This window comes from Populus alba, chromosome 6 (genome assembly GCF_005239225.2).
Source record: "Populus alba chromosome 6, ASM523922v2, whole genome shotgun sequence".
Lineage (NCBI taxonomy): Eukaryota > Viridiplantae > Streptophyta > Magnoliopsida > Malpighiales > Salicaceae > Populus > Populus alba.
The window spans coordinates 11,937,860-12,009,948 of NC_133289.1; the positions used below are offsets into that span (position 1 = coordinate 11,937,860).

The 72,089-nt window shown below is 31.7% G+C and overlaps 5 protein-coding genes across 7 annotated transcripts; 4 read left to right on the forward strand and 1 right to left on the reverse strand.

The window, feature by feature from the left end:
• Positions 1-17,981: 17,981 nt before the first annotated feature.
• On the forward strand, positions 17,982-25,812 carry LOC118048107 (auxin response factor 7). 3 transcript variants are annotated; one of them, XM_035057655.2, is made up of 14 exons: positions 17,982-18,546; positions 19,546-19,658; positions 19,745-19,840; positions 20,065-20,121; positions 20,233-20,388; positions 20,487-20,571; positions 20,941-21,031; positions 21,112-21,276; positions 21,393-21,588; positions 21,992-22,130; positions 22,583-24,417; positions 24,695-24,885; positions 24,979-25,168; positions 25,332-25,470. In XM_035057655.2, the coding sequence occupies exons 1-13, from the start codon at positions 18,504-18,506 to the stop codon at positions 25,157-25,159; spliced, it is 3,348 nt and encodes a 1,115-aa protein (XP_034913546.1). In that variant the 5' UTR covers positions 17,982-18,503; the 3' UTR covers positions 25,160-25,168; positions 25,332-25,470. The 3 variants fall into 3 exon arrangements, with proteins under 3 accessions (XP_034913546.1, XP_034913544.1, XP_034913545.1); XM_035057653.2 differs by having other exon boundaries at positions 17,983-18,546; positions 24,979-25,058; positions 25,332-25,812; XM_035057654.2 differs by lacking the exon at positions 25,332-25,470 and having other exon boundaries at positions 17,983-18,546; positions 24,979-25,315.
• A 1,174-nt stretch (positions 25,813-26,986) lies between these two features.
• Positions 26,987-28,941, reverse strand: LOC118048106 (20 kDa chaperonin, chloroplastic). The gene is made up of 6 exons (XM_035057652.1): positions 28,781-28,941; positions 28,492-28,695; positions 28,000-28,179; positions 27,749-27,904; positions 27,385-27,462; positions 26,987-27,297 (listed from the first exon to the last, which is right to left on the reverse strand). Exons 2-6 carry the CDS (start codon positions 28,672-28,674, stop codon positions 27,124-27,126), a joined length of 771 nt encoding a protein of 256 aa, XP_034913543.1. The 5' UTR covers positions 28,675-28,695; positions 28,781-28,941; the 3' UTR covers positions 26,987-27,123.
• Positions 28,942-47,496: 18,555 nt separating this feature from the next.
• On the forward strand, positions 47,497-48,487 carry LOC118048105 (ethylene-responsive transcription factor ERF017). The gene has a single exon (XM_035057650.2). The coding sequence runs from the start codon at positions 47,636-47,638 to the stop codon at positions 48,251-48,253; it is 618 nt and encodes a 205-aa protein (XP_034913541.1). The 5' UTR covers positions 47,497-47,635; the 3' UTR covers positions 48,254-48,487.
• A 4,318-nt stretch (positions 48,488-52,805) lies between these two features.
• On the forward strand, positions 52,806-53,729 carry LOC118048104 (ethylene-responsive transcription factor ERF017). Its single transcript, XM_035057649.2, has one exon. The coding sequence runs from the start codon at positions 52,872-52,874 to the stop codon at positions 53,505-53,507; it is 636 nt and encodes a 211-aa protein (XP_034913540.1). The 5' UTR covers positions 52,806-52,871; the 3' UTR covers positions 53,508-53,729.
• Positions 53,730-70,159: 16,430 nt separating this feature from the next.
• On the forward strand, positions 70,160-70,893 carry LOC118048103 (ethylene-responsive transcription factor ERF016-like). The gene has a single exon (XM_035057648.2). The coding sequence runs from the start codon at positions 70,226-70,228 to the stop codon at positions 70,688-70,690; it is 465 nt and encodes a 154-aa protein (XP_034913539.1). The 5' UTR covers positions 70,160-70,225; the 3' UTR covers positions 70,691-70,893.
• The last annotated feature ends 1,196 nt before the right edge of the window (positions 70,894-72,089 follow it).

Below are 72,089 nucleotides of genomic sequence, written 5' to 3' on the forward strand. Positions count from 1 at the left end.
CCTTTTATTTTCTGGAGTAGAGTACAATACAAAAATACCTAAAATATAAAAGAAAAGAGCTAAAACTCGAAGGTATAGGAATCCCTCCTAAATGAATTTATAAGATTTTTCACTAGTGGTTTATGTAGATTACCATTAGAAATTGAATATTTGCCTATTTGGATGTCTTATGATTTGCAATAACCCAATCTAGAAGCAAATATTTAACGCTGAAAAGAACATCTAATCCTTATATAATCTTCGCATAAATCCTAAAACAAGTCTAGATTTATCTAACGAGATCTTTGAGACTTTCAAAAAAAAATTAAATTTATCATTTTCACTGCATGTATATGTTTTTGAGAAACCCAACAAGTAAAGCTACAAGGAACAAATTCTCATTTCTTTAAGCCCACAAATTAATAAGAAATATATATTTTTAAAAAATAATAATAAAATAAAAAATCACACTTGGCGTGTTAATATGATGAAGCACGTAAAATTCTCAGTTTTCTTAAGCACAAATAATAATAAATAAAAAAAACAATAAAATAAAACAAAACAAAATAATGTATCAGTGCGTGTCAAATTCTCTTTTTCTTTAAATAAAAAAATTATATATAAAAAAAATGATAATTTAGCAATATATATATCGGGGACCATACAATACATAGCGAACAATATGTTTTATTATATTCTATTCATTTTTATTTGGATTAAAAAAAAAAATAATTCTTAACTCATCTCTATCATCATTTCTATAATAGAGGGAAAATGTCCATATACTCACCTCTATCTGATTGAATTTAGCCGAGTATCGCTTTGCCATCGTTTTTTTTATTTCTTTTTTTTCCCTTTTTCTTCGAAAAATAGAGTGGAAAAAAGAAACAGCAGAGATACACAAGTAGATTTATTTTTTTACCAGCATAGACAATGGTCATAACACAGAATCTGAGACCACTGGTTCGCATTTTATTTTGCTACACATATTGTCAATTCAGGAGGATGGCACGACCATGACAATACTTAAAAAAAAAAAAAAATACGTGTGAAGAACAAATTGTGAAAAAGAAAATATCCGTATTCCGTACAAGGGCCAGAACGAAGAAGTGCCAGTGGCCAACTGGAGAATCCAGAGCCACTTAATGGGATTTTATATAAAAACAATTATTATTATTTTAATAGCCAAAACCCCACAGTTTGGTCGGAGTTGGTGGTGGTTGGCCCGACAAAAGCTGCAGTTTTTCACATGGTTGAGGGCTCCTCGCACCTTCTTCACCATGGCTTGCTTGGCAGCTGCCTCTGGTCTCCATGCATGTTCTCTCTCTCTCTCTCTCTCTCTCACACACACACACACACACACATACACATGAACAAGCATGGAGACCATATATATATTATATATATATATATATATATATATATATATATATATTTCCTTTTCTTGTTTTTATTTTGGTCTGTCTAGGACAATCATTATGGCCACGATGAGGCCCTTTTCCTAATTTGCTTGTGTTTGCTTAATTCCTAACTCGAGGAATCTATCCTTTACATGTCACATTTCCTCGTTTGATCACTAGCCATGATAGTTCCTAACACATGATCTTAATGACAATTTTGATATGTGGAGAAAAAAGAATTATGGATATTTTTTTATTTTAGTCTTACAAAATTGACCCAGCTATAGTTAAATTTTTTTGTGTGGATATATATATCTAGGAGACTAGGTAATAAGAAGATGTTGATATTGTTCAATTTATTGAAAATTTATTTTAATTAACATGATTTAAATAAATTATGTGTGAATGATGAATTAATTTAGAAAAATAATTGGTTTTTCTACTTAAAGAACCCTTTGTTTATTTTAGATTTAATTATTAATTTAAGATTCCTAATAAAAAAACTAATAATAGTGAGAATTAATTCTTATTAATTATTTGGTTTATTGAAAAAAAAATTTTATTAACATGATTTAAATAAATTATGTGTGAATGATAAATTAATCTAAGAAAACAATTGGTTTTCCTACTTAAAGAATTTTTTTTTTACATTTAATTATTGATTTATGATGCCTAATAAAAATACTAATAATAGTAAGCATTAATTCTTTAAATTTTTAACTTTCAAAGTTCATTATAAAATGGGGTGAATGAAGAGTTTCCAACTAGAATATTTAAGATTTTCACATACTCTTTTTTTATGTCATAGTTAGTGTTTTCTTTTCATTTTAAACTTTCATTTCCTCCAAAATCTAGAGCTTAAATTATCTTGTTAAGAGATATTTTGAATTTTATATTTTTTTTTGTTCAAAAACCTTATTTATAAGTGTATCTAAACTAAGGTGATGATGTTGACATCATAAGAGACATAATAAAGTCTTAAGGAATAAAGAATTCATCATTGACAACAACAAGTCTCATTACTTTTAAATGCTTCAACAAGTAAATATCCTTATTTGTTTTAATTTAAAAATAAATATTTCTTTTTTAATTACTAGTATGTATGCTAGAACTTTGAATTAATATCAATTGCAAGTTTGATTATATGCTTAACATGCATGCTAAAATTCTATTATTATTTTTTTGTATTGAAAGCATGTTTTCTATTAGTTTATGTTTTAACATGCTTATAGTTTTAAACATGTATAAACTCCAAGTTTTTGTTGGATAGCTTTTATTTAGCATGCTTTTGTGATGATAAATTAAATGTTTTTGCTCATTAGTCTAGTATATATTTACAAACTTTGATTCACAATCTTAAGGTTTTAACATTTTTTTATATTAGAATTTAGCTAGTTTATCTCATGGGATAATAATAATAATTGTGAAAAATATTTTTAGCATCTTTAAGATTTGAGTTATAATTTAATTTTCTTTAGTTTGATATATTCTCACATATAGATTTAATTTTATTTCTATATGTTTTAATCTATAATCTTATGGTATGTTATGATTTTTTTTCCATTTTATTTAATTTTAGAAGGTTGCTATATATCTTTATTTTAAAGTTATAATTTATCTTCTAAAATTATTTTGTATGATATTTGAATGGTTTGATGTATATTATATATCTTATTGGTTTATATTTTTCAACAAGTGAATCATTGATTTGTTTATAATAGTTTATGTTATCTTACTTGTACTCTATAATATTGACATCAAAGTTATCTGGTTGGTTCTGTTCATATATGTAGAAAGCTTATATGATGAATAGATAAGGTCAAAAAATTATGTCAAAAAAGAATTAAGTTTGAAGCGGGACCATTTATGATCCCTCTAGTTTTTCCTAGGAACTGACTTTGTGAAAGTAGTATTCACACAATTCTATTTTTATATACGGTATAATTCTTAAGTGAAATAATGATAATTTAATAAATCTCAATGAACAAAATAGGGCTTAACATAGTAAACCAAGAAAATGAATGATTGTGGATTTTATTTTACGTAGGTTAAATATTTTTATTTAAAAAATTGCTTCATTATTATTTTTTTATTTTATAACTTTTTTATTGTGGAACCAACATATTTATTTATAAATATTATTAGCTATTGTGTTTTGTAGATTATATCATGTCTTTTACTTCTTTTACTCAAGATTTGGTTGTACCAACCAGTATTATTTCGATAAGTATTATTTTGACAGTGAGGATTCCACCATCACCTTCTGTAGTGTATGGTGAGAAACCTGAAATGTTTAATGAATTAAACTTTAAGATGTGACAAAAAAAGATATTATTATATCTGATCATTTTGAACTTGGCAAAGTTCTTGATTAAAGAAGCGTTGAAATCATCAGAAAATGATTCTAACCCTACTACTATGGCTAATGTGGATGCATGGAATCATATTGATTTTATGTGCAAGAATTATATCCTTAATTTGCTGGACGATATAATATATGATGTGCATAGTTCAATCAAAAGTGCAAAAAGCTTTAGATAAAAAGTACAAGCTGAAGATACCGATATGAAGAAATTCATAGTGAGTAAATTCTTAGATTTCAAAATGGTATGTTCAAGGACCATAATAAATCAAGTTCAAGAGTCTCAATTCATCTTGCATGATATACATTTTGAAGGTATATCTCTAAGTGTTTCATTTCAAGTGACTACATTCATTGAAAAATTATAATCACCTTGAAAATACTTCAAGAACTATTTTAAGAATAAGCGTTAAGAGATAGGAATTGAAGATATCATTTTAAGATCAAGGATAAAAAAGAACAATAAGTTATTAAAAAGATGAACTAGCTCTTATGGTGCCCTAAAAGAAAATATTGTGTAATAAATGGTAAAGTCCCACCATAAAAATAAAAATAAAAAGCTTGTTGTAAAAGGTAAAGGAATTGCTAAGAATTTTAATGACAAATACTTTATTTATAACAAGATTAGGCATCTAGATAAAGATTGCAGAAATAAGGGTAGACAAGGAAACCCTATGAAAAGGATTGTTCAAACCAATGTCACCGAAGTTGATTATCTAACTAATGAAGTTTCACAAATGAACTTGTTTTATGTTGTTTTTTAAGTCAACCTTATCAACAATCTTGAGTAATGGTGGATTGACATTGGTGCAACAAGACATGTATGCGCTGAGAAGATGATGTTTTTTATCTATAAAAAATGGATGGAAAAACCTATAGATGAGAAACTCATTAACCTTCAAGGTACTGGGTGTTGAAGAGGTCACACTAAAGATGACCTTTAGAAAACTTCTCGCCCTTAAAAATATATTGCATGTTGTTGACAATAGAAAGAACTTAGTGTTTCATTATTTTTAAGAAAAAATGGTTTTAAGAGTAATATGTTTATACTTTTTAAGAATAACATATTTATAGAAAAACGATATCTTCTTGATGGCTTCTTTAAAATGAATGTATTTAAACATATTTATAGCCAATATTGAGAACAATAATAAGATTGTCTTTTCTTTTTATATGTTTTTCGTCTTGTGATGTGTGGCATGGTAGGTTAGGTTATGTAAATTATAATTTTATGCAAAGGTTAATAAACCATGAATAAATACTAAGTATATATTATTTTTGAGAAAAATCATGTGTGAAATTGTGTAGAATCAAAATTCAAAATACCTTTTTTTTTAAAATAATTTAAAGAAGTAGTGAACTTCTAGACTTAATTCACTCAGATATTGGTGTTTTAAAGTTTGTGCAAACTAGAGGTGAAAAAAAAAATATTATATTACTTTTATAGATGATTGCATAAAATATTGTTATGCCTATTTGTTTAAAGGCAAAGATAAAATTCTTGAATTGTTTAAACAATACAACAATGAAGTTGAAAATCAATTAACAAAAAGATAAAAAGAGTAAGAAGTGATGGAGGTGGAGAATACAAAACACCATTTGGTAAATTATGTTCCTAAAATGATATTATCTACCAAACTACTACTTCTTATTCATCATAATAAAATGTCATTATAGAATGTAAGAACCAAACATTAAAAGAAAATGATGAATACCATATTGATAAGTTCATAAACACCTTGAAACTTGTGAGGGGAGACAATTCTAACTACCAATTACATATTTAATAAAGTATCCCATAAAAAGTTGAAAAAGACACCATATAAATTATGGAAAGGTGAAAGACTTTCCTACAAATACCTCAAAATATAGGAGTATCTTACAAAGGTAGCAAATACATGATCATAAAAAAAGTCAAGATAAGAACTAAAAATATGGATTGTATACTTATTGGACATGCATACAATAGTAGTGTATATCAATTTCTTGTACACAAGTTAAGTATTGAGGACATTCATCTTAATATTATTATAGAATCAAGAAATACAACTTTATTTGAGGATGTGTTTCTATGAAAAAAAGGATGAGAAAATTATTCACATAAAAGAATAGTTGAGGCTAACATAAGTAATCATCATCAATTAGAAGATGATGAGATTGAACTTATAAAGAGTAAAAGGAAAAAAAAATGACTAAAAACATTTTATCCTAATTTTTCTACATGTTATAAAATCAACCTCAAACCTACTTTAAGGTAATGTCTTGTTTGGAAGCTTCCTATTAGGAGGCAATCATTAATAAGTTATATCCATTATGAATAATCATACATGAGAACTAATGGATCTTCCTCCTGAAAGCAAATCATTAGACCATAAATGGATCTTTAAAAGAAAAATGAAATTTGATGGCACTATTAATAAATGTAAAGCTTGAGTTGTTGTTAAAGAATTTATATAACAAGAAGGTGTGAACTATTTTAACATATTCACGTGTGTCAATAATAAACTCTATACAAACACTAATAGTCATTGCAACTATTAACAAACTTGAAATACATCAACTCAATGTAGAAATGACTTTCTCAAATTATGACTTTGAAGATGAGGTTTACATGGAACAACACGATGGGTTTGTTGTCAATGAATAATAAAATTTAAGCTTGTCAAATTATTATATGGTTTCAAACAAGCACTTAAATAATAACATGAAAACTTTGACAATGTTATGTTGTCAAATGAATTTAAAATCAACAAAGTTGATAAATGTGTTTATGTGAAAAACATATATAAAATTTATGTCATTATATGTCACTCTATATGGAAGATAAGCTAATTTAGACAGTAATGATCACATGATCAAATATACTAAAAAAATATTAACTAACAAGTTTGACATAAAAGACTTAGGTGTTGCGGATGTCATACTAGAAAAAAAAAATTTAAGATATCTAATGGATTGGTATGGTCCTAATCTAATTATGTTGAGAAAATTCTCGAGAATTTTTTTAAAGGTAGTATAACATTGTCAAAACACCAATTGATATAAGTGTACATTTGTCCAATAATAAAGGTAATGAAATAAATTAATTGGAATATTCTTGAATAATTGAAAGTCTAAAGTACGTTATGAATTGCACAAAACCTGCTATTGCTTACTCAGTAAGTAAATTGAATAGATTTACAAGTTAGATCATTGTAAGGCAATAAAAAGGGTAATCAAGTATTTGAGGAACACCATAGATGATGAGCTATACTATATTGGTTACCTAGTAATACTAGAAGAGTATAGTGAAGCTAATTGGATATCTGATACTAAGGATTTGAAATTCACAAGTGGATATATCTTCACACTAGGCGGAGCAACTGTGTTATAGAAATCCTCTAAATAAACATGTATCACTAGATCTATAATTCACTATAAAAAGGGTGATGGTAAAGGAAGAGTTTCCAACTAGAATTTTTCAAATTTTTACATACTCTTTCTCACATCATATTTTAGTGTTTTCTTTTGATTTTAAGCTTTAGTTTCCCCCCAAATCTAGAGATTAGGTTCTTCTTATTGAGAGATATTTGAGTGTTATATTTTTTTTGTTTAAATATATTGTTTAGAAGTGCATATAAACTAAAGTAGAGTTGTTGGAATCTTAGGAGACATATTGTAAACATTCTAGTTGTACAAATGAGGAGTAATAAAACCTCAAAAACAAATGATTCATTCTTAATAACAACAAAGTCTCATTACTTTAAATGCTTTATCAAGTAAGTATCCTCCTTCGCATTAATTTAAACATAGATGTTTTTTTTATTACTACGATAAATGCTAGAACTTTAAATTACTATTAATTTCAAGTTTGAATTATATGTTTAGTATGCATGCTACAATTCTATTATTTTTTTTTTTGTTGAAAACATGTTTGTCATTCGTTATGTTTTTATATATTTATAGTTTTAAACGTGTGTAAACTCTAGATTTTTATTGGAAATATTTTAGTTAGCATGCTTTTGTAATGATAAACTAAATATCTTTGCATATTAGTCTAATATATATTTAAAAACTTTGATTTACAAGATTTATACAACTATTTAATTTTTTAATTGAGATAATTGTCTAATAATTATGATTTTACAGCTATAATGATCAGCATATTAAGTGCACGCAAGTATAACAGGCTTGTAATTGGAATTCATATAGATTGTTCACTTCCTTGTGAGGAAACATATCAAAATAATAGGTAGCCTCGTATATAGTAGGCTTGTACTGGAGTTGATGTCGATTAACTTCTTTGTGGGAAAACGTATCACTGATATTGTTGTTTTATAACTAGCCTTTACTTTTTTATTCAAGAACAAATGGTATCAATATTTCTAGATGTACTAGTAATAAGAGTTTAGGATTAAAAAATTTGCTTTCTATGTAATTTCAAGTTCAAGTCTAGTAGTTGTTAATATAATAGTCACTGGAAACTTACATGGTCGTTAATTTCAGGGCCCATAAAACTAGTCGAAATGCACTCAAACTGACCGGGATACCCACATTAATTAAAAAAAAAAAAAAAAAGAGGTGTTATGAAATAATTTATTCATTACTTAAGATTAAATTCTTTCTCTAAACATTTTTAAGAATTTAATGCATTTAAAAGAACTTAATAAACTTTTTTAAATACTGGCTCTAAAATATAAATGCAGAAAGTCAAGAAATTTAACTTGCTTGTCTCGTAACAAAAAAACATCTCAATATATTTATTAGGAAAAGGATAGGTTATGTTTAATGTTCATGTATCTTATAGCTTCTTGTTTTTTTTTTTTTAATGTAATTTAAGATTTTTTGGATCTCAATATTATGAACCAAATAATAATGCATATATGAGAAATTATAATACATATGTGTGTGAAAAGGTTTGGTCCATTCCTTGATTTTCTGGCTTTATACCTTAGGGTTAGCACCCATTTATTATTATTTAAAAAAAAAAAAAAATCATCATACCAGTGTAAGAAGTACGCTCTTGAGATTATTCGGAAAGGGATATATTCTTAATTTACTGTATAAATTGATTAATTATAAATAATAAATCTACCAGATAATATTTGTTTGTAAAACATATTAAAATAATAATTTTTTAAAATTTATTTTTAATATATCATAACACTAAAAAAATAATTAATTTAACGTAAAGAAAAATATAAAATATTTTAATTTTTTTTAAATATTTTTTAAATACAAAAATACATAAGCTCTTAAATAATAGATGGGAGGTTGGTTGATAATAACGGGAGATTGGGTGAGGAAAAGGACAATTCAATGAGCACTTGATTACAACTTTTGAATGAGAAGGAAGCCGTGAATGAGGAAATTTCAAGACTTGAATATGCAAGTATTATAGTTAAAAAGCAAATACGAAAGGTCGTCTTTTGGGACGACTTCTTTTCATAATTTGTCAATTTGACAGACTCACTTTTTGTGTCCAAAGGATCTCCATTTATAGTGAAAATATTCATAGTGAGTTTAGATTTATATACCTTTTATTTATACTTGTGGTGTTTTGATTTTTTTAAATAATTAATTAATATTCTACTGAATTTATATTCGATGTAGTAAATAAAAATTCAATAATTTTCAAAAGATAAAACTTCATTCAATTAATATTGATACAATACTATCAAATTATTTAAAAATAGCTAGAGTGTAGGGATAAAAACTAAATTTTAATGTGTTCTTGGAATGAAAAACATTTTAAAAAGGCAATTGTTATCCACACTTTCAAACACTCTTAGTATAAGCGTTTTTTTGTATTGATGGGAGCATTTTGAACATAAAAGTGGTTCCACAACATTTTTTTTTTAATTATTTTTTCCATCACTAAGTTTTGATCTTGGTTTTAATATATTTAAAAAAATAAAAAATATATCAGAATTCACACACAAAAAAAAAATTTGATGTGATTTGGCCAATTTCTGATTATTTTGTAATTTTTTACTACTTCACATATTGTTGTTGTATTGACATATTTTTTTTTAAAAATAAAAATTATAAGAAGAAAAAATAATAGAAGGAAAGATCAATCAAAGAAAATGTAATTTGAAATAATAAAAAAAGGGACTAATTCAATCTTAAAATAATAATTACAAAGAAAATAAAGAAAAATAAAATTGACTTATGAGGGGGTACACCTTAGAGAAATCTAAAATGTAAGATAACATTATAGAGAGATTTAGAAGGTAATACAACACTCTAGAACACTATAGAGACATCTAGAAATTATAGGAAATATCTAGAAGAGTCTAGAAAGTGGAAGAGTTGAGAGTAATATATGAGGTTCATTTGTTTGCTAGAAAGTAGTTTTTTTTTTTGGAAAGTGGTTCTTTGAAAAGTAAATTATTTTTCGATGTTTGGTAGTGTTATGGAAAATAAGTTGGAAAATACTTTCTAGTATTTGGTTATATTATGAAAAATAGCTTATTAATGTTTTATTTTTTTCAAGTTTATGAAAATAATGAGGAACAAATCTAACAAATTAAAAAGTAGAATGAGAATGAAAATTTTTTTAAAAAATTAATTTCATAAATTATCTAAAATAAAATAAATAATAATCAAAATAATGGAGATCAAATCTAACAAATAAAAAAAAAATTAAAAGATGTTGAAATTAAAATAATAATAATTACAATTTTCATAAATTATTTCAAATAAAATAAGTAACAATCAAAAGAATGAGGACCAAATTTGATAGATAAAAAATTTAAATTAAAAAATAGATAAGAGAAAAGTAAATAACAATCATAAAAATGAGGACCAAAGTTAATATAAAAATTAAATTAAATCGAATTTTAAGGGATGAGATTAAAAAAAAAAAGATTCAAACAAAATATATATCAATCAAAAGTTTGAGAGCCAAATTTGATATAATAAAAAAATATTATAATATTTCTAAATTTTTCACAACTTTTAGAAAATGTTTTTCATCCAAAATGAAAGGAAACATTTTTTATAGAAACCAAGCTAAATTTGTTTTTGACTAGAAAGTATTTTTTTTCCCATTAACCAACTTTTCTATAACAAAAAACACAGAAAAATTTAAAAAAAAATTATTTTCAAAAAATTATTTTTCGGGCAAACAAACGCCCCCTAAATATCAAAAGACACACCACACATTAGGAGAAATAAAAAAAAAAAAAAAAAAAAAACTCCTCACAAAAGCAAACTCTCTCTAGAAATTAAACACAAAAAACATAACCCTTGCCCAAAAACAAAACAAGAGACTTGTGACTAAGCATGGCTGGAGAAAAATAAAATCTCTCTTTGAATAAAAATACAACCTCCATAGCAACTCTACTGTGAGCAGAAGATCCTTCATCAGCAAGGCCAGCCATCATAAGTAGCAATAGATTAGCAGCTCCTCACCAACCGTCAGCCAAGGCTAGCCACCGTGAGCAGCATCAGATCAAAGGATTTGTTTGAATTTTGGATTGTTGATTGATTGAAATTAGGCTTTGGAACCTTTTTTTTTTAATGTTAATTGAGCATTCTGTTTGATTTAATATGATTTTATTTAGAGTTTTTTTTTTTTGAAAGATATTGAAAAATTTATGTGCCAATGTTTGATTGGTTATGTTCCTTATTGTAATTTCTAGAATTATGGGCATGTTAAATGTTTTGGTAATTTCTTTAAGAAAGTAATAATTATAATATAAAAAAAGAATAAAAATAAATGATCTATTACGTCGAAAAATTGTTGATTTTATATAAGCTTTAGTTTTGAGAGCATGGTTAAAATAATATAAATATGAATATGAATAAAATTAGAAATTATTAATGTTGTTTGATTGCATTTTATTTGATGTTCGTTTTTCAAAAGCCATGAACTTCAAGATTAAATTGAATTGAAGTATTTAAATAACAGTAGAATTGCTTGTGGGTTTAAACTAGGAGGTTGGATTTTCCATAAAAAAAAATAAGAAACATAATAAAGAATGATAATTAATTAATAAACCCAATATAGTATGATTTAATATTAGGTCTTGTTTTTTGGATGTTGATTAAAAATTAAAAGAATTTAAAATAAATAATAAAGTAAAAAGGATAAAAATAAATAAATTAAATACAGTAACATAAATAGTAATAAAAATGTCCCTGTATTAATTGCTTCTATTAGTTGTTAATTGACCCAAGATAAAATGATATTATATTATAATCAGTCTTTCAGATGCCAGTTATCATATAACAGTATTAATTAATTCTTGATTGGTGAATTAATTGTTTCTATTAATTATCAATTGACCTAAGATAGTATGGTTGAATATTGGACATGTTCTTTGGATATCGATAAGTGCATAATAATATCATTTAATACATGATCTCTAGTATATTAATTAATAAAAATTTTGTCACCCTCAAACCACTTCAATTTTTACGAACTCAATTTAATATTTTTATCATTTATTAAGTAGCCTTGGAGGGTATGGTTCAACAAGCAGACTCTATTTTTCAGATGCTACTTAATAGATAAATATTTCAACTTACAATTCGAACGCTACTTAATAGATAATATCGATAATATGAAATGTTTTTACTATTTATGTTTTTTATTGGCATTAAGACTAACTCTTTTATTAATATGTAAAATGAAACAAATCTAAATGAGTCAAATGATCAAAGCCATGAACATTTTCAATATAAAAATAATTAGTAGTAGAATGCACACTCATATTATATGCAAATTTAATAAATGACAGACAATCTTTTCTAATTTTTTAAATTCTTTTGAATGGTAATTCTTAATAATGTAGTTAAATCATATTAACTATTTTAGCTTGAGATCATATATTTATTAATGACAAGTAGTAGAAAATAATAATTTTATCCCTAATTTTCCCCATAAACCTTCCAAAAATAGCTAAAAATTTTAATATCATGGTCTGATATAATGCTCCTAGGTACCCTATAAAGCTGAACTATCTCCCTAAATAATAAATTCGCGATGTTGGTTACATTATTGATTTTATGACAAGATATAAAATATTTCATCTTAAAAAACATATTCACAACTATAAAAATACTAAGTGTATTAGTAAGTTCAAAGGGCATAATTAACCACTTATACAAATGATATTTAGTTTTAAAAGCAGTTTCTCATTCATCTCCCTTTTTCATTCTTATTTGATGATATCCACTTTTCAAATCAATTTTATAAAACATATAAGACCCATGAAATCCATCTAAAATATCATCAAGTCTAAAAATTGAGTGTCTATACTTTACCAAAATATTGTTATTAGTACAACAATCAACATACATCCTCAAAAACTCATCTTTTTTTGATACTAATAACACTAAAATTGTACATGGACTCATGCTTTCTCTTATGCACCCTTTTGTCATCAATTTTTCATTTGCCTTTGAATTTCCTTTGTCTTCTTGGGATTATCTTTATAGAATGGCTGATTAGGTATAAATTCTCTATTTATAAGATCAAGATGTTGAAAGGAAATTAGAGAAAATCATGAATCCTAGTATTAAAAATTCTCAACCTTGAAAGCTAGAACCAAACAAGAATACTAATTACTTACCGATTTAGTGTTGGAGGATAAAATCAGGAAAAAATCAACTTATAAAATTTTCCAAAGTAAACCGAACAAAAAAACAGCAAATAAAAAGACTTAAAATAACCTAGTCATTTTGAAAATTCACAAAAACATTCTATAAAAGGCAAATAAAGGAAAAAATAAAGTCTAATTGCTAGTGATATAAATTAAAAAAACATCAACTTAATAATACAAAAAAATAAACCAAGAAAACTTAGATGAACTTTCTAAACTTGGGGAAAGGTCCTAAACTCACAACCTATTACATTATAGATCTTGCTAAATCAAGAAGCTGGATTTTTAACCAATTTAATATTGTTTAACCCAAGTAAATCCAAAGAAAATAAAAAGACTAGAGAAAACCTTGGTCATTTTCAAAATCAATGAAACATCCTTCAAAAAGCAAGTAAAAAAAAAAAAAAAAGTCTAGTCTCCAATTGAATAAATATTAAAGGGTGAAACCTAAAAAATATGAGTTTAAATAAGGGAGAAAAAACTAAGCAAACTCGAGCGAACCTCCCAAATCTAGGTTAATCTCCAAAACTCGCAGCCCGTAAAATCCTAAACATGGGATTAATTAAGAAGCTCAATTCCTAACAAATCTAATTTTGAATGATAAAATTGAAAAAAAAAAATTAAATTTTCCAAAAAAAAAAAACAGTAATAAAAAGAAAGATGATAAAATTTGATAGGAAAAAAAACTTAAGAGGATGAAACTATATATAAAAAAAAATGTAAAACTTTATCTTAAATAAAACAAGTAGAAATAAAAAAGAATGAGAACTAAATTCAAAAGATTAAAAAACTAAAGGGGGATGAAATAGAAAAAAATTATAATCTTATAAGTTGTTTTAAAAATCATTCATATTATTAAAGGATGAAATGCAAAAAACAAAATTAATTTAAAGAATTAGCCAAAAAAAACACCCAACAAGAACTATAAATAAAAAGATTAGAGATAACTAGGATTATTTTTTAGACCAACGAAAAAATTCAACAAAAAAGCAAGTAAAAAGAACGGAACTCAGTCTCCAATTGAATAAAGGCTAAAAGATAAAACTGAAAAAGAATTTGCTTATATATAGAAAAATAAAAAAAACTTAGCAAACTTGAGCGAACCTTTTAAATCTGGTCGAATCTTTAAAACTCGTAACCCGTGAAATCTTGGACTTCGGTTTCAATCAAGAAACTTCATTTCTAACCAATATAAACCAAATGAGGATGAAGTTTTTTTTTTTAAATCCAATTTACAAAATAATCTAAAAACAAAAATAGTATAAAAATAGTAAAAAAGAACGAAAACCAAATTTGAAAGATTAAAACGTGAAAGGGAGTGAAATTGAAAAACAATTATATTATTTTATAGATTATTTAAATAAAAAAAATAATGATCAAAAGAACAAAGATCAAATGTTAAGAAAAAAGAAATGGAAGGGGTTGGTCTCAAGTTTTGAAGGGGTTGACATAAAATTTAAGGAGAGAAGAAGAAAAGGAAATGGTAGCCAACGTTGCTCTATCACATAAGGGGCGTTGAGGCCTTTTATAAGCTACCGCGGAAGGCGATATTTGATAACCAGATGATGATCTCTCACGTGCTTCCCAAAAAGACATGAGAGCCACCCGCCTGTTGATGCTTGCATAGAGCACATCAACAAAGTTTTTTTAGTATTTAAAAATTATTAAAATATAAAAATTCTACCAAGTAAAGTTGAAATTTAACAAAAAAAAAATCATGATTAAAAGACAAAAAACCCCTGGTAATTGTTTTGTTAATTTTGCATCGAGGTGAAATTAAGTAATGTAACTTTAAAAGAAAAAAATTAAAAAGACATAAAAGCCCCTTTATGTAAGGTACCCTTTTTTTTTTTTTTTTTTTGTTCCGAGGGCATTTACATAATTTAAATTTTTAAAAATAGAAAATACCAATATGAATTAAAAGTAACATTGTATCATGCTAATAAAATTGTCTCGACCCCAACTCCTAATTCAATTGTTTTATGCCGCACGTAGGCAAATTTATCATAATACTACTCTAATAAATAGTATTTCGAGTCAAGGAGTAGAGTAACTCTTCTTGCTCTTTTATATAATATCCCTTTACATTTAACAAAATGAAACGGCTTAATTTATTAGAAAAAGTATCAACTACCTAGTTCAATTATTTGTTGCATAAATTGAGTGGCTTTGCTTCCTCTTGTTTAGCATGCTTGAGTTGTTGCCTCTTCTTTTTATATATATATAATTCCTTTGATTTTATTTTAATTTTAAAGGGGATGGAAGAGAATGGCTTATTTGATTCGAAAGAGAGGAATATAAGGTAAAGGTGGGTAGGTCCTACAGCATTATGGAGAATATGGACACTCTTAAAATCAGGATCTCCCAAGCATCTCAGCTGCTCGATAAAATATAGCGATAGAGAAGTTTCCCTTCGACTATTAAAATACTTTGCTAAAATAATTAATTGCTTAACTTTAATTAATGTATAATGATGTCCTAAGTTGGAACCGCCACGCCTCGTGACATGTGAACATCTCCTGCTTTTGCGGCTAGTGGGCTAATTTTGAATGTTTAAAAATGTGATTATGATTAATTTTTAAAGTATTTTTTATATTGAAATGTATTAAAATGATATTATTTTATTTTTTAAAAAAAATTATTTTTTAGTAAAATAAATTTATATCGACGTATTAAAAAGATTTAAAATATATAAAAAATTATTTTTTAGCAAAATAAAATTTAATTTTTTTTTAAATGCAAGTACATTCATGTTTTGAAACCCTTACACAAAAATCATTTTATGCTATTTATTTATCTCTATCGCATCACAAATTTTTAGTAGATCACCTATAATCTTAAAATTTGAGTTATTAAGCCTAGTGTTTGAATTAAATTAGGAAATAAATATTAAAAAAATATGTGGTCTACTAAAAACTAATTGATTTTTTTTTCAGTTTATAGAAGATTAATTATGGGTAAATTGAGAAGATATTGTGAGTGCTAAGCGAGTCCAAACATAAAATAAAATAAAAAAAAAACCCAAGACCATCACGATTTTTTTATTTTTTTTGTGAGAGCTCAAAATTCAGTTTCATTTCACTTGACATCATTGTAGCATCACACAGGATGTAAAATTAGTGATTTTATTACTATAATTTTTTTTTAAAAAAAATTATATGACCCACCAAGTTATTTAGACACTATTTGAAAATATGAAAACATCATTTTATAAAAATTTATTTTTTGTTTTTATTAAAAATTAATTTTTTTTATTTTGAATTGTTTTGACGTGTATTAATTTAAAAATTATTTTTTTTAAAAAATATATATATTATTTTAATATATTTCAATATAAAAAGAACTTTCTTCGTATAGGACCGTAGGAAACTAAGATTTATCAATTATTTGAAGTTAAATGCTTGCACAATTAAGCAATAAAGTGTTTTCAAAGTATATTATCTGACTTTTCTTCATAAAGGAAGCAGCTTTTCAGCTTCAATTACTTTAAAGGTTAGTTGTATAAAAGTCTTCTTACGTGTAAGAATTTTTCATTATTTATTATGACTAGAAAGAGAAAAATTCATGATTTTTTTTCATATGGAGCCTTACGTATATAGATTCACACACAAAATCTAGAAGCTTTGGTACTGAATTATCAATCTATCTCTCCTTTACTGCTCCAAACTGATAGAGAATTTATCACTCATATTTACTTCCAACAAATATGATATACATATTTAGCTTTTGGGTGCGGGCAGTTGGATTTTTTTTTTATATATATATTTTTAAATTTATTTTAAATTTGTTGATATTAAAAATAATTTTTAATTAAAAATACTTTAAAAAATAACTACTATTATTTTTATATATTTTTAGCCTGTATTTAAAGGGTTGAAGTCAAAAATAATTTTTAAAAAAATTAAAAAATTTATTATTTTAATATATTTTTAAATTTAAAAAATAATCCTTTCATACAAAAACACTAAATGATAACTAGAGGAAGAAATTCGTTAATTAATGTTTTGGTTGGTCCATTTTCCAAGGGAAAAAGGCTCAATGGCAGGACGACAACGTAGCACTAAAGAGAATAGAGAATTAAATTCTAAGGTCAAAACAGTTAAAGTATTATTAAAAATAAATATTCAATATTTCCTGTTGTAGAATTCACACGAAACTCACACACACATACTGAAAATTAAAGAAAAGGAGGATAATATCACAGCACCAATCATTGTAGAGATACTCCCACTCAATCAAATTTAACTTGACCTTTATTTTTTTTAATAAAAAGTGATTTTAGCTGGAAAAATTGAGGTGAACTCATGGTCTCCTTTTTTATTTTATTTTATTTTTTTTTACAGTAAATATATTTTCAAATTCAATGGAGATTAATTTTTTAATGCTTAAAGGAGTTCTAATAAATTCCTTTAATAATGACTCCAATACTTAAATCTAAAATATATGTAAAAAACCTCCTGAACTATACTATATCTGGTCTGAAACTTAAATTACTATGAACATAATACAGTCTAAATTGACTTAATAACCATGTGGTAATAATTAATGATCATGCCTCTTACTTTTTCTTTTGTTATGTTAATTTTACTAAAAAAAAAAGAAAGAAGAAGAAAAAAAAACATAGAGGTCTGATTGATTGTCAGCCTGAGTCTATTATATGTCGGCTTGTTGACATAAATAAAAAAGCTGTCTTTGCTTGTGCTTGTGCTTCTGTTACCTCTGATTTCTCAGCGACAATTCAGCTTCAATCTCTCTTTAATCCTTCTCAAGTTTAATGAACTTTAAAATGGGATATCTTGTTTTGTTTTGGTGATCAAAATCTCCAATCTTTTTTTAGATGGTCAAGATTAGTAACTTACTGGGTCATTTCTGGAAGACAAAGAAGTAGACGAGGAAGGAAAGCTCGTTTCCCTTATGATTTTGGTTTTGTTTGTTATGTTGAGGGATTTAGTTGGGGCTTGATTTCTTGGTTTAAAGGTGACTTCTTTTTTACTCTTTTTAAGCATTTCAAGAGACGTTATCCTGCAATTATTGGCAATGGCTATGTAGTTAGAGCCTGAAACTAAACAAAACAGGAGTTGGGTTTGAGGTGGATGGTTAAAACCTGTGTGGAAGAGAGGAGTTGATTGGAAAAAAAAAAGAGTTTTTTTTTTATTCATATCTGCAAGAATGAAGGTTCCTTCAAATGGCTTCTTGCCAAATTTTGCAGAAGGTAGGTTGTCTTTATTCAAAATTTATTTCTTTGATACATGTTGGTGCTATAGCTGTTTTCTGGTTTGCTAGTTTGATTTCCATGGTTACTTCTCTATACCTGAGCTCATGCTTCCTTTTTTCCTGGTGAAAACTTTTTTTTGGGAGTTCAGGAATCTGGTGATTTATTACTCAATTCTTATTCTACTTTTCTTAGCATGTACTGTTGATTGAAGATTGAGTTTTTATTGGCAGTTGTGATAATTTTTGCCCCCCCCCCCATTCTTTTATGTGAGAACTACTATTTTTTAAATGTTACCACAGATTTTTTATGCTATATGGCATCCATGTTTGCATTTGGGGTTTCTAGTTGGTAGATCATTTACTTGTATCTCACTTTCCTGGCATCTCATATGGTTTTGAGTATCAGATTTCGTTTGAAAGACTTAGAGTTTCCGTATAATACTATAGGTTATGCAGGAAGATATGTACGATGCACGAGTTTGTTGTTAAAATTAACGCTTCAAAGGTTCCAATTTAATCTGTTTCTGAATTTATGCAGTCTACTGTTTGATTTTAAACAGAATTTTAAATTTTCTGAATCTTGGAATTTCCTTCCTTTCAAATTCATGAATTTCTCTATTCCACTGCTGAATTTAAAGACAGCTTGTTTTCAGTCCCAGTGAAAAACATTTCTCACTTGAAATTTTTTACATTCATAAAATCCTAATGTTAAGGATAAATATATACTAGCAAGAAATACTCAGTAAGCCCTTTCAGAACCACCGGAAATAAATTCTGTGTGGCTAATACAATTCATGATTCTTACATATATCTTGGTCATGATCGATCATGTAAGCTTCAGGACCAGAAATAAGAACCTCACCTGTTTTGAAATTATATGTACTTCGCATTTTCAGAGAGACTGGATTGGTTATGAGAAATATGTTTTATACTCTTTAGTTCAATCAAAGTTTGATTTGTATGATTGTGATAGCATTCTGATTGGTTTTGAATGCAGGAGAAAGAAAATGCATCAATTCAGAGTTGTGGCATGCTTGTGCGGGGCCACTGGTTTCCTTGCCTCCAGTTGGAAGCCTCGTAGTTTACTTCCCTCAAGGCCACAGCGAGCAGGTATGCCACCTTCACTAGATCTAACTGAACAGATACTCTGGATTGTCGTTTCTAACAAAAGTTACTTTGACACTTGAAACTTTCAGGTTGCAGCATCAATGCAAAAGGAGACTGATTTCATACCCAGCTACCCCAACCTTCCTTCCAAGTTGATTTGTATGCTTCATAATGTCACATTGCATGTACGACCTCCATTGTTCCATGCTGCAGTTTGTAATAATTAAACATCTTCAAAAAACATTGCCTTGCTTGAAATTGGTGCATATTTTGAATAGCTGGTGTTCTTGCATGCCTTAGAGTGTCTTTCTTGAGAAGAATCAATAATGGAGATCTGGTTGCCTGTCTGGAACACAAATTTGATATTCCAAAGTTTTATATTTGATGATTTATGCATATGTTTGCTCAGGCTGATGTGGAAACTGATGAGGTCTATGCACAGATGACCCTTCAACCAGTAAGCAAAGTAGGTCAGCTATTTAATTTTAACATTATAATAAAACGTTTTTCGCTTATTCTATGCATGGCTAAGTGAGTGTGATTGTTAGGTTGATTGATTAAAATATCTTATCTACAGTATGAGAAGGAAGCACTGCTAGCGTCTGACATGGGGCTAAAGCAAAACAGGCAACCTACCGAGTTCTTCTGCAAAACTCTTACAGCTAGTGATACAAGTACTCATGGTGGATTTTCTGTACCTCGTCGAGCAGCCGAGAAGATTTTCCCTCCTCTAGTGCGTACAATCTTTTCAAATACGACTAAAATTTAATATTTATGGATCATGTGTCTGCATCTGCCTCACAAATGTTCACCATTGATTATATTGAATAGGACTTTTCAATGCAACCACCTGCTCAGGAGCTGGTGGCCAGAGATTTACACGACAATACATGGACGTTTAGGCATATTTATCGAGGTACAGCCCTCTTTTGATACATAAAGTACTTTATGCTACTTCATAGTTCACTTGAAACAGGGTTGCCATATGGAAATGAAATGACTGTTTTTTCAAAATTCATCTGTGGATGTATATATGTATCTTTCCTTCCTCCGTAGGATGTGGTTCTGAGCCAGTGAGTTTATCAATTCAGGTTCCAATGCTAACATTAATGTCGCTACTTGTTAACAAATAGAAAATGAAATTTCAATCTTCTTTAGTATACTGGTGCCTTATGAAGAATAGATCTTTTACAGTTTTGATCAAATATTAGGAGGTTTTTACATATTTGAGTTCTTATAACTTGAAAACCAGAATAAAGTGCATTAAACTGTTCCTTGATCATAGGGCAACCAAAAAGGCACCTGCTCACTACAGGTTGGAGTGTCTTTGTCAGCACAAAAAGACTTCTTGCTGGTGATTCCGTTCTATTCATAAGGTATGAGATTGAATGTTTGATATGAAAGATTTTCAGCTGGATATCATTCTGTTGAGACGAAATAATCTGGTTTGATGTAGAGATGAAAAATCACAGCTTCTCTTGGGTATAAGGCGTGCTAATAGACAACAACCAGCTCTCTCTTCATCAGTCATATCCAGTGATAGTATGCATATTGGAATTCTTGCTGCCGCAGCTCATGCTGCTGCAAACAACAGCCCATTCACTATATTCTACAATCCAAGGTACTGCACTAGCTTGTTTATGGTGTTATCGCAAATTCACAATTTATCTGGTCAGTGGAGAAGGTTAATTTATGAAGCCAAAGGCATGACCTAACAAATGTAATTGATTTAAATAGGGCAAGCCCTTCTGAGTTTGTGATTCCCTTCTCCAAGTATAATAAAGCATTGTACACGCAAGTGTCACTTGGCATGAGATTTAGAATGATGTTTGAGACTGAAGAGTCAGGAGTCCGCAGATACATGGGTACAATCACTGGTATCAGTGATATGGATCCAGTGCGCTGGAAAAATTCGCAGTGGCGCAATCTTCAGGTATTATTAGCTGCTTGTACATTTTGTATGATATGGAGGCTGTGTAAACTTAGTTGTGTTGCGTGTTCTCGCGTAACAATCTGCGATGTTTTAAAAAACAGTCTAGTGGACTATTTAAGAGGCATGCAGTGCTTGAGCTACATTTGTAGAACTTAGTTTCTTGGTTGCACTATCTGTCTAGTGACCTTCTAGAGTTGTATTGATTGTAGCTTCTCTGCCAAACATTGATTTTAAACATCTGTTTGATACTTGGTTGCTATTAACTTTGGTTTTACTTGTCATTAGATTATTCTCTCTATACCCATTCAAGCGCCTGCCTTGCTTTTTTATGGAGATATTTCTCAATTGAATAAATCGAATGGCTAATTATTTAGCTTACCCAACCAATTCTAAATGGTGATAGGTTGGGTGGGATGAATCAACTGCAGGTGAACGGCCAAGCAGAGTTTCGATTTGGGAGATTGAGCCTGTTGTAACTCCTTTCTACATATATCCACCTCCGTTTTTCAGACCAAAGTTCCCTAAGCAACCAGGGATGCCAGGTAAATTCATCTACGACCCTATTTTTATATTGCACTATATAATAGTTTCACCTGCTGCAAATTTCTCTTATTGCCATTTACAATGATTCTAAGACATTTCAAATGGATAGAAACTTGCAGTCGAATTTTCTTCTATGTTTTTCCTGTTACTGTATTATAACCAGCGACAGTTATGTTCAGCAAGAATGTTGATTGGATGTAAGAAAAGAAAACTATATTGCCTGGTTCTTGACAAGTTTTTCCTATCTGGAATTTAAAATCTATAGATGGATTCAATTTTTCAAGGCCCAGTACATCCAAGCAAATCAACATGTCCCATGAAGTAGAGTGTTAAATAGACTAACATTTGTCCATTTACTCTAATACTATCCTTGATATTTTTAATTAGCCATCTGTTTTCATTATAGATTGCTGCGTGTCTGTAAACTAAATCTTTTGCAGTGCTTTTGCAGATGACGATTCTGATATAGAGAATGCTTTTAAGAGAGCCATGCCTTGGCTTGGAGATGAATTTGGCATGAAGGATCCCCCAAGCTCAATCTTTCCTGGTTTGAGCTTAGTTCAATGGATGAGCATGCAACAAAATAATCAGTTTCCAGCTGCTCAATCAGGATTATTCCCATCGATGGTTCCTTCCAATGCCCTGCATAATAACCTTAGCACTGATGATCCATCAAAGGTATTGAATTTTCAAGCCCCTGGCCTATCTCCTCCAAGTGTCCAACTTAACAAGACAAATCCACAAAACCAAGTCGGTCAGTTGCCTCAGCCACCAATGGCATGGACTCAACAACAGCAGCTGCAACAATTATTGCGGACTCCTATTAACCAACAGCAGCCACCTTATCCCCAACAGCAGCAGCAGCAGCAGCAGCCTATTTCCCAACAGCAACAGCAACAGCAGCAGCAGCAGCATCAGCATTGGCCACAGCAACAGCCGCAGCTGCAGCCACCACAAATACGACAACCACCACCACAAATACAACAGCATCAACAGCAGCAGCAGATTTTCCAACCACCTACACTCAATGACAGTGTGGTTGCCCCTAACCAAATTCCAAATCAGAATTTGCAGCAACCAGTTGTATACTCTCAGATTCAGCAGCAGCAGCAGCAGCAGTTACTGGCAAGCAATACCCAATCCCAAAGCATACCTTCTGCTAATAAAAGTTCATATCCGCTGACCTCTTTACCACAAGAGTCACAGCTTCATCAACAAATGGAGCAACAATCTAACCTCTCACAGAGACAACAGCAGCAGACTCAATTGCAACAGTCCCCTCTGCTGTTGATACAGCAAAACCTATCACAGAGAGCACAGCCACAGCAACAATTGCAACAACCATCACAGCCCAGCCACTCTGAGCAACAGCTTCACTTTCAGTTACTACAGAAGTTGCAGCAGCATCAGCAGTTGCCCTCCCCTGCAAGCTCAGTTCTGCAGTCTCAGCAGCTACAGCAACAACAACTGCAGACCCACCAGCAACACCAGCAACTTCAGCAGTCACCTCTGTCACAGAATCAGCAGCCACTTGGCAGTAACAGCTTCTCAACAGCCGCACTTATGCGAACACAACCTTTTCCTATGAACCAGCCCCAAGGCTTGCAGAGACCACCTCTGGCAGTTAGAGCACATTCAAGTATTACCGATGGAGAAATGCCATCTTGCTCAACCTCACCTTCCACTAATAATTGCCAGATTTCTCCACAAAATTTCCTGAACAGAAACCAACTAGCTCCAGCCATGTTGATGGGTGATTCAGCTATTGAGCCTGCAAGTAATCTTGTTCAAGATCTCCAAAACAAGCCTGAAATTCGTGTCAAGAATGAGTTTCCCAGCTCAAGAGGTCTAGACCGACTAAAATATAAAGGTGCTGTGACTGATCAATTGGAAGCTTCCTCTTCTGGAACATCATATTGCCTAGATGCTGGTAACATCCAGCAGAATTTCTCAGTCCCAACCTTTGGCTTGGATAGTGATGTCCAGTCACATCGTCGAAACAGTCTTCCTTTTGCATCTAATATTGATGCTTTGGCACCCGATACTTTATTGTCAAATGGATATGACTCTCAAAAGGATCTTCAGAACTTGCTTGCTAATTATGGTGGTACTACACGAGATATTGAGACAGAGTTGTCCACAGCTGCAATTAGCTCACAGTCATTTGCTGTGCCAAACATACCTTTCAAGCCTGGTTGTTCGAATGATGTTGCCATCAATGATACTGGGGTTTTGAACAATGGATTGTGGACCAACCAGACTCAACGGATGCGTACATATACAAAGGTTTGTCATCCTGCCTTTTCCCTCTCTTTTAATTCTCGAGAAGCTCTCAGCTTAACAGACTGAAAAATCTCACCTAGAAAAAAAAAGAAGAAGCAATGTTTGTATGTGTTATTGATTATTAGCAGCTTACAATCCTATTCTCTGAGGAGAAATCAACTCTTTAGTTATTTATTCTTTAACTAGTAACTGGTAAATATTCTTCAACAAATATTATTCCACTGTAGATAATTTTGCTCGCTCCGAGTAAATATCCTAACGCTGGTTCAAATTCATACAGGTCCAAAAGCGTGGCTCAGTTGGAAGATCTATTGATGTCACTCGTTATAAAGGTTATAACGAGCTTAGACATGATCTTGCCCGAATGTTTGGCATTGAAGGGCAACTAGAAGATCCACAAAGTTCAGACTGGAAACTGGTTTACGTTGATCATGAAAATGACATATTACTTGTTGGAGACGATCCTTGGGAGTGAGTCATGGACCTCAGTACTTTATAACAGTATTTCTTCTGTCCTTTTTGACCTGTTATAACTCTAAATGTGCATTTTGAAATTGCTCTCAGGGAGTTCGTAAGCTGTGTTCAGGGCATAAAAATACTGTCATCTGCTGAAGTGCAACAGATGAGCTTGGATGGAGATCTTGGTAATGTGCCTGTTCCCAATCAAGCTTGTAGTGGCACTAACAGTGGAAATGTCTGGAGGGGGCAGTATGATGATAATTCAGCTGCCTCATTTAACAGATAAATGGGTCAGGTGGAGTATCTGAGCAAAAGTCGACTTCCCTTGATGGTTTAACCCTTTTTTTGCCCTCAGCAGCTGTCCCGGGCGTTCTGTCAATGATTTTTAAGTTGTGTAACAAAGGAAAATGTGACTACACACGGGAAGATGTGACTGGAATTACATTATCTTGCTGCAGGTAGTCGAGCTCCTGCCACAGATGTGGTGCTAGGTGCTAGAGCTGTGGATTGTTCAACAGCAATCCCCCAAATACTGTCACCTTTGTTGCAACTTTTGCCTTCAGATGGTAGTATTCCACGTCTCACTAGTAGTTCAACTTTGGATTACATCCGGGAGAGTGGACAGGAGGCAAAGGATCCATGAAAGCATCTTGCCAATCTACTACTGCCGATTAACACATTTTCTCTTGTAAATGTTATGTCCATTAGCAATCGCTAATTACCTGCAATTCCACTTCTTGTTAATAGAACAGCACTCTCTACCCTTTAGTGTTAGCTTTGTGGTCCTCTCATAGGTGAAATTCACGTGCGTGAACTAGTGATATAAACTTTGATATGTTGTAGAAATGACTAGCCATATACCCGGGATCTGCTGCGAGGTAATTTCCAAAATCTATTTTTATTTAATTTTATGATAATGAGAATTTCTATTTGGAAGAATTTCAGCAATTTCATCTTGCAATAATGATAATTTACATAATGTTTTTTTAAATTAATTGATAATAAAACTATCAAAATCCAATTCTTATTTGAAAAATAACGTTTTTATTGTGAAAAGAGTTGTTAAGGCTAAATAACTAAAACAGGAACAGCCTTTTTTTTTTATCTTATCTTTTCTGTTTTTCCTCTTGTAGTTATTTTGTATAATGTATGCTATAATATATAATGATAGCGTCCGTCACACGGATCAAAGCTAAGTACACTTTTAAGCATGTATGAATATAGAGGCTGTTTGTTTAGGCATTAAAACGTTCCACTAATTACTGTTTATGAGTTCCATTAATTTTTGTGTTTGGAACGCCAGGGTTGAAAGAAGCACTGTTTAATGAAGAATGCAATTATATGAACAGTGCAAGAGAATTGCACTGTTCTGTATTTTTTTTTTTTTTTTTTTTTTGTGTTGGTTTTTTTTTATAAAAAAAATTAGTTTAGAGTAAATTTTATATTTTAATAATATTTTATCTAATTTTATTATACACTAAAAAAATTATAAAAAACTATAGTTCTTGTCGGATGTAATTTATACATAATGAAATTGTAGATGATTTTATAGAATAACAAAAAATATTTTATAATAAGTATGATTTATTTCATGATATAATAGCAATAGTTAAATCCAAAATATTTAAATTAAAAATCATCAATATTAATATATATTTTTAAAAATTATTTTATAACCTCAATTTCGAAAGCATTTTTAACCAAACACATTAAACTACTTTTTGTTCAACCTCAATTTCAACCACAGTTTTAACCAAACACCTATTTTTTCAAACCAACCTCAACTAAAAACACTTTTTATAAAACAACTTTTTTCAAACCACAACAGCTACAGCTACCGCAATATCAAACACATAGATATTGAACCAGCAGCGCCTTCAACGAAAAGCTGCTCAGTTCTGTGTAATTCACTTCATCTTTAGGGAACAGGAATAGGGTTGGATCCTTAACACAAATGGCTTATTGCTCATATGATGAAATCAGTCCCACTGGATTGGATTAAAACTGCTTTAACCAGTGAATATAGTTTATTATTATCATCATCCCTATCTTTCTTTGACCAAATCCACACCCCCCCCCCCCCCCCACCCACTGGGGGTGTCAGCCAGAAATCTTAGTGAGAATTTGTGCTACAAATTGATTCAAACAATTCAGCAGTTCAAATTACATTCAAAGACTACAATCACAATCCGTATGCCCTGAGGCAACTCAGCCACAAAACTCAGTCATACATGTAGAGAATACTGACAACTAAGAGAGTATAGCCATTACATCGGAAGCTTTCAATGCGATGTAGTTAGCACCATCACTCCCTTTGAAGTCATTCCCAGCATACTTGGAATACAAAACTGTGCTTCCTGGGGCCACGGATAGTGCCTTCCTGTTACCTTCCTCATCAAGTGGTCCAGGTCCAACTGCTATCACCTGTTCATCAAAAGGCAGTATATACATCACAACCGATGCACATTTCCAGTAATGCATGTGAGAAATGTAAGAAACACTTGATCTCACCGTGCCAATAGAAGGTTTCTCTTTAGTTGCCTCTGTCAGCAACAAGCCTCCAGCAGTTTTCTCCTCTGCCTCAGCAACCTACAATCAAATCCAAATAACAAATTATTGTGAAATTTCAAGTGCCCATACAACCATGAAGCATGGAGAAGATTATACTAGATTTATTGCTAACATGCCAAGCCATCATTTTCAAGACACCCATAATGGCAACATGAGGTGAAGAAAGGGAGTTAATGATTCAAGATCAATTACTTTACACAACTTTAAGACTAAAATCAACCAGCCGCCAAAGACAAACAGCATCCCATTGATGAAATATACTAATCAATATGCGCCAACCAATGGATAGTGGAGGGTAATGTACCTTTATGAATACTCTATCATTCAGTGGCTTAAGATCCTTGATATCATCTGTCTCAAGGATGCCGATAATATCATCCTCCTTCAGTATAAGATGACTTGAGCCATCGAACTCCACCTCAGTCCCCGCATACTTGGAATATACAACCCGGGCACCAGTCTTTAAAAGCAAAGCACCAACCAACCCAATAATTCAGAAGCATGTTATGAATGAATATGAGAGAATTAGAAATCATCTAATGGGCCGAAAAAGACCTTCACAGAAATGTCCAGCTTGGTCTTCCCAATCGACTTCCCTTCTCCAACACCAACCACCTCACCAGCTTGAGGCTTTGTTTGGGCAGAAGATGGAAGTAAGATGCCACCCTCAGACTTCTCCTCAACAGTCTTGATCTTCACCAGCACTCTATCACCCAAAGGCTTAATGGATGTGTACTACAGGAATGAAGCACCATCAAATCAGACAAGCCATTAAAAGAATTGAATTAAAACCCAACAAGAATCAAATTAAACCAAATGAAATCAACCTTCTGTGGATACAATCGATAACAAAAAGAAAAAGAAAAAGAACCCAAAATAAGGTATGAGAAAATATTCTAAACAAATCTAATACTCAGCAAATCCAAAAACAACACACTTTAATTCCTAATTTAAACCATTTTATACAACACAGCACGCTAAGCATACATTCAGCACTTTAAAAGGATAAACAAGAGCAATTGGTAGGTAAAGAGAATTAATTTTTACCTTGGGAGCGACAACAGTGGCAGCTTTAACTACCAAGCACCGAAAAGGGCGTTGAGAGAGAGCGAAGCCACCAGCTGGTTTAAAAGACGCAAACTTAACATTAGAAGCTCTTAATCCTTCAAAGGAAGACAAGGTCCTTGCTGAAACCGAAATTGAGGATGCTGTCAACTGTGCTGTTGCCATTTATTTATTTTTCTTTGGGCACTAATCAATCAAACAAAAACAAAATCAGATTCATCATACAGCAGTTAATGAAATCTTGAACAAGGCATAAGAGAAACATAAGTACCCGGTTCTAGAAATGCTTGAGAGTTTGAGTAAAGCAGATAAAACCCTAGCTAGCAAGAGTGATGAGGTGATGTTTTCGAGTGGGTTTTATGAGATGATAGGAGAGACTTCTAGAATTATTTTTGTTGGCTGTTTTTGTCTCCAAACTCACGCGCTTCTCAACTCTCAACTGACTCGAGCTCTTAAAACGGGTGGGTTATTTTTGGGTTTTTACTCGCAGTTTTATTTAAAATGTATTTTATTAAGAAATATATTAAAATAATATATTTTTTATTTTAAAAAAATTATTTTGAATATTAATACTTTAAAATGATACGAAAATATAAAAATAATTAATTTTAAATAAAAAATTAATTTTTAAAATACATGATTTCAATTCTATTTTTAAATCCTGCTTTAAATAAAATAAATTTTATTTTTAATTTTTTTAAAATTATAGCATCCATGTCTGTCTATCCTTTTTATTTTTTAGATAAAATTTCATTTTAACTCCTTGCTCTCTAAAATTAAAAAAAAAATATAGAAAAAATTTATTATTAATTTTTTAGATAAATCAATAATAATAATAAAAGAAAAGAAGCTCAATTGCTTCTAGTCTTTCTAGTGTCATAACTTCATACTTCAGGGTTCCTAAAAACATGGGGCACTATTTTTCCAGTAGACGATCCCTGCAGCCATCAAAATCTATTAGCACAAGAGAAGCCTTGTTATGATCCAAAAATGTTCTTTATAAACCAAAACGAACATTTTCACCCCTATAATTCTAGCAGTAAATACCTATGCAGAACCAATTTCTTATGGAGGCTGGAATTCCAATATATCATACTCAGTTTATAAAAATGGAGGTTGGAATTCAGGGCCGAAATTGTAAAAAAATGTTGCTAGAAAAAAATAATTTCAAAACCTATATCCCAAATCTCTAATGCAAATCTCCTTTTTTTTTTGCCCATCTCAAACCTCAGTAGAGACTGCATGAGCGCTACAATGCTCACTACATCCATAAAAACTTGTTTGTTTCTGCGTTTTAAAAATATTTTTTTAAAAAATTAAAATATTTTATTTTTTTATTTACTTTAAATTAATATGTTTTTAGTATTTTCAAATTATTTTGATATGTTTATGTCAAAAATAATTTTTAAAAAATAAAAAAGTATCATTGATGTGTATTTTAGTATAAAAAATTATTTAAAAAATAACCGCAACCACCCTATCACACAAGTAGAATAAGAATGCTATGTTATAAAAATACCAAGGCTAGCTATTGTAGCTAAGGAGCTCCATTAGAAAGAGAGAAAGAGCAAGGATATAGATGCTAAGTTCTATTATCGCTATAATCTTTTTTAATTTTATGATATTTTTTTTTATTTATTTATTTATTATTAATAATAATAAACTTATATTTTGATTAATTTTACAAGCCTAGAAGTTAATAATTATATAAACCTATAATAAACTTAAAAAAATTTTAATTTATAATTATTAAAAAATAAATCTAAAACTTAATTATTTAAACTAGTTTAAAGTGATGTGTTTTTGTCTTTGTTTGTACACACAATGTATCTTCTTAAAAGAAAAAAAAATAAAAAATAAAAAAAAAAGTTTACATAAAAAAAAAAAAAAACAATCATTTTATCTCTTCTTCTCCTGTACTAACTAACTACTAACCCCAAACCCATGTAGCTACTCGTTAGGTTTCTCCGTTGAAAACCCTAAACTTCAATTATTGTTTCCCCAGTTCAGTACAGTACTCTCTGTAACGAGGAAGAGAAGGTTGGCAGCCAACTTAGCATGTGGGGAAGACATGAATGGTTGGCTTCCTTTCAAAAATAAAAAATAAATAAAAAAGTTGCTTATAAAATAATCAAAATGAAAGGAATGCAGTGTTAAAGGGTGGCAGAGCTGGATGGTAGGCTTCATCGAATTTAAAAAAAGGCAATTCTCCAATATTTGAAATTGCAGTTATAATTATGGTTTAAAATAATTTTTATTTAAAAATATATTAAAATAATATTTTTTTATTTTTTTAAAATTATTTTTAAGATCAGTGTATTAAAATAATTTATAAATATATATATATATAATTATTTTTTAATAAAATAAAAATTTTAAATATTTTTAAAACATAAATTAGAAAAAGTTTCTAAATAGACTATTAAAGAAAAAGGTCGTAGCCTTTATTTACTAGAAGCACACGAACAAGGAATGAATTTATGTTGATCATAAAAGGGATAAGAATCACGAAAGGCTTAAATTCCAGGGCAACTGATGTGCTTAGGTCCACTGGCAACATTTCTTGAGGTAGAGGCGGTTATCATGAGAGTTTTTATAATTATAATATTAAAAAATAAGTTTTAAAAAATTAATTTTAATTATAATTGTTTTAATTAAAATATATATTTGGTTAAAATTATGATTGAAGTTATTGTTTCAATAAATGTGCAAGATATTTGACTAAAATAATGGTTGAAATTGATGTTAGCAATGAAATGATCTAAAAGTATATGTGTTAATTTTTTATTTTGCAATTACATTAATGTTCATTTCATTATTAATGCATTGTAAAAACAATCATGAGAATTACAACACTAATTTTATTGTCCCATTAAACTTATTGCATTGCCATCATAAACATAATCCATTTGGAACACTATCAAAAAATTGATAAATACAAATGGAAATACTAACAAAATATTTCCATCTGTAAATTATAGTGAATTTTACCGATAGAAATATTCCATCGGCATATAACGAGGGAATTACAGTGGAAAAAAAAAGAATTAAAATAAAATCAAAAAAATATGATGATGTGTCATTTATACCAACTGACTTCTCGACGGAATTAATTTCGTTGATAACATCATTAATGAATTATTCACTTCTCCCTAACATTGTTCATCATGTCAATTACAAAGGGAATAACTAATAAAACATTTCGTCGGTATTTTCTAGAAAGCTCTGGAATTGTTCACTTTCCGATTGCACTATTAATTATTGTTCTTTACAGATGGAATCACCAACGGATTGAAAATTCGTTGATAATATTTGGTGGTTTTTGAAAACAAATTAAATTGAAAATTTAAATTAAATATTACATACGAAATTATCGATGGAATGGTTAGAAATATTAATATTTAATTATCAGTCGATAAAATGCCCTAATAAATAGAATCTCTCATTTCACAATAGATGGATCTCTTCTTCTTCTTCTTCCTTTTCCTTCCCTTATGTAAAAAACATCAACATCCATTTCTTTCTTTCTCCTCTCTTCTCTCCTCAACTCCTTCACTCTCAAGTATGTCTTTTTTTTTTTTTTCTTTTCTCTTCTCAGTTTTTTTTTTTAATTAGCACACTTTATGATTTTTTTTTTCTATTCTCAACTTCACTCGCAACTACATTAAGATAATATTTTTTTTCTTATTTTTTTGTGATTTTTTTCATTTTATTTTTATTTTATTTTATTTTTATTTTTTTTCTTAATATTTGTATGAATTTTGTTGTAGATTTTTTTTTTCATATGAGATCAATGTTGTTGTTTTATTTTTTTGTGTTATTTATTTATTGCAAATTTTTTTGAGTTGATTTTGTTCTTCTTATTTCCAAGCAACTGAATTCTAAGTATTATGAAAGTATTGATTTATATTAATTTAATTATTTTCTAGTTTTGTTAAATAGATTTTTTTAAAAAATATTTTTAAATAATCACCAATGGAATTGCATACGGTATTTTTTTTGTGTTATATAACAATCTTCTCAAGAGAAATACCAACAAAATGAAGCGGATAATTGTTTTTTGCGCGCTTTTTCTGTTTGTAAATCCATCGGTAATAATATTTTTTTTATTACCAACAAACAAAAAATTACCGATGAACGATTCACCGAGGAAGCATTTTCATATGTGATTGTGTCGGTAAATTAGTTGCCAACAAAATGATAATACAAATATTGATGAAAAATTATGTTGATAAATATAAGAATTATGTAACCAAAGGCTTCTAGATTCCATAGGGTTATAAGAATGAAACCGCATCGATTAAAAAAATTCTTAGGAACAAAATCAAGATGGGGATCAAATTATATAAATAATTGGTGAGAATTAAAACATATGTATATTTTTATAATTTACAAATACAAAAACTTGGGTCTCATCAAATTTTTAACTTATGCAAAAACTGCTCAGCATAGATTTTTTGATTAGTTCAAAGAAGGGTGAGGTTATTTTGGTTTGGGTAGCAAATTCAACAATATTAAAATACAACTCAATGAAAAGTGGAGGAGAAGCATAATAAAAACATGTCGAAGTACCTTCTCAAAACTAAGTTCAAAACTCATTTATTGGTGGGGGCCAAAAATAAAAATTGAGTTTCATTTTGTAACCAAACTGGATAAACCAACGCATAGCCAAATGAGCTCTTAGTTGCTAGCTCATCAGATTATAGTAGCATAGTGAGAGCCTTTTTGTCTACGCCGCGTGGCAGTACTTTTAAAAAAATTCATTTTTTATTTTAAATTAATGTTTTTTAGTATTTTTATATTATTTTAATGTATTGATGCTAAAAATAAAATTTTTAAAAATAAATAATATATTATTTCAAATTATTTATAAACAAAAAGTATTTTAAAATATAATCACTACCATAATATCAAACAAGCTCTAAAGCTTGAGCTTCCTTCACCTTTTTGAATGACAACATTAGATGTTAGATTAAGCTTACATTCATACAAAATTGGGGAAGAGAAGAATCAAGGTTGCCAAGTTATCATTAAAACTCCATTTGATATTGCATTCTAAATGGAGGTTGGGTAAATCTTGAAAAAAACAATTGTTTTAAATCATTACTTTTTTTTTTATATATGTTTTTTGGATCGTTTTGATGTGCTAATATCAAAAATAATTTTTTTTGAAATAAAAAATATATTATTTTGATGCATTTCAAGCAAAAAAAACATTTTAAAAAGTAATTGCTACCATGCTCTCAAACTCTTCCAAAATTACAAAGACAACAATGCATATGAAGTGGGTTTAAATTGAAGTTGGAATCAAGGTCAATGGTTACCCGTACAATTACAAAACCTAAACAATAAAAAAAAAAAAGCCTAAAATGGTGGTTTTATAATATTTGTGCAGATGATTTTTTTTTTTCTAAAATGGAATTGATTTTGTATTGAACATATAGTGTTTGTTGAAATAATAACTTTTAGTTCTTTTTTAGTTTTTGGCAAAGTAGTAATATTAGTTTGATGACAAAGTCGTAATATTAGTTGGTTTGATGGAAAAAATTATAATATTGCAATGGCTCTTTAGTCCTTAAATGAAAAATAATGACAATTATGTAAACAATAAGATATTTTTGTTGACCTTTTTTTTAAAAAAAAAATGTTAAATGTTAGCACACGTATGAAGTGAAGTGTAATTTTTTCTAAAATAAATCATCCATTAACGTCAAACTTTATTTTAGTTTTGGTTTTGACTAAAAATATATGGAAAACTAGTGGACATAAATTCAAAGTTATAAATTTTGTTTTGTTCATGTAAAATAACTTATTTGAAAAAATATTTGAAAAAATAGATTATGTTTCATTGTTTAATTAGGTTAACGAAAACCACTTGAAAATAATTGTTTGGTATTTGATATGTATGAAAAGATAACTGTTATAAAGGAAAACAACAATTTTAATCAATGATAATATTTATGGTTTAATAACATATTTCATGCATGTTTAGAGTCAAATTTAATAACAAATTAATAATAGGTCTACGATTTAATAATAATTTCATTAAGCATATCTTACTTGCCTAATAAAACAAGTTTCTAAGATCGTTTGATTTTTTTCCTTTATACAATCAACCATGTTTAAAGTCATTCTATGTAGAGGTTGTCGGTATGACTTAAAACAATGCTTAATTGCTAAAATATGTTCGACAAATTTTTTATCTAAACTAGGTATTTCATGATAATCCCATAAAATAAATTGTGTGTGTGTAAGTATGTAGTAATGCTACCAATTCTTTTTAAAGTTATTATATCATGCTTGCACATATAAAGGTTGGTTTAGGCTTGTCTTCAAATTTCTAAGCTAACTTTAATTAACATATTCTACACTTCAACATCTTCATCATCAACTTTTGGTTGTTATAAAGAAAAACTTATCATATTGGGTAAGACCAATTCATGATCTTGATCCAGCTTTATTTATATATATAAAAAAATGATTTATTTTGTTGCCTAAAATGTTATAAGCATCATTAAAAGCCTCAAAACATGATATTAAGTTTAAATGACTCATTTAATATCATGTTTCATACTTTAGGTCATCTTCTTTCTATTATAGATTATTTAGCTTTTAAAATTCTATTGTAGTCATTCTATGCATGCTATCTTTTAACTAATAGCAAAGTTAATATGCCACTCATATTATTCATATTGATAAATTAGATTAAATCAACATCATTATTGCTATCCTTACATTGACCATAAATATTTTATAATCCTTTGGACTTTTTCAATTGATTCATTTGGGAACCAAAACATTAAAGGCTAATGTAAAGATAATGGCACTCACATAGTAGTATGTATCTAATCTCCCTCAAGTAGGGTGTTGTAGCTTGTCTTTATTTCTACTATAAAGAAAGTTGTGCTAGAGGTCCTAAACCTAATAATTAGGTATACCTATAACACCCTCATGCTATCTTTTATGCCCTTTACAAAATCTAAAATGATCAATTATAATAAGATCATGTCAGCCTTATAACAACTAACCTTTGTGATCAAGGACTTAAGCATAATATTTAGTGAAGTAACATTCTTAACTAGGACCTTTTGCACTAGTACATCATTGAAGTTAGTTGCAATGCACATAGATTTTGAATAACGACTCATAGCCAATGTTTTCTTATAGAAAATGAGTCATAATTGTTGTTTAACTATCAATTTAGATTCGTTAACTTTAACAATTTATGCATTGTCTTTTGCAATGTCTTCATAGTTGTTGCTACCTATTCTTTTACCTTATTTAAAAAAAAAATTGAAAAAAAAAACCAAAAATAGAGAAAAAAAACAATAAATAAAATCTCAAAATATATTATTGACGTATTTGCATTATTTTTAGCGTCTTTTTCAAAGCAAAAAATAAAAAAAATCATTTTATTTTTTGTGACCTATTTATAATTATAGAAGGAAAAGTGTCAATTCTAAAATTGAAAAACCTCTCACCAAGCAACCAAATTTCTAGTCAAATGGTCCATAATTATTTTTCTTAATCCAAGGGTCCATTTTTTTTGCTTTCCCTTCAAGTTATCAAATGTCTAGTAAAGATTTATTCTTGAAATCTAATGATTGATCTTACTTTGCTTTGCCTTCAAGCCAAAGAAGAACTTACATATAAATAAGTAGTTACACACACATAAAAGAGGAGAGAGAGGAATTTGAGGAGAGAATTAGTTTTAAAAAATCACTCACACACCAAAACACTCTCTCATCTACTAGCACACAAAAGACACCCACACAGCATAAAAAACCCCTAGCCCAAAAAAACTTAAACCTAATCATGAGATAACTTTTCTTTTCTTTCTTTTTTTTTCCTTTCTAGTTCACTACCGTGACCCCTCACCAGACCATTACCTCCTCTAACACACAAACACTACACAACCCCCATCACTGATCCAAAACTCCACGCCATACACATCTACTTCCCTATCTGTTGCCAAGACAACTATAGTTGTTGCCCGTCTTATAACAGCCTTAACCTTCAACCAACTATTGAGACCCACCATTAATACTGTCAACCAGCCACCATATCCACCAATCACAAAACCTAGCACCAGTTGCAACAAAGTTCAGTCAAAGCCTTTCCTTAGGACACCATTTTCTCTTAAAAAAAAACCAAAACAGCCTCCTCCACTATGACCGATATCAACAGTCCTTACCTACAACGTCAGCCTCTACCACGCCTCTCCCCGACTATTGATTTTTGAAACAACAAAAAAGGAAAAGAAAAATTGAGAAATAGACCCATGAACCAGATCTGAAAAAAAGAAAAAGAAAAAAAAGAGGAAAGATAAAACCAATTGCTTATGTGTTTTTCTTTGCCTTACAAGTGATGATGTATGACACTGTTGTTGCAGACATGAAGAGGAAGATGAGATCTACACGATCCACCTATTTTTGCTTCACCTGTAACAACGTGTGGGTTCACGCACTGCTAGTGATGGTGGCATTAAAGCCACGCACCGCCATTGTTCTTGTAATTCCAGGGGCTTCCCAACACTGTTCCTGAATTCCGGTAACTTCTCCATATTATTTTGTGAATTTTAGGAGGCTTATTTTTGTGAATTTTAAAAGTTTGATGTGTTTTTTTTTATTTATTTTTAAATTTTGAATTGTTAATGTTTGTAAACATACAATTGAGGGACATATAAGTAAAAATATAGTAAAAAAAGAGTATGTGTGTGTGTGTGTTGCCTTTTGTTTTTATTAATGTTTTTTATTGTTTATAATAAATGTTAAAAAGAAGATAGAAAAGATTAAAAGATTAAAAAAAAATTAATTAACCCAAATGTTTTAATTATACAAGGCAAGATTCTAAAATATTCATGTATATTTTATACGAAAAAATAACAATGCATTTTCATCATATTTTGAAAAATACAAAAATTAGTCAATGTATTATAACAAGTTTGCGATTATTCATTAAGATTTGGCCAAAATTTCAAATAAAAACCCCTTTTTATTTATTTATTGGCTTTTATGATAGTTAGGTTTTAACTTGATAAAATAAGAATTTCCTTACTGGAAAAAAAAAAAAAAACTTTTCTTACACCTTAGACAAACTTTTCTAAGCTTTAGAATGACTAGGTTTTAACTTGATGAGATAAGGATCTTTTTATCGAGAAAGATTTTTCTGAAACCTTAAATAGACTAACGAAAAAACATAACGTAGAACAAACAACAAAGCAGCTTGTCATAGATAGGGTGCACTAAGGGTAATACGTCTTCTCCTTGCACAACAAATCCCCTTATCCAAACTCTCGCAGACCATTAGTTTCTTAAGTAACTATAATACTAGGTGACAACTCCCTTTTTTTTTTTTTTTTTTTAATTATTGATAAAGGACAAAACTTCATTATCCTTTCCACCTATATCTGTCTTGACTATATCGATCCAGGAGGATAATAGTTACGATGTTGTACACATGAAACAATAGTCACTATCTAATAAGGCAACTGGATAGGCATGCCTTCGAAATAATATGGCAAAGTATTGGCTGATGAAACTCTTTCATGGTTGCTCACTTTTGTTTTAGAAGGTTTCTCAAGTTCTTTGTCCTTTAAAGCACTATATTCACTTATATATTATATTAGAACTAAGAACTCTAATTAGCAAATGAGGTTGTTTTTTTTATTACTAATTTGTCGGTTTATGTAGTATCTACTACCTAATTCTAAAGTAGAGTATATTTCTTCCTCTCTCTTTATCAAGGTGTTTAGGCATTGCATCCTTCTAAACTAGGCTTTAGAAAATTGTTTTTAATTACATCTTTTAAATGTAGGAAATGTTGATGATAGGAGAAAAGATAATCCTCCTCCCTACTACTAAACTTGGATGATTTCTAATATGAATGGTAGGTGAGTCAATCATTTCTAACCTTTTTAAAAGATAAAGTTTGATTCATCAAAAGAAAGGCTTTAGTTAGTCATAAATTATAGTGTTGAGAAAAAGTATATATAACATGGAACAACTAAAATGATGATTCGATAAACCTAAGATGTACCTCATAATAAGGTATATAGATACTTTATATATATGGTCTCTACTTTTTTTTTTGTTTCAACGAATGATATAAGCTAATGTGGAGCATCTTCAAACTCTTTATCGGAGTTTGAGTCGATCAATAAGTTAGCATTCATGATAGTATCTAAATAGAAAAGGTAAATCCCTTTTAGTAGTTTATTTTCTAATCATTTTGTTAACAACATTTTATAATGAGAAACATCATCTATGATGGATTTTTAGGCCTGTTTATGACCAAGAAGCTATTCTCTTTTAATTGTTTGTATTAATTGTTTCTTTAGTATAACAATGATGATTTTACCTGTATTTTTTTAGGAGGCATGTTTTAATGGTTTTTAGAATATATTTTAAATCTTTTTATTCACTAGGTGTGCCAATCTATATGTTTCAAATTAATTTTTTTAGGACGCTATGAGGTGACAACAACTCTATAATGAAATAAAATAAAGACTTCAAGTCTCAAATGCTTAGAACGGGCAACCTATTCTGAAAACACTATCTATAAAGAAAACACATAAGTCTTAATGAAGGAGATGATCACAAGAATTAAAGTGCAATTAATAAAGACAAAAATAAAGAGAAAGTAAATAAAAAATATATTTCAAATAGAACCCTTTGGGGGGGGGGAAGGAAGATAAATAAATTGGTGAAAATGAATATGTGGGGTTGACCATCATTTACAGTAGTATCTAACCATGTTTATATTATTCTAAAGTTTGAATCTTACTTACATAGATAATTTTAATCCTATACATATATCATTATCAAATAAAGATGTTTATTGAATCTTAATGCAAGCTAAATTCCCTTTTTATTGATATAAACGTGAATCTTGGTCTAATATCTAACTTCTAATTAATTATTATGTTGAGGACTCTCATTCTAAATAGAGTTATATCTCTTTGGTTATACATGCATTCAAACTTGCAGATCAATCACTTTTTTTTTTTGTTGATAGTGACTTCCGATTATTAAGGACTTTTATTCTGAATAGAGTTATATCTCTTTGGTTATGCATGCATTCAAACTTGCAGATCAATCGCTTTTTTTTTTTGTCGATAGTGACTTCTAATTGTTTGGATAAATGGTCATTTCTTCAACACTTATTGATCAAAATCGCAAGTGCACGAATCGTAACAATTAATAAAGTGATTATTAGAGTATTGTCATACGAGGATTTACAAAAATTACTAATAACTACTAAAACTTCTTAAATTATGATCCATTTGAAAAATTGAATGAGATAGTTTACTAAACAAAAAATAATAATTAAAAACAAACAACCAATAATTAAGTAATATTGAATTCAATTTTAATGGATTCTAGGATTTCTAACTCATCTTAAGTATTTCTATGCAAATTTTCTTAATTGAATTATTTATTCTTATAATTGATAATCATGTTACTAATTTAATACTAATCTCTATCGATCATCAATGAAATATTTCAACAAGTAAACTCCATATATCTCTATGAAAATTTTGGACTTGTTAAAATTCATTAAGTAACATAAAACAAGTTCCATAGATATCTTTATCATATAGAAGCCTTAAGGTATTTCATATAATGGCTGAAACCATTATCACTTCTCAATCTCAAATTGAATCCCAAATCATGCAAGCATTGAGCATAGAATGAAACACTCAACAACTAGTGGATTAATTCAATCAAAGAAATTGTTCACATATTCATAGCTAGGTTTCATAAAAAAATTCCAGAATAAGAGACTACTCCATATCTAAATTAAAGAGAAACAAACTTGATAAAATGAACATCATTCAAAAGTGGAAGATAACAATGGAAAAGTTGGATGCCTTTAAGTCTGCCGTTACCTCTTCTTTTTCTGTTCAGTTATATTTTTATCTCTTTTGGTGTATTTCATGAATTATATGAATGGACTTCTTTTTTCTTTTTTTTTTAATTCATCCAAATAAATAGTACTAGACACATGAATTTTCTAGGACGTAAAGGGCTTGCTCTCATATGTCCTATGCTTGTTTAAGGCTTAACTACTAGTATGGGTAGGCTAAACCTATATGGGTCACATAAATTCCTTGATCATTTGAACTCAACTATAGTAGTCAATCTAAGACCTACATATGCAAGAGCATATGGCCTGGGGAGTCATCACATTGGATTCCCAATGTATTAGGTATATTTTTGATAAAGTTGGAAGATTCACACGTCCTAAGTTAAGGTGAAAAACCTTTCAAGATAACGTCAATCCTCTTATATGGTCTCCAAAAAAGATATATCTGTTAGAGAATAATATAAATTATATATTGAGACCTCACCTAACAGCTTAAGTTATTGAGTTTATATGGTTCTTTAACAATATCAATTGAGCTATATATAGGGAGTAACCAATTTATGAAATAAAAGAAATAAAATATGAACAATTCAAATAATTAAAGCAAATATAATGTATGATGAAAAATAGTACACATTCACTAAATAACTATAGCTACTTAACCCATCCAATAATATTTCAGGTGAAGTCATTGCTATTTTAGGAGATATTTTTAGAAATATATTATGCATAAAAAGGAGTCATTACTTTTTTTAAAAAATGAAAAATAAAAAAAGCACAACTCCAATTTTAAAAAATTAAATAAAGGGATTCTTAATTCATTCTAAAACAAAGATTACGGTGACTTGCTATAAGATTCTTAATTCTAAGTTTAATCTTTAAGATTAACATTTAGAAGAATTCTTTTAATGCACTCTATCGATGGAGAGGGGCGTGTTCTTAAAATCGTTGAATGCTAGTTCAAAAATATTCTTTATTGTTGAAGAAAAAAATTATAGTTGTTGGAGATAAATCTAATCTTTATCCTAAAGACATAATGGCAGCCAAGATAAACTCAATCAAAACATGATGATTGTTCCTGATATCTTGCAATAATAACTCTGTTACGATTGTGATAGTATTTTTGATTTTTGAATAGCTAAAGTATAGGAAGCAATTATGAAAAGTTTCTATTTAAATATACAATCCATGTACATACTACAACTAATAAAAAAAAGAGGAACACTTCTCATTCATCTCTATCTCTCTCTGTATTAGTTAAAATTTAAAGGTCTTTTATGGTATCAAAGCTTTTTTAAAGACTTGCGTCTAAACCAATTCTTCAAAATGTCTACCTTCCCAAACTTTTCACCTTCCCCTATTATCAAAACTAATATTCACATCTTTAATCCATCTTTCTCCTATCCACCTTACCAAACTCACACGACTGAATTACCGAACATGAAAAGCAACCATGTTACCCTACCTCAAAGGCCAAAAAGTATATGGTTATATTGAAGAAACTGTTCAGCAACCTTCAAAGACCATCACTACCTCTAATGGCTCTACAGCCCCCAACCCAGCTTATGATATTTAGGAAACTTAGGATAATCTTATTCTTAGTTGTATCAACTCTTTTTTCTCTGATGAAGTACTTACCCAAGTTGCTCATTGTAGCAGCTCGGCTGCTGTTTGGCTGTCTCTCAGCTCTGCTTTTGCATCACAGTCACGTGCTAAAGCAGTCCAAGTTCACTCTCAACTTTCCACTCTACGAAAAGGTAATCAATCAGCAATTAAATACTTCATGACCATCAAACATCTCACATATGAATTAGCAATTGTTGGTCAACCATTAAACTTTGATGACATTATCACTTATTTGTTTGCTGGTCTAGGTCCTAGATATGATACTCTTGTTTCCATAATATCTCACCAAGATAATTCTCTTACATTAGACAAGCTTTTCTCTATGCTCCTAACGTGTGAAGCTCGCATTCAGCACCATAATCAAACCTTATCAGTGTCCATAGCTTCAGCCAATAGTGCAACTCGCCAACAATATTATTAAAGAGGCAAGGGCCAATACAAATTCTCAGCTCCTCAAGACAGGGGGTGTCCTCAATTTATTGCTAACCATGGAGGTTACCATGGTAACAATCATATTTGTTGTCAATTATATGACACACCTGGTCACATGACTTCTCGTTGTTGGAAGCATTTTGATCCAAACTTCCAAACCCCGCCACCACGTTCACGTCCTCAAGTAAACCTCGCCTCTCACAAATCTTAACAACACTCAATTGAATAAGAATGGCATCCTGACACTAGAGTGACCCATCATCTGACCAACAACATGAGCAATCTAAATATCCAAAATAATGATTTTTCTGGCAATGATCAAATTTGCAATAGAGATGGTTCAGGTTTGAAAATCACTTATATCGGAACTACATCTTTATCTACCTCGTCTTAATTTTTTGTTCTTAATAACATTCTCGTCGTACAACAAATACCAAAAACCTTTTCTATATTCCAAACTTTGCTCAAGACAATAATGTTTATTTTGAGTTTCATAATTTGTTCCTTTTTATTAAGGATTACTCAGGGATCATCCTACATAAAGGCTTTATATCAGATGGTTTTTATTGCTTCTCTTCACCACTTCAACACTGCCTTCCATCTGCTTTCCTTGGTGCTCGAATCTCTATCACAAATTGGCATCACCATCTTGGTCATGCCTCCTATGGTATTATTAAACATTTTCTTTACAATAATAATTTACTTGCTAGCTCTACTAAGAGACAAAATATTTATAATGAGTGTGCATGGCTAAAAGCCATAATTTACCCTTTTCTACTTTTATTTCCTCTGTTTTCAGACCTCTTGAATTAATTTATTTTGATGTTTGGGGGCCTAGCTCGGTTGTTTCTACTTTTGGATCTCATTGTTATGTTTTTTTTTTTTTATGCTTTTACTAAATTTATTTGGATATTTCCTTTAAAATTCAAATATGATGTTGAAACTATTTTTTATTTAATTTCAAAAATATGTTGAAAGAAAATTTGATTTAAAAATTAAAGCAATTCAAATGGATTAGGAGGGAGAATATAGAAGTTTAAATAATTATTTCAAAACATGTGGAATTCAACATCGTATATCATGTCCTTATACACATGAACAAATGGGTTCTATTGAACATCGACATTGTCAAATTGTTGAGATGGGCTTAGCCTTACTAGCTCACTCAAATTTACCTCAACCTTATTAGAAAGATGCCTTTTTAACTGCAATATATTTAATCAATCATTTTACCTCCAAAGTCATTAACAACAAATCACCTTTTGAAATGGCTTTTAATAATAATATAAAAAAAAACCCCAACTATTTGTTTCTATGTGTTTTTAGATGTGCCTGCTAGCCAAACTTGCGTCCTTATAACAAACATAAAATTGATTTTCGTTCTAAAACTTGTATTTTTCTTGGCTACAGTCTATCATACCAGGGATATAAATGTCTCGATTTAGCTTCAGGAAAATTATATGTTTCCTGTCATGTCATTTTTTATGAATCTTTGTTCCCCTGTCAAAAAGACTCCTCAACATCTACTTTTTCCACACCAGATACTCATTTACCCCTCTTTAATTCAATCGAGTATTCCAAACAATCATCCAAGATCATGTTCCAATAACCAACAAATTGATCACCTCATTCCTTTGAATTAGGGTTCTTCAGATATTTAGTCTGCTCTAATATGTTCAGATGGTACTCTCGCACCAGTAAGGGATCTCTCTCAGCACTTAAATGTTTTTGAAGAACCTCCATTTTCTATTGATAATCTAATGCCACGCAGAATGCTTACTAGATCATAAACACAATCTCTCAAGCCAAAGACCCCTTATGTTGGTATAACACATTACCCACTCCCTCATTGTTTATTAATTAGTCATGTTTCATCTAATGCAGAACCTTCTTGCTTCTCTGAAGCCATTAAACATCACCACTAGCGTGATGCCATGGATAATGAGTTCGATGCACTTATAACAAATGGCACTTGGGATCTTGTCTCTCCTACACAAGGTACCAATATTGTAGGAACTAAATGGGTGTTTCGCATCAAACGTAATGCAAACGATAGTATTGAGCGTTTTAAAGCGCAACTAGTAGTCAAAGGTTATCATCAACAACCAGGTCTGGACTTCACGGAAACCTTTAGTCTAGTGGTTAGAGTAGGTACTATATGCTTAGTATTATCTTTAGCCATTATATGACAATGGACCATCCGACATATTGATATACAAAATGCATTCTTATATGGCCACCTTCAGGTGGAAGTTTATATGCAACAACCTTAAAGCTATGTTCACCCTGATTTTCCTCATCATGTGTGCCGCCTTAAGAAGAGCTTATATGGTCTTAAACAAACACTCCAACCTGGTTTTCTAGACAGCAAGCTGGTTTATTATTGATTTAGATATATCTTTATTCACACTTCATCAGACCACCTTTTCTATCTTCATCCTCATTTCTTGGCACTTATTTCTTCGTCCGGACACACGGGCGGTTGAGGACGATAGCTTCCTCATGAATGACCATTGAAAGAGCTCATCCATGACGCTAGGATAGGACGTCGTTGTGCGCGTTGCACCAGAGTCAAGAGAAAATTGCATGACGTTTTAAGTGTGACGCCTTATTGGTCACCTACTGGATCTCGATTATAACAAGTTTCGGATTTTCAATTTAAGAAACTTCGTACAGCTGAATATCCTTTTACCAAATACCCCGTAAATATATTAAGAAACTTCGTGTAGCTGCACCTCCGCCTCCTCTTCTTCTCCTACTTCTTCTCTTCAACTCACCTCCTTTTTAAACCGTTCTTTTTCATATTTCAACTTCTTCTTTTTATTAATTTCATCTTCTTACTTTTTTAGTAGTAACCTGCCTGCCTGAGTTGACTAGATATTAATTTCAACTCACCTCTCTTTTCTAAACCGTTGTTTTTTATATTTTATATTTTATTTATTTATTAATTTAACCAACCTAAGTTGTTTTTAAAATAGGTAAAATTAACTAAATTATGTTTAATAACTTCTATAAGATATAATTTTAAACCTAGACTAGATAAAAAAATCAGATCAAAAATTTTTTTTAATTAATTTTTTTTTTTTTATTTTATCCTCGAGTTTTTTTTTTATACCGATGGACCAGGTTCTCTTTGGATCAACCAAATTGAACGAGTTACGTTAAACAACTCTCACAAAGTAGAATTTTAAACCCAAGCTTAGCAAGAAGTTGGGTTAAAAATTTTTTTTCCTATCAAATTTTTTTTTTAATTTCATCCTCAAACTTTTTATTATTATCGATGATTCTTAATATATTTAATTAAATTACATGCATGAATTTTTTTATTTATAATTAGAATTAAAAAAAAATTAAAAAGCTTTCATATTTATTTTTTTACCAAAAAAAATTATCTGACCCATAACAAAACGCAGATAAAATAAGTAGTTTATTCTATTTAACACACCAAAATTGATGTAGAGTGTATATACCTTTAAAATCGTACTAGAGGAGAGGAGTGAATGGCTAAAAGGCTGCCTAGGATGTCAAGTAAAATTTGTATTCTTCGGGAGAAATTACTGGAATTGGGAATGAAATTGGAGATGTAATTAAGGAAATAACTTGGAGGGTGCATGGCTTCTGGATGATGTGATTTTCCTTTAGCTAGAATATTGCTTACTTTTTTGGACTAATTAGATATCGTGGAAAACTCTACCACGTACCAGCTAGCTGGGAAGGAATTTCAAAATTTAAGTTTTATGTGTGGACTTCTTACAAGCCACTTTGACCATACTTCAAGTATAAAACACAAGGGATTCATGCTTTTCTACTTCCTTCTACTCTATTCTTTTCTTTCTTTTATGTTTGGAGACTTTCTTTCTTTTCTTTCTTTTATGTTTGGAGACTTTCTTTGCTTCTTCTTCTTCTTTATTTTTTTATTTTATTTTTTTGTCTTAATTCATTTTAATATCATTTTTATATATTAAAGAACTCTAAAACGCGTGGGGAATTCACTGTAACAACTTTAGTTTTTTTTTTCTATCATAGCAGTTTTTTTTTTCAAAAATTGGTAAGAAAAAAAAATTCAAGAAGGACAAAATTGTAAAAAAATATAATTTTAAAAACCTTCTTAAATAAAATAAATAATAATGAAAAGAATGAGAATTAAATCTGTTAGATGAAAAAAAATCTATTTGGGATAAAATTGAATTTTTTTTATTAATTTCATAAATTATTTTAAAATAAAAAAAATTATAATAAAGAAAATAGCAATAAAATTTTAAGGATAACAAATCTTAATGGTTGATTTGATTTTTTTAAGCCAACATAAAAATTAAGTAGTAGATAGGGGGGAAAGACACTCACGCCAAACAGCAATAATTAAGCCACACATGCTGCTTATACACGGAGTGAATGTCGAGGCGCTTTAATTGACGTCTTGGAAGTAAGCTTTTGGCCACAGGACGGTGTTACACGTGACATCTAAACCTAACAAATATTGTTCACAAAACTTCACACACTTCCCCCTCTTAGTTTTTTGATTTATTTATAAAATTATCATGTTGTCTTTAATGACAACCAATAACTACCAAATAACAAAATCTAAAAGATAAAAGAACTCATAAATCAAATGTAAAGATTTTTAAATTTAAAGGACAATGAAGTAATTTAATTATTTTAAAATAAAATGAATGACTAAAAAGCCTTTGACCAAAATTTAATGTTTTTTTTGCTTTCAATGATAACAAATAATTATACTGTGAAACTAAAAATATAAAAAAAACTATTTTAACCCTATTTATTTTTATAATAATTATTAGGTCCCCTAAAAAAGACCATCTACCCCTAAAACAAAACTAAATGATTTTGCCCATGAAAAATAAAATAAGAAACCACGAGGAATAAAAGACAAACGTGCTTTCAACATCCCATTTGAAGCCCCGCGTTTCGACGTAACAAAAGCTCATTCGGTCCCCACGTGTCAGCTTCACTACCCTTTGGTCTTTGCGGCTTAAATTTTGAACGCGGCGTTTCTGACCTCTTACAGTCAGAGGCTTCACTACCCTTTGTAACATTTATGTACATATAAAACCCAATCGCCGCAGATTCTCTTCATCAGCAAACTTCACCGGAAAAAAAAAAAAAAATTCCTCTCTTAAACCGAAGAAAGAGAGAGCACAATCATTACAATATATAGTTGAGAGTAACAAAAAATCAACAAATGGTGAAGTTCAATACAGAGAAGCCAGTTGCAGAGAGAGGTGACTCAAAATACAGGGGTGTTAGAAAAAGAAAATGGGGCCGGTGGGTGTCTGAAATCAGGCTACCGAATAGCCGGGAAAGAATCTGGTTAGGATCATATGATTCGGCTGAGAAGGCAGCACACGCTTTCGACGCAGCCCTTTTCTGCTTGCGCGGCAACACGATGAAGTTTAATTTTTCGGAGAACCCTCCAAACATAGCTGGTGGCGGCTCACTTTCTCCCTCTGAGATTCAAGAAGCTGCCGCGAGGTTCGCCAATTCGGAGCCCCAAAGAGGCCAATCCGGTAAGCTCGAGGCGGATCAATCCACATCTGTGTCCGAATCTCGACCGGAATCACCATGTCTTTCGGCAGCATCAGATGGTACTGTCCGATCGGATGGTGGTGAATTGATACGGGACATGCCATTTTTTGATATGGCAATGAGTACAAGTTCGAGTAATCACCCCACAGAGTATGGGATATTTCCGGGTTTTGACGATCTTCACAGTGGTTTTTTTGCGCCATCATTTTTACCAAATCTTGATCTTGGAGAGGGGGTCAATCTTGAAGAAGATTCGTTTCTTTGGAATTTCTAAAGAGACTTCGCTTTTGGTCAGAAATCCTGTATAGTTTTAGTCCCCAGAATTACTGACGAATTCTTTTTGACCCAGTTGGGTGTGATTGATGGACCATCTTGAAACGGCCATCCTACGTCGGCTTTATTGCTCTGAATGCAAGTCAAGAGTTTCACGATTAGGGTGTTCCGTTTGTAGATTTTGCAAGTTATTGTATTGACGGTAAATATAAATAAAAGAAGATTTTTTATTAAATCATTATTTGAATTAAATTATTTTTATTATAAAATAATAATAATAATAATAACAACAGAACACCGTCCTAATGTTGTTTTTTCAAGGTATTATTTATGTGAAGAAATATTAAAATAATATTTTTATAATAAATTGATATTCATTTCCGAAAAGAACCAATTTATTATATAAAAAACTATTTTCATTTCTTTTCGAGTAACAAATTGTTCTAGGGAATTTGCATGAAACTCAGGAGGCTCTAGCTAGTCTAGGCCTGATCTCAAGAAAAGAAGAGCAAGGATCTTAAAAGCTTAAAGAAAGAAAGGTGTTTTTTTTTTTTTTAAAATTATTATTTAAAACATTTTCTTTTTTAAATACGGATGATGTTATTTCTACTCTGTGTGAACACTTGGATTGCTGAAGATCCTGTGCTTCAAGTTATTTCGTTTATGAATTCGAATAAAAAATAAGTGCGACAAAAATCGATCTGCTTGTAAGAAGTAAATAAATTTCAACAAGCACACGCCAGGCTAACTTATTTGGTCAAAAACAATATTTTTAAGTTTCTTCTTTTACTCGTTTTCATGGGTACATGTATATATATATTTGTTATATTATGCACTCTATATAGATGGATTATTGAACATATTAAATCTCTATTTTCAAAATATTCATATTTATTTTATGGATATCAAATAGTAAAAATTATATACTATAATTTAAATGTTGTATCTTTTTATTTGCTGAAAAATAATTTTTTTAAAAAAATGAATTCTAGAAAAGTGATTTTCAGAAAAATAAATTATTTTTCAATGTTTGGTAATATAATGAAAAATAAATTAAAAAATGATTTTTAAAAAACCATTTTTATATGAAACGCACGCCTCCTCATATAAACATCCCGGCTGATTTCTTAGTCGGATTTTTAAATTTAAAATCTCAAAGGATGCCTTTTCAAATTTTAAATTTATTTAAATATAGTTCTTAAATTTTCAAAAAATTGTCTTTAACTATTAACCTTTTTCTAACATTTTTTTAAAAAGATTATAATCGAATTCTTAAATTCAACCGTTTATATTTCAATACCTTAAATAATACGTGCCAGAGCGACTAATCGACGAAAATGTAAGCTTTGCAAAGATGTTGTCCATAGATAATCACTGATCAGTAAAATTTGATTAGCCACTAGGCACAGCTATGATTATATAATATATATATATATATATATATATTATATATATATATATAATAATATATATATATATATTATATATATATATATAGTATATATATATAGAGAGAAACACATTTTTGGGAGTTTTATAAGAAACAGGAATATAGTTAAATAATAATAATAAAAGTCATTACATGGCATGTCATATTTTATACTTGACTCTGTATCATATATTTAATCTTCTTAATTAGTTATATATTTAAATTAATACCATCTACATGGATAAAAGTTAAAAATGAACTTAAGATATTTTATGGAAATTTTAAAATAATTTAAAAGGTTATTTTTTTGATAACTTGTCCATTTTATATTATGAAATAAATTAGTGCAATAATAATAATAACTATTATTATTATTATTTATATGTTAAAAGAGTTTGATTTTTCAATTTAGTAATAAACACTGAAAACAATCACTTTTTACTTTAGCCATCAAAATTTTAGAGGATTATTTTTTTTATGTTCTAAATCAAAAAGTTTCATCATGGATCTTACAATATAAGAAGTTCTTTTTCAATATATTCCTATCAAAGTAAAATATTTTTTGTTCATTAAATAATGCTATCATAATTAATCTCATTCAATCTATAATCTAACTTGATGGCAAACACTTGTGTAATGACTAATAATTTACTGTGATTTGTACACTTATCCCATAATGAATTCATTAAAATATTTTAAAATTTAAAAATTTTAGTTGTATCTATATTTGATTCTTCATCTATATGTGAACCATACTCTTATAACAATTACTATTAGCATTTACAATTCTATGTATGTTGTTAGAACTAGATGTTGACTCAACAATCTTTTTTAACATGGTCTCATAATGAATATGTACTAAAGAAATCAAATTAAGCAACAAATAATCGGTACCCATTAATTATCTATCATGTATTGAATTTAAACTTATTCAATCTAAATTATTATCATTTAATTGTTATCAATTCCACAAAAAAAAAATTTTATTAAAATTTCTAACTCAATAATAAAATTGACAAAATATGATTAATATCTAATAAAAAACCCATCATTTCTTCAAGTATAACACATTTAAAACTATAAAATGAACTCATTTTCATCAAATTATATACAAATTTATTTTTTTCAAATCCCAAACAAACCTTAACATACAAATCATACTTTACTACAACTAAATTCTCAATGAGAAGATTATAAAACACAAAACACACAACACACACTACATAAAAATATTAATAAATTAGCCTAAAAATTAAATGGATAAATTTGCTTACTTGATGCAATGAATTTTTAGAAAAACTTAAATTAAACAGTGATGTTGATACTACTAAGTGTTGGAATAGCTGAATTTATGAGGATGATGGGACACGCTTCTATGTGTTAAAACACTTTTAAATTTGCTAATGAAACTCTCAATGGAAACTAGTGATGTAATAATTTCAATTGGAAAATAATAACATGCTATGTTATTGAAAGAATCACTAACTTAATATTTTTTTTTTTTTTATTTTTTTTCTCAACAATTCCATCGTCATTACTAACATAATATATTTCATCGCTAATGCTATCAGTAATGCTTGACTAGTTATTTCAATCACAATTGTCATCAAACATTACAGACAGAAAATATTTCATCATTAATTTTGTTGTTATTGGATAATTTTATGGTAGTGATTATTGTAATTTATGTTTAAATTATTTTTCTAAATAAATTTAATATAAATAAATTATATTTACATTATGCATTTATAAGACCGATAATCTCGTGTAGTTAGCTACTAGATTAAATATCCTAGATAAATATAAAAATAATGTATAAAATAAAAAACAGTCGAGATAAGATAAGATATTTATATTTTATTTCTTTTTACTTTTTTACTTGGAAAATAAACTCCCTGTTTAAGTTTTTAACTAGTTTTCATATATTTGTTTGTAATTTATCAATTAACATATATTTTTTAATCAATTGTATTCAGGATGTACATATATACATCAACTTTACATTCTTCAACTAACAATTTTATGATTAAAAAAGGAACCTATAACACTAACACCTCTTTCTTTTGTATTAAAAACTAATTTGTTAGCAGGTAATTAAAAATCATACAAGTACTGCTAGACTATTCACTTGACAATCAATAGTCTAGCCTGATTCCAAATTGATGTGCTCTTTTTCTTCTTTTTTTTGATCTTATTGTCAACGGCCTAGTTATACTCCTAGCTGGCTAGTTGGATGGGAATTTAAAATGTTACAATAATCCCTGTGCGTTGAGTTTTTGCAGTTCACAAGAGAATTTCTAAGTAGCATCGTGGCTTGACACTCAAAGAGCTCATCCATGACGCATTGCAGGAGCTGTGCATACGCGTTAGGCTTAGCTTACGCATTGCTTGGCGTTATAGCCATGACGCATGGATTTCTTGCCTTATTACGTTCACCGTGACTAGATCATTGCTCGACTAAGGACGCAACAACGGAGCTTCCATCTTTGAATTTCGGCGTCTTGACAAGTCTCATTTCTGTAGTTTGGAACTTAGAGGCATGTGCATAGTTATAATTCCTCTAAAAAATCGAGGCTTCAACCACGAATATAAATCTATGCATTAACAAGTTGATGAAACTAAAAAGGAATTAAATTTATGTCACATCAACTAAAGGAATTAAATTTATAATCTTCGTGGAAGTGAAGAGAACTGGGTAGCAAGGATTTTTTATTTCTTGGAAAGGGTAATGATATCCTCGACTGGAAAAAGAAGTGCGTAATCAATGAATCTATCAGCATAGGAGACCGAAGAAGAGAGACGAGTTTCCACTTCACAAGGGACAAACAGTGGCCTGACCCCAAGCATAGAGTTGATAAGAATAGAAGAGGCGATGGTTTGTCCTTTAGCGTCGCCCTCTGGATTTTGAGTATTTTATTTTTGTTGTAGATAATTTGAACCACGAGAAATGAAAGTCACACGTGCTTTCAAAGCCCCGCGTTAAGACAATAACTTACTCATCCTCCACGTGTCAGCATCACTGCTTTTTTTCGGCTTTTGCTTTCAACGCGCCTCATCCTTTTTGACCCTTTACTGCCATGGACATTAGCCATCAGCCATCAGGCACACATATATAAACCAGAGAGCCGCAGATTCCCTTCATCAACAAGCACTACCACAAAAGCAGAGAGCACACAAACTAAAATCATAAATGGTGAAGCACAGCGTCGAGAAGCCAGTTACAGAGAGAAGCGACTCAAAATTCAAGGGTGTTAGGAAAAGAAAATGGGGTAAGTGGGTGTCAGAAATCAGGCTACCGAATAGCCGGGAAAGAATCTGGTTAGGGTCGTATGATTCTGCTGAAAAGGCCGCACGAGCCTTCGACGCCGCCCTTTTTTGCTTACGCGGTCGAGTTGCGAAATTTAATTTTCCGGAGAACCCTCCGAACATAGCAGGTGGCAGGTCACTTTCTCCAGCTGAGATTCAAGAAGCTGCAGCAAGGTTTGCCAATTCGGAGCCTCAGAGAAGCCAACCGGACCGGTTTGAAACAGATCAATCCGTGTCTGCATCCGATTCTCGAGCAGAATCTCCCTGTCCTTCGGTTGTATCTGATGGGACTGTCCAGATGGAAGGTGGTGAGTTGATGTGGGATGGGCCGTTTTTGGATATGTTAATGAACACGGGTTTGTGTAATCACTCCACGGAATACGGGATATTTCAGGGTTTTGATGATCTTTACAATGATTTTTTCCCACCATCATTAATTCCTAATCTTGATTATGGAGATGGAGAGGAGACCAATCTTGATGGTGTCTTAGAACAAGAATCGTTTCTTTGGAATTTCTAAAGAAAGTTATTCTTTGGTCGGTAATTCTGGATTGTTTTAGTTCCTAGAATCACTGACAAATTCTTTTTTACTAGGTAAGGTTTACTTGAGGGACCATCTTCAAAAGGCATTCTTTTTTCCCTTTAGACTTAAACATCACAATTACGGTGTTAAGTTTGTAGGTTCTGTATGTTATTGTCTTGAAATTTAATATCAATAAAAGAACCTTTTCTTGTTAAATTATCATTAAAATAAGCGGGTTCTAGGGCATGATGTTCATGTGGGAATTAAGTATTGAATGCGGCATGTGCTCTGGTCTTTCGGCGGATGTGGACCAAACAGAACAGATCTTCCACCGCGAAGCGTTGTCTTTTTATTCTTTTAACCACTTTCTCAAGAGAATGTGCATGAACATCTCCAGACACTAGTCAGGCTACGCCAAATTGATACACTTAATCCTCCACAAAACAGAGCAAATTAAAGCTCCACCACCTTAATATTGTTGGGCGCGGAATCCGGTGACCGGTGATGTACTGATAATTGCTCAACGAAGGGGTAAGCACACTGAGACACAATATTTAACGTGGTTCGGCAAATCGCCTACATTCACGGGAGAGGTCCATTGTATTTAGAGATAGAAAAAGGATTACAATAAATACATGGAGGAGGAGGATCACATCCACTCACTCAACTCACTCATTGCTGCAATGGCAGCAGGGCTGCTGCCCATGGCAGCAACTCCTCTTTCTCTCTTCCTCTCTATTGCACTCACAACTCTCTCATTTTGCTCTCTAAGGTCATGCCTCTTTTATAGGCATCAATGGCAGCTCCTCTTGCTCCTTTGTCATCAATGGTGGCTGCTGAATTTTGACAATTGAGAAGGCTGCACATGGGAGTCAATGGTGGCTGCCATCTTCTTCAACAAAGGTGGATGGTCAAAGTCAAGGTTAGGCACATTCAATGGCAACACACCTAACAATCACATTCAATGGCAACACACCTAACAATCACCCCCTTTGACATTTATATGGGCAATTGTCCTCTTGCTTCTTCAGCACAATCTTGCATCCTGCAGCTCTTCCAAGCTTACCATTCTGAGAGCATCTCCGGCCAAGTTTACAGGTACTCGCCAAACCTTTCAATCACCAGAGTCACCAAAGCACACCTTTTCTCACACAAAAGGATCACTACAACCAGATGGTCTGCCACTTCACATCTGAAGAGTGTTAACGCTTGTCTCTGGGACACAACATTCCCCTTCGAGCGTATCAACCATGCTCGGTCCGGAATGATTCATCAAGCCTCACACCAAGGCTTACAACACCCCCTCAAACAGATATTCCAAGTGCGACAGTCATTATCTGAGTATCTCAATATGATCACAAGCCCACCACTCTTACAAGAGTCTACTCATCCAGGAGTTGCGCCTGCCCTCTGTTCCACCCTAGGAACCACGCCTTACTTCTCCTTGAGTCTCTCGCTCTTAGTCGTAAGAGTCCAGGTAGCTCTCCACCTTTAACCATGGGGGCAGCCCATTAAAGGTTGATCCATATATTTCTTCATACTCTGAGTATTACAATGCCATCTTCGAGCTCACCACCTTGACAAGAGTCAACTCGTTCCCGGAACCTGCGCATGCCCTCTGCTCCTTCATAGCAGCCGCGTCTTAATGCTCCACAAGTCATCCACTTATTGTCCAAGGCAAATGTCTTCTAGCTCATTGATCTTTAGCATGGGGGCAATATCCATGAAAGTCAATCCTACATTTGTCTTCATACTCATCATAGCCACTTCATTGGCTATCCATCTGTCCACTTATATCTAGCCATCATATCGGCTCTGGGGCGTTCTGAACTGGGCTCATATCGTGGCCAACACACCTTCTCTTCGGGTGTCTCCGCTCGTCGTCATGTGGCAGTTTGAAATCTGGGCTTATATCATGGCCCCCACACCTTCCATTAGGTGTCTCCATTCATCGTCATGCGGCGGTCTGAAATGGGCTCATATCATGGCCCTCACACCTTCCATCCGAGGTGTCTTCGCTCGTCGTGGAGCGGTCTCATCCTCCTTCATCGGGATGACTCCAGTGGCTCCAAGATTCTCTACCACCATGTGGACTTGGGAGAGATTACTGACACTGACTACATAGAAAGAGAAAGTTGCGGAATACTCCTTGCAATCCTTTACCTTGATTTCTATGTTTGGAGCTTCTACGTCTTTCTGCTTGACAGCTCCACCTACACCACCTCTCTTTGGTGTCTTTGCCTTTCATCATAGGCGGTTGCCTTTTATCACAGACGTTTGCACCCCCTCAATTAGGTGCCTCTGCAACAGCTCTCTTTCCATCCTTGCATGCATTGAAAGGTCTTCGCCTGTTGTCTTCATCAAGAGCATAATAGACTTCTTGTTGTACAAACTTTAACAGTCTCTGCTCTGAGCTTCATCTGGAAACACTTCTTCTCCTTGCACCTGTTGTCTCATTACAGTACCTCGTTGGATCCCTCGGGTACTCCTGCACAATCTCCGTGTGCCCTCATGCAATTTCTGTTCTCTAGATTTCTCCCTATTCCGTGCTTATGTTTGACAGCAGCTCATCCTGTCACAACATTTATCCAAGTCAAAATAAGGTGCCAATCTTTATCCCCTTGCTGTATTTCTCTTCCATTATCAGGGTCTTCATCAATTCTCCCTTCGAGAAATCACAGTCACCGAATCTAACTTCTTTGGAGAAATCACCACTCCATCAGATCCTTGATCATACAGAACCCAACTGTTCCCCTTGTGCCGTCTTCCTGCTAGTCTTCAACCGTTTCATTACAAACTGCTATATATACGAAAATAGTACCGTATGGATAATCCTTCCACTAAGCAAGTTCCCAGGAAAGATTGGAGGGGTCACAACGGTCCCGCTTAAAACCCAATCTCCTAGACAGAACTTTTTAGGCTATATCTATCCATCGTACTGTCTCTCCGTATATACAACCATTTGCTAGCTTTGTTGCGGCTTTCCTTACAAGTGATCTGGAATATACAGGTTTAATACATGATTTCTCAACATCTAGCGAGACTACTAGTGTTTAGATTCGTCAAGATTGGTCTTCATTAATTTCCACTCTACACCTCAAATCGTCCACATCTCGGGTGTCCTGAGTGTCCCAATTTTGTCTTCCATCAAGGCATTAAATTTTCCCACTTAATAGTTCAGCACACATAATTGGGAAAATGTGTGTACCTTCTTCTTCTTCATCTCCATCGACCACCATGATGACCTTCAGATGCCTCCTGATCGGGCAATCTCTCTTCAATAATTCATCACTGCCATTTTCGGTCTCGAATCTCAACAATCGGACCGTACCATTGCATCCGGAATGATCAAATTAGCTGGAAACATGTCTTGAATCGTCCAAATCGCACATCAAACGGCTAAGATTTGATCAAAACAATTCTGGCCTGATCAACGGCTCAGATTCAATCTCAGATCCGGTTGCACGTAGGATCAGCTACACTGGATCCTATCCCTCGGCTCGCGGCTCGGCTCAGTTCCAATTCGGCTCGGCTCAACTCGGCTCGGCGTGGCTCGGCTTGCGGCTGATGACATGGCATGTGGGTCCCCCTATGCTGACATGGATGTTGACTAGTCAATTGCTTTTGCTGACTGTGTATGATGATGTCATCCTTGCATCATGTTGATGTCATGATACCGTCACTGTTCATGCATACTGTTCATGTCTACTGTTCATATGGGTCGGGTCAGCTGGTCTTCGGGTCGGGTCAACTCATCCGGGTGAAGAAGACGCGTGGCATGCGTGGGGCGCGTCTGCGCGCGTGGGCAGACGCCTTGCCGGAGAGTGATGGAGAGTGCGGCCATGTCCGACGTCCGATTTTGACGCCGTTTTCACCAGTGGCTTCGTATCGTCCTCCTCTATAGAGTGGGGTGGTCAAAACACCATTTTGACAACTTTAATTTTTGAGCAAAAATCAAACACCACTTAAACCATATGCTCTGATACCAATTGTTGGGCGCGGAATCCGGTGACCGGTGATGTACTGATAATTGCTCAACGAAGGGGTAAGCACACTGAGACACAATATTTAACGTGGTTCGGCAAATCGCCTACATCCACGGGAGAGGTCCATTGTATTTAGAGATAGAAAAAGGATTACAATAAATACATGGAGGAGGAGGATCACATCCACTCACTCAACTCACTCATTGCTGCAATGGCAGCAGGGCTGCTGCCCATGGCAGCAACTCCTCTTTCTCTCTTCCTCTCTATTGCACTCACAACTCTCTCATTTTGCTCTCTAAGGTCATGCCTCTTTTATAGGCATCAATGGCAGCTCCTCTTGCTCCTTTGTCATCAATGGTGGCTGCTGAATTTTGACAATTGAGAAGGCTGCACATGGGAGTCAATGGTGGCTGCCATCTTCTTCAACAAAGGTGGATGGTCAAAGTCAAGGTTAGGCACATTCAATGGCAACACACCTAACAATCACATTCAATGGCAACACACCTAACAAATATACCACAGACAAGGATAGAATAGGAGACCGAGTTCTTAAAGCTTAAAATCAGTCAGTAGAGAAAGATACATATACTCCCATTGAAAACTAGATGATGAAGAAGAATGTAGAACTGTTTTATTAATTTCTCTTATCAACAGAGGTGTTTACATCAAGTATATATATACAAACGTATGCCTAGAATGTAGGAGTCACAAGTGATTGAGTCCAACTCAATCAGTTCCTCTATACCAGTTGGAGTTGTAGTAGATAACCTCAACAGCAGATCAACATAACCTCAACAGCAGATCAACATCTTTTTATCCACAGAAGATCAACTTCAGCTTATCTTCTCAACACTCCCCTTCAAGTTGGAGCATGAATGTTGAGAATGTTCAACTTGCTTGTTAATTTTTTAAAGTTGTCTCCTCCTAATGCCTTAGTGAATATATCTGCTAGTTGAAGATGAGAGGGAACGAATTGTGTAACAATTTGACCGGCTTGGATCTTTTCTCTCACAACATGGCAATCTATTTCAATATGTTTTGTACGTTCATGATATACTGGATTTGCAGCAATATGAAGTGCAGCTTGATTGTCACAGAATAGGGTAATTGGTTTTAAACATACCTGTAGATCTTTAAACAAACATCTAAGCCATGTGAGTTCACATGTTGCAGCAGCCATGGACCTGTACTCAGCTTCGGCAGATGACCTGGAGACTGTTTTCTGTTTTCTTGTCTTCCACGAGATGAGAGAGTCTCCAAGAAATACACAATAACCAGATGTTGATCTTCTTGTCATAGGACAGTTTGCCCAATTAGCATCACAATAAGCTCTCAGTTGCAAAGAGCTGCTGGAAGAAAATAATAAGCCGAGACCTGGATTGTTCTTTAAGTATCTCACTACACGAAGAGCAGCATCCCAATGAGGTTTTCTTGGTGCATGCATAAATTGGCTTAGAATGTTTACAGAATACATGATGTCAGGTCTAGTAATTGTAAGGTAGATTAATCGCCCCACCAATCTTCTGTAGTGTGAAGCATCATTCAATATCTCGCCTTGGTCATTAGTGAGTTTCAGATTCTGCTCCATAGGAAAATCAACAGGTTTAGCTCCAAGAAATCCAACATCGTCAAGAATTTCCAATGTATATTTTCTTTGAGATATAACTATTCCAGCCTTTGATCTTGCCACTTCCAGACCGAGAAAATATTTTAGCTTACCAAGATCTTTTATGTGGAATTGTTGTTGAAGAAAGAGCTTGAGATCTTGAATAGCCTTATCATTGTTCCCAGTAATTATGATATCATCTACGTAGATAAGGACCATGGTTAGAGTAGATCCTTTTTCTTGCACAAAGAGAGAATGATCTGAATGTGACTGAGAGAATCCAGCAGTTTTGATAGCTTCTGAGAATTTGAAGAACCAGTTTCTGGGTGCTTGTTTGAGTCCATACAAAGACTTGTGAAGCCGACAGACTATCTTCTCCCCTTGTCGGCAAAGTCCTGGTGGTGGAGTCATATAAACTTCCTCATGTAAGTCACCATGAAGGAAGGCATTGTTAACATCCATCTGAAAGAGTGGCCAATTGCGGACTGCTGCCAAGGCCAGAAGGCAGCGAACGGTGGTCAACTTAGCAACTGGAGTGAAAGTTTCATGATAATCCAAGCCTTCTGTTTGAGTGAATCCTTTGGCTACCAAGCGTGCTTTATACCTTTCTACTGAGCCATCAGACTGGTATTTGATTCTGAACACCCATTTGCTGCCAATGGGATGACAGTTTGGTGGTAATGGAACCAGAGACCATGTCTTCTGATTTTCAAGTGCAGTGAGCTCAATTCTCATGGCTTCACACCATTTAGGATCATTTAGTGCCTGCTCATATGTTGTAGGTTCAAGAGTGCTAGTGATGGTGTTAACAAATAGCTGATGAGAAGGAGATAATGACTGATAGGAAATAAAATTGGATAACGGATATTGAGTACCTGACCGTGAAGAGGATGACTTGGTTGTGGATGCAGAGAGTGATGACATACCAACCTGGCCACAATGAAAATCACGAAGAAGAACAGAGGATTGCCGAGGTCGATCGCTGCGACGTAGTATAGGAGCTGGTGTGTTTGTTTGGAGAAAAGGAGACTGTGTGGGATTTGATGATGGTGGCAATGGGGATTTTGAGGTAGAAGGAGATAATGGAGTGACAAGGGTTTCAGGAGGTAAAGGAGAAGAAGGTAGTGTTTGTGGAAGTGGACTGCTATTGGACTCAGGAAATATGGGTGGCAAAGATGATTGTGGAGGAGGATTTTCTGAAGTGTGGTTAAAAAAAGGAAATGTGTTTTCATGAAAAATAACATCTCGACTAGTAAGAAACTGCTGAGTGGTGAGATCATAAACGCGATATGCTTTTTGATTAGAAGGATATCCAGCAAAAATACATCGACGAGCTCTTGGTGAAAATTTGGTTAAAGGTTGTAAGTTGGTGGCATAACATAAACAACCAAAAGCACGTAGATGTGTATATGCAGGTGTTTTTCCATACAAGAGTTCATATGGTGATTTGTGACTCAGAATTGGAGTGGGAAGACGATTTATAAGATAGGTGGCAGTAAGCAAACTCTCTCCCCAAAATTTTAATGGTAAATTTGCTTGGAATCTCAAGGCACGACCAACATTTAGCAGGTGTCTATGTTTTCGTTCAACAACACCATTTTGTTGAGGTGTGTATGGACATGAATTTTGAAGCAAAATGCCATGGGTAGAAAGAAATGGCTTTAGAGAGATAAATTCCAGCCCATTATCACTTCGTATAATTTTAACTTGACAGTTAAATTGAGTGTGAACAAAAGTGATGAATGATTTTAACAACCCTTGTGTTTCAGATTTGAATTTCATAAGGAAAATCCAGGTAAAACGAGAGTAGTCATCCACAATAGTTAAAAAATAATGTGCACCAGAGTGTGTTTCAATCTTTTGTGGACCCCAAATATCACAGTGTATAAGATCAAAAATTTTGGTACTTTGAATTGAGCTAATGGGAAAAGATAACCTGGTTTGTTTTGCCAAAGGACAAACTTCGCATGAATGTTGCGAATCATAAACAAAGGATGGGATTAATTTTGACAGGAACTGAGAGGGTAATTTTGATGGATGTCCTAATCTGTTATGCCAAACAACTCCTGATGGGAAAGAGACTTGATATGAGATCGGATTTGTTGAATGTGATTCTGATTGTGGCATAAGGTAGTATAGTCCCTTACTCTGCTTCCCCAGGCCAATCATCCTCTTCGTAGCAAGGTCCTGCAATATACAAAAAGTGGGAAAGAAGTGGACAGAACAATTTAAAGCAGATGTGAGCTGACTAACGGAAAGCAGATTCACATGGAATGAGGGTGCACAAAGAACATCATGAACATGTATATTTTTGGTAATATACGCAGAGCCAGCATTGGTAATTTTTGCATGAGAACCGTTTGGTAAGGTAACTTGAGAGAACATGGGTACAATGACTTTATCAACAACTGAAGTAGCTATATGATTAGTAGCTCCACTGTCAATGATCCATTGAATAAACTTGGAATTGTGAGTTGTGGATGATGAACAAAATGCAGTGGAGTTACCTGTATAGTTTGCAGAGACTGTGGATTTCTCGGTTTGGAAGAAAGCTTTGATTTGTGAAAATTCTTCAGGAGTGAATTGAAGAGGCTGATCAGAAATTTGAGCAGACTTGATGTTGGTGTGAGATGATTCAGCCCCTGTTTGATTTGCAGCCACCTTTTGAGCTCGATTCCTAGGTTGGACATTCCTGCCATGAAGAGCATGACCAACAGGGAACCCAATCAAATAGAAACATCTCTCCACTGTATGTGTTGTTCCATCACAGTAGGAGCAGTGAAGTCGTTTCTTGGATCCTTGCATTGTTGATGAGCCAGGCATCCAATTACGAGAGAAATCTTTTGAAATATAGCCTGGTCGTTGTGAAGTATAGCCTGGTCTTTTGACATTCATGGCGTGAACCTGTTCAGTAACCTTGTGCTCAACCAGTCCACGTTGTTTTTCTTCCTCACATAAGAGTGAGTATGCTTTCTTAACAGTTGGTAAAGGTTGCATGAGCATGATTTGCCCTCTAATAGCTGAATAGCTCTCATTTAATCCCATAAGAAACTAACCAAGTCTCGTCTTTTCCTCATTGTTTGACAATAGTTTCATTCCACCACAAGTGCACTGAATAGCTGGGCTGCTCATTTTTAATTCATCCCACAACGTTTTTATTTTGGTGTAATAACCAAAGATAGAATCCTGATTTTGCTGCAATTCTACTATGGAACGCTGAAGTTGATAATGATGAGAAAAGTCACCTTGTGAGAATCGTTCTTGCAGATCCAACCAGATTTCAGAGGGGGTTTCAACATAGAGAACACTGTTGGCAAGCTCTTGATTTAAGGAGTTGAGAATCCAAGAAAGAACCATATCATTGCATCGTTGCCATAACATGTATTTAGGATCAGATTCATCTGGTATGGATATGGTTCCATTGATGAATCCCAACTTGTTTTTGGCGCTGAGACTTATTAGAATGGAGCGTCTCCACATAGAGTAGTTGGTTCCATCAAGAACTTTCGGAATAAGAGTCATGCTTGGATGATCTGATGCATGGATAAAAAAGGGATCAGAAGGATCAATGGTTAAAAAGGTCATGTTTGGAAGAGTAGTATTTTTGTTGATACTTGTTGAATCAACACTGTCCTCCATTGGAGAATTTTTGCGGAAGTTTGGTTTTAGAGTTTCATATGCTCTGATACCATGAAAACTAGATGATGAAGAAGAATGTAGAACTGTTTTATTAATTTCTCTTATCAACAGAGGTGTTTACATCAAGTATATATATACAAACGTATGCCTAGAATGTAGGAGTCACAAGTGATTGAGTCCAACTCAATCAGTTCCTCTATACCAGTTGGAGTTGTAGTAGATAACCTCAACAGCAGATCAACATAACCTCAACAGCAGATCAACATCTTTTTATCCACAGAAGATCAACTTCAGCTTATCTTCTCAACACCCATATCATGAAAGCATATACACATACTTATTGCATAGATATATTTTCCATGATTAAAACTCTTAAATCTTTCAAAGAATTGTATAGAAAAAGAAACACGAAACTAATACCACGCATTGGCGAAACCCCATCCACTTAAAAGTCCAAAATCTAGCATTTTCTATCAACTCCAAATGCGATATTCTCATGTTTCTGTACACTTGGTCAAATTCCACAAGCAGTTGCAGTTAATAGCCACCTTTCTGCACTTGCCACTTGAGAATAGCAGAACGTTTTCCCACTCTTCCGTACTTCTTGTAGCGCTCATTTTCAAGGAAGGAGGCTGGTGTGCCTTCATTGCTGCGAAGGAGAGTAAGTAAATTAAAGTCTACCATGATTATCTTCTTTCTCCCCAGCAAACAACAGACATCATGCGAATCCCATAGGGAATGGTCTGCTTACTTTATGTTTCCGACCGTGTGGTCAGCTAGCTTCAAAGCATTTAATAATCTTTGCTTGCCTGCTTCTTCCAGTGTTTCAGATATGGTAGACCACACGGTCGGAAACATGAAAGTTCTTATTCTGTTAATAATTTTCTTCTGTATGCTATAGCTGCAACAAGTCATCTAATCTACTCTTGATTTTCATGATAATATTGATCTAGGTAGGCTCTTCACAACCCCGCTACCTTCATAGAAACTCGACAGATGAGATGGTTAAACAAAGATGATAACATTGGAAAACGTTCTACTTTTATGGGAATAGAGCTGCTAGAGACATCAATTACCACATCTTTCAATTGTACATGCTAGGCAGCTCAAATCGTCAATACACACTGGTTTAAAAAGAGCTCACGTTATTAAATCACCATCACAAATAAAAAATTTAAATTATTAAAATAAGATTTTAAAATATAATTTATATTATTTTTAAATACATTTTTCAATCCAAAGCTATTGAATTTAAAAACACTATGACCTGTAATTATTGTAATTTATTTAATTAATTAGAATAAAAAATTAGTAAAATTTAAACATGTGATCTTTTGATTATTAATTCTCTGCATTCTTCTAAGCTTTCTTCCAATTCCTTGTTATCGTCGTCAACATCTTGTATAGTCTCTGACTCTCTTGTACTCCCCTCTCATCATCATCCTCCTTTTACACCTATAGACTTGATTTAATAGTTGACCCTAGTTTTTCTTAACCATTTTCTCCTGCCCACCATATAGTTTTACCACCCCTATTCTAACTGTTTAAATTATTAAAATTAACTAAAAATTACTACAATATCATAAAAAATAAAATTGTAGAAAATATAGTGAGGGTTAAAATTGGGCCAATAATTAAGAATTATGTGAAAATAAAGTTTGAGAATGTTTTGGTCATAATTGAGGTTGGAATTAAAGAGTAAATTGAGAAAAAGGGCTTGGTTTTATTTAATTTGGCTAAGAGTGAAAGAGATTTGTAATTCAAGAATGATGTTGAAATAAATAGCTAAATTGGAAATCAATAGAGGCTTAATTGAAAAATTAATTTGAAATTAGGAGTCAATTTGGTTTAAAAATGAAGATCGAAGGAACCAAGAATAAGTTTGCAATAAATAGTTAAATATGGAGGTCTAAATTGATTTAACTAGGGATATAATTGAAAAGAAAAGGATGATTTATGGAAAATTGAATGAAATTGGAAACATTCAAAATCCAAGGACTGTAATGAGAACAAGGAATAGTTATCCGAATTTTTATTTCAGTTCATTTCAATCCGTTTAATTCAATTTGACTCAAAGTGATATTTCAATCATATTAGTCCGATTAAATTAATTTGATTCAATTTAATCCCTAATTAATTCATGATTTCTTTCTAATTATCCAAAATCCTAGCTGATATTGTTTCTAGTCTTTTGGGCACAAATCCCAATAATTAAACCTGATTATAATCTCCTGATTCCGAGCCTCCCTCATCGATATTTAGCACAAATCTACAGCCTTGATTGACAAAGAAAAAACGTGGGATTTGATTTTTATTACACAGGGATTCATCATACACAGCAGGGGAGGGGGAATTTGACAGATAGATCAAGACACAGCCACTGATTCATCCAGATCAAACAAAACTGGAAAAAAAAAAAATTCTCTTTTTCATCAACCCACGACCAAACACCAGAATCCTATCTCCTCTGTTGATCAAACCAAAACCCACAGCCTCTCTCAGCAAAAAGACAGAATCTTCACCATAAGTTCATCCCACGATTATTCCCAATTGAAACTCAGATTTTTCCCTTTACCCATATCACCCACCAACCTCTTTAGCCATTCATCACCACGACAGGTAGCGAAAACCACCCCCGTAACAGCCCTCACAGCAGCTGCAGCCAGGAGTCCCTTCACCGTGAACAGCCTCACAAACACAACCCTTAACCCACTCTGTAAACCCATCTTCAACAGCTATCACAGACCCGTAAAACTCAGCAACCATATTAGCCACCAGCCTCCCACCGGCGGTCAAGAATCCACAGCAAACCACCTCTCCCAAGTCAGTCTCCACCCGAGACCACCATACCCCTATACTCGCTTTCTCCGCAGTGTGTCCAGTCCCATCAGCCACGCCGAAATTAGCCACTGCCCATAAGAGCCCTTGTTACCACAAGCGTCTTATCTTTTTTCTTTTTACTCTCAAACACCAACAGCCCATCTCTCTACTGTGACAAGACCCAAAACGACGACCCCTTGACTTCCAGACCGAGAGCTCCTTCTACAACCAACCACCACGAAGGAAACCCACCGTTCCAGCCATCATCGCTGACCTTTCTCCTCTCAAACCCAACACCAGACCCAAATCCGTCACGGCTGCCCTTTCCTCTCCATTATTGCTGAAGATTGGCTACGATCTTTTTGAGAGAAGGCTGAAAAATGTTCAGAGTTCTAACAAAATATATTTTAAGACTTTATCCACTTTTATCTTCAATATCTGTAACCAGGTTAAATTTTAGAATTCCTAATTTTCTCTAATTGTCAGATGACAACTCTTAACTTTTCAAAATATATTTTTTGCCCTCGCAACATCCATCCCACTAGACTTTTAAAATAGATTGGATTAACATTTCTCATTTTAATTTCATTTCACTTTCAATTAGAATTGGTATCGAAATGTAGTTTTTCATCTTGAATTTTTTAGAAATAATTTTGACATCACTGTTTTGGAATGCAAAAATCCCAATTTTTTTTAATATTATTTTAAGGTCAAGAAAGTGTGTCATCATACCAATTTTTATCATTTCAAACTCTTGCATAATACTTTTTTGGTAATCCTTAAACCTGTGAATGCGAATGAAAATCAAATCATCGGACATACAAGCATGCAAATAGTGTGCGCGCTTCCATTTGCTTCTTTCTTCTTATATATTGAATGTCTATGTGAACACATTTTAAATCTTTTTTCTTAAAAATACCTGTCAATTGCATGTCCATATTGAGAGTGTACATGTTATAACGTTCCTGAAATGTTATCAAGGTTTACCTAATAATAGTTAACATATATTCATAGATATTACATAACTCTAAACACTATCATAATATTCCTTGCATATAAAAAATATAACAATATAATGTTTATCTATCATTAATTTACAGACTCAAACTCAATTAGTTCAGTTTATAAAGCTTGGGGTGAATAGTTGTTTCAAGCTATAATTTCTTCATTGCCTCTACTAGCACCATCTTTTCACAACTATCACTACCAATGATTAAGTTGCATAATTCATCTTTAATGATGCATGTTAAGTAAAATTGGCTAGGACGAAGTTAATCATACTCAAATCATCTTTAACAACCAGCAAGTTCTTTTAGATGACTAAAGTAGTAGCGCTATCTTTATGCAAAATCTCCTTATTGCTATCTAAATCATCATAAATATGATCACTTGTCTTCTTAGGTTTTTCTATCAATAGATTTTTTTTTTCCAAGCAACTCATCATCTTATGACATTTAAAGAAACTATGACCCTTCTCACCACATTTATAATATCAAAATCTAAAATTAGAACTAGAATTATAACATGTGGTTTGTTGAATTACAAGTTTAGATTGGTTGGGTTTTTTGTGTTTGTTGGTGTGCTCTCTCTTGTTATTCTGGTTAGCTTGAAAGCCTCTCTATTGGCTATCCTAATAGTAAGTATTTTCTCCACAATAAGAGTCTTTTACCATTTTGAAATTATTCATAGAAAGGTGTGTCATTTGAGGCACTTGATAATGAGTATAATTAGTGCACTAAAATTATAGACGAATTGCCTATAGAAAGATATTAGCCTATAGATACGCGTGCCACTCCACAATTGCTATTACATTGGATTGATCTACTTATACACCATTAACATAAACCGGAAAACCTAACAAGGTGATAACACTGGGAAATAATATTTTAATTTTTTGTGATTCTCGTACAATTAGCCCTACTTTGAGGATGAGCTATTTATCAAGATAACATCAAAGTAGACTAGTAAAAACATGGTTATTGGACATGCCAAACAACTATCACCATCCACTTGTAAAACTCATGTTTTGTCTTAAAAGTTGTCTTCCTTTCATCGCCCGACTTGATCCTAATTTGATGGTAGCCGCTCTCAAGGTCAATGTTCCACCATTATAGAACCTGCCAGTTGATCTAATATATCATATAGTTATAGTGTGGAGTATTTATACTTCATAATGATCCGGTTGATAACTTTAATATCAATTGATATAGTCAAATTTAACAAGAAAGAAATAAAAACAAAGATATGCAACTTTTTTAGTGTTAAAGGTCTTATAATTAAAACCCCAATTCATATTTTACTACTAAATATTTTTCTCTCATGTAGTATGTTAAAATACAAGCTAAATAAAAGGGCTTGACATTCATAACTCTAATTCATATTTATTAACGAATATTTTTCTCTAATGTAGTTTATTGAAATCAAAGTTAATGAACCCTATTAATGCTAGTTTTAGACCTATCTTAAAGAGGGAAAAATCCTAATAAATAATTATAGAGTAATTATAAGGATTTATAAATTAAATAAAAAAATAAAATAACCAAGTGTAATACTTGATTTCCTAAACTAAATAGAAAAAAAAAAACTAAAAATCAAATAATTAACAAAACACTAAAGGGTGTGGCAAAATAATTGTAGCTACACCTATAAAATACTTTGAATATTTTTTTTTTTTTACTTTTTTTATTTCAATTCACCCTTCAACAACTCAATCTTCTTCTTTTTTCATATATATATTTTTTTAATTTATCTTTCATCATTAGATTGTTTTGGAATTTATGCTTCATAATAACTTTTTTATTTTTTTTATTTTAGGTTATATATTAATCTCATGAATTTAATTTTCTTTTCTCGATTTTAACCTTCAACATTAAATCTATAAGAAATGAGGCTTCATATTTTTTTTATTGCTTTCTATGAATTTATCTTGATTTCATAACCAAGTCACATGTTTAACATGTTAATTTGAGTTGATTGATATCATTTTCTTATCACTTTTTCTAATTGATTTTTTTTTATCCTTTAATATTGAGTTGGTTGAAAATTGAGATTCTTAATTTTTTTATTTACTTTTCATCAGGTTATGTTGATCTCACGAGTCGACTCATGAGTTTAATAGGTTAATTTATGTTAATTTTATTTATTGTTTTGTCCTTTTTCGTTGAATTGTTTTTAATTTGGCTTTGAAAATTTTTCTGATTTTATTTTAATGGGGTTATCTCAATCTCATGATCTACGTCGCGAGTTTAGCTTGTTGACCTAGATTGACTTGATTTATTTTTTAGGTTTCTTTTTTAATTGAATATATTTTTTTTTTCATTTCACCCTCCAACAACTCATTTTTTTTATTTAGTTTTTTTTTTTTTTAAGTTTCATCATTCAATATTAGGTTGTTTGAAAATTATATTTTGTAATATTTTTTTTTTCAATTTGATTTTTGTGAAGTTATCCCGATCTCATGAATTTAGTTTTTTTTCTTCTTAATTTCAACATCAGATCTGTTAGAAAATGAAGCTTTTATAATTTTTTTATTTGATTTTTTTGAAGTTATCCTAGTCTAATGATGTAGATCGTGGTTATACATATTAATTTAGGTTGACTTGAGTTGTTTTTTTAATTATTATTTTTTTATCATTCAAAATTAAGTTTGTTGGAAGTTAGATTTCATAATTTTTTTGTATATGTTTTTTATTGAGTTATCTTGATATCATCATCTAAGTTGCGGTTTAACATGTTAACCCATATTGACTTGAGTAGTTTTTTTTATCCTTTTTTAATTTAATATTTTTTTTCAATTCCATCTTTTAATAACAAATTGATTAGAAACTGATCTTCATAATTTATTTTGATTTGTTTTCTATATAAAGGTTTATAATGGTCTTATGATTCGAGTTACAAATTTGATAAGTTAACTTTGATTGATTATTTTAATATTTAAAAGAAATACAATCTAATATTTATTTATATTAATATTTAGAAATATATTCGATACGCATTGTACTTTGAATTTATAAATAATTTTTTTTATTTAACATTGTTTGCATATGTTTTTATGTTAAAAAAATTAATGTCATAAAATAATCTAGTTTTCTCTAAAAATCGTTATGCATCATTTTCAAAACATGACCTCTCACATTCTCCCAACGGGGGACAAAATGCCCTTTAGATGTTGTCAAAAGAAGAAGCCTTTATAATTACAATTTTTTATGCCCATTTCCCCGTATCCCAAAAGGCTGATGATTATGGCATTTTCGGATAACTTTTTTTTTTTTTTTTGATAAATACACTTAATACAGTGGTGCTTAGCATTCAAACGAAAAAAAAAAAATTAAAGGACCTGCCGTCAATAAATTATGGTAACAAAGAAGAATATAATTGACCCAGTCAATGCTACCTGCTTATCTGATAGATAACTATAAAAAAAGAGGCGCATGCCACATGCTAACTTTTCAACACGGTCACAATAATCTCGTCAACGTGTAAGCATCTTGTAGCTCTTCGTGCCCCCATCTCAATCAATATGATAGAATCTCTCCACGTGACAATCTTACAGGCATCCGCACCCTCTTACTCATTCCGTTTCCCACTTCCCGTGACGTTATTTATAAGCATCCACCGTCTCTCTTCTTGGCAAAATAAGAAAAGCCCTCTTGGAAGGAAAAAAAATGGTGAGAGAGAGAAGGGAGAGAAGGGATGTTAACCGGCGTTTCAGGGGAGTGAGGATGAGAAAGTGGGGAAAATGGGTAGCAGAAATAAGGCAACCAAACAGTAGAAATAGAATATGGTTAGGTTCGTATAATACCGCAGAGGAAGCAGCAAGAGCATATGATGCTGCTGTTTTATGTTTACGTGGGCCTTCGGCGACGTTTAATTTTCCATCGAATGTACCGGAAATTCCTGCAACGACAGAGATATTGCCTCCCGCGCAGATTAGGGAGGTTGCTTTTAGGCATGCAAGAAAGGGGAGTACTTTGGAAGCTGCGGAGAGGATTGTGGAATCTGGGTTGTTTGAAGGGCCGTCTGGGATGAGTGGAGAGGTGTATTTGGCTGGCGAAGGCGGTGGGGCGGAAAATTTAGAGGGAGTTTCGAGTGGGGTATGTTATCAAACATCTGGTGTGTGGACAGTTTAAGTTTGTTTGTGGTGCTTCTTCTTCTTCTTCTTTACTGTCCCGTGACTTGGGAGTGTCGATTGAGCTGATAGAATTAATTGACAGAGGAAAGTTTTGGTTGAAGGGATTGATTGGAAATTTTGGTTGATATATGTAGGGTCTACCTTTTTCTTTGATGTAAAAAAGAAAAAAAAGGAAAAATGATAATAATAGTTTTTTTTTTTTTAATGAAATAACCATCTTTCTATGGCAAAAGAAGAGGTTGCTTGCTGAAAGTAACTCGACATGTCGGGCTTGATATCAGATTTTCATTTCATTTCATTATTATTTTTTTAAAAAAAAGTTGATTAGGAGACAAGGAGATGATTAGTGTTTCTTTAATTATGAAAATAGTTTTTTAATGAACAAAATTAATGTTTTTTTCTCTAAAACAAAATTATTACATATTAATTATTAGGGGTGTGACTCAACTGATTAGATTTTGTATCTGCTCTTTAGAGGTCACCAGTTTGAGTCTCACAAACCTCAGAGTCACTGGAGGCTTATATAGTTGTTAACTTTAAGGTTCGTGGGTTTAGTCGATGTTCGCGTAAGCTGACTCAGACACTCACATTAATCTATAAAAATAAAAAAAATTGTTACACACCTTTTTTAATAAAAGCTCGAATTATGAATAATGAAATATACCTCTCATACCTATGAAAGAGATCACGTTGAGAAGAGGTCAAGAGAAGCGATTGGAAGATGTTAAGGTAATTGATTATACGGATTCATGTGATTATTCTGAACAAAAACATATAATAGATTGTGCTTGTGGAAAATTTAAATTAGAAAATATATGAATGTTATAAAGGAAATGTATTAATAGGAATACAAGTTGTGTGCTTCTGATTTATTATGAATAATTTGTATAGATTTAGAAATTATATTTCATGCAGTTATGTTGAAAAAAGGTAATTTATCTCTTTGAGAGGTTTATAATTCTTTAAATAAATCTAAAATCTAACTTAAATAAATTAGAAAACCTGAAAATTAGGTTTATTGACAACACCAAATCTACCTTAAAATTCTTTAAGCATAAACTTTTGACACTTGATTATTGGCAATAAACCATAGGTTGTTCCATTGGTTTCTTTGTGGCTAAAAATTTCTTATACTTCAATATCTTAAAAGTTAGCTCTAAAATATCTTTATTGGAGTATTAAAGTGTTCTTTATTTTCATGAGAGAATCATTGTAAGTCTAAATTTAAATATTTTTAGGATTTATACAACCTTTATGCTCGATAACATCTTGAGTTTCTTCCTTATCAAATCTTGGTGGTTGATCCTAATCTACACAAGAACTAGAATCATAAAAAAAATTTAGTTCCAATGTCATATTCATTATGATCAAGTAATTGTCTTCTTTATTCATTCCTT

Bases quoted from the DNA above. Each gene is read 5' to 3' on its own strand.
- LOC118048106 (XM_035057652.1), bottom strand. From the start codon at position 28,674: ATGGCAACAGCACAGTTGACAGCATCCTCAATTTCGGTTTCAGCAAGG. The intron at 28,180-28,491 runs GTAAAAATTAAT...TCATTCCTGTAG, and splicing joins CCACTGTTGTCGCTCCCAAG to TACACATCCATTAAGCCTTT. The intron at 27,905-27,999 runs GTCTTTTTCGGC...TTGCTTTTAAAG, and splicing joins AGCTGGACATTTCTGTGAAG to ACTGGTGCCCGGGTTGTATA.
- LOC118048107 (XM_035057653.2), top strand. From the start codon at position 18,504: ATGAAGGTTCCTTCAAATGGCTTCTTGCCAAATTTTGCAGAAG. The intron at 20,122-20,232 runs GTAGGTCAGCTA...TCTTATCTACAG, and splicing joins CCCTTCAACCAGTAAGCAAA to TATGAGAAGGAAGCACTGCT. The intron at 20,572-20,940 runs GTACAGCCCTCT...CCTTGATCATAG, and splicing joins GTTTAGGCATATTTATCGAG to GGCAACCAAAAAGGCACCTG.
- LOC118048104 (XM_035057649.2), top strand. From the start codon at position 52,872: ATGGTGAAGCACAGCGTCGAGAAGCCAGTTACAGAGAGAAGCGACTCA.
- LOC118048105 (XM_035057650.2), top strand. From the start codon at position 47,636: ATGGTGAAGTTCAATACAGAGAAGCCAGTTGCAGAGAGAGGTGACTCA.
- LOC118048103 (XM_035057648.2), top strand. From the start codon at position 70,226: ATGGTGAGAGAGAGAAGGGAGAGAAGGGATGTTAACCGGCGTTTCAGG.